We start from the raw sequence: 72089 nt of genomic DNA, 5'->3' as shown, positions 1-72089 counted from the left end.
TTCCAAGCAGCATTCTTGGTGGCGTTCTTTGGTGCCTTTCGCATTAGCGAGCTAGTGGCCCCCAGGAGGCAGGGGCTGGCTGGGCGCTGCATCCAAGCGGAGGACGTCACGCCCGGGCTAGCCTCAGTGCAAATAAAGCTGCGAAGGTCAAAAACCGACCAAGAGGGAAAGGGCGCGGTAGTGCAGCTGAGGTGCATTCAGAACAACAGATCATGCGCAGTATGCTGCCTGCAGAAATACATGGTGGCGCGCCCCACTGGCGGGGGAGCGTTCTTCAAGCATCAGGACGGTAGTAACCTGAGCAGGTTTCAATTTACTACATTAATGCGCCAAGCCCTGGATAAGGCAGGGCTGCCCTCGCGAGCATTCGCTCCCCACTCGTTCAGGATCGGCGCGGCAATTGCAGCATCACAACACGGCATGCCGGAGGCAAGAATCCAAGAAATGGGCCGATGGCGGTCCAGGGCCTACAAAACATATATCAGGCCGCAGCTGCTTTGAGCTGCGGATGGGGTCGCGCCACTCGCCTTGGGATGCCGCACGGCAGGGTCAGTGGCGCGCAGCATGCCACCTTGGGATGCCGCACGGCAGGGTGGCACGCAACAAGAAGGCCAAGCAAAAAAAAAAAAAATGAGAAAGGGGTCTGTATGATGATCTGATATGCACCCCATTGTTCAACAGGAAAACGAAAACGCCCCCGGCTAGTGTGGGTTGTGGGCCACTCGTTCGTCGCCAGGATGGGTACTTGGTGGCGGCAGACGGGCCACAGGCTGGCAGAAAGGCCCAGAGACGCGTGTATCCGGTGGCTGGGACAACCAGGGATGAGCTGGAGCAAGCTGACGATGACGCTCGAGCATCTCCTGGCGGACGCAGCATGGCACCCGGACATACTGATCATCCATCTCGGGGGAAATGACTTGACATGCATGGGCAGGAGAGTGTTAAGCCACACGATGCAAGACGACCTCGTAAGGGCAGCGGCGGCGTTCGGGGGAACAACCATCATCTGGTCAGAAATAGTAAGCAGGGGTCACTGGAGGGGCGCAGAGTCCCATAAAGCAGTAGAGAACAGCAGGAGGAAACTGAACATTGCTATGCACAAATTTTGCTGTGCCAACGGCATGGAGTCAGTCAGACATGGCTTGATCCACCTGGGGCGCCAGGAGCTGTATGGCAAAGATGGGGTGCATCTATCAGAGGAAGGGATGAAGATTTTCTGGGGCAACCTTTGGGGCGCGATGGCCTTGGCAGGTTGCAGATAAAAAAAAAAAAAAAAAAAAAAAGAACAAGCGTGGGGGGGGGGGAGCCGCAAGAAGACGGGAGCCTCCCTGCGGCGTGGCGGAATAACAGTACGATGGTTGGCTAACGAGACACACCGACAGGGTGGTGTGTAGGAGGAGGGCCGCTCACCTTGGGATGCCGCACGGCAGGGTGATGTGGCCTGGCCAACGGAAGAGGGGTAGCAAACGGAGACGGCGCTCGCGGCCCAGACCCGGCCTGTCGGCAGGGCACAAAAGGTAGCGAGTTGGGGCCTAACTCCGGGGGGAGAGGAAGCTACCCCTCCCTACACGCAGAAAAGCTTGGGTGACCAACCAAATGGTGGTCCCAGTGGTAATTGGACCAGAGGAGAAATACTAACGAACAACAACAGATCTGGTTGGGGGGTCGAGTCCTTTACGAACTGGAGGTACAACGAACTACGAATGGGGGGCACGGCTTTGTGTCCAAAGAGATGGCAGTTCGCAAATAACCCAATATGACCGATGGCATGCCAGATGTATGTAACCAGAATAAAACTGCGGCCAACAACGACCACAACTGTACCATGCTTGTTGGCTAAGTTCTTTGGGGATCGCCGGGGGGGCAGCGGGGGGGCAGGGGTAGAGGTCACACCGGGTAGGCGCAGTGCGAGGGTTATTGCAGAGGCCGCCGTTCCTCCCCGGAGGGGGGGAGAGGCTCAGGGGCCGGCGCCATAACCCGCGCCGCGCCGAAGGGTGACAGGAAGGAACCGGTTTTGGGCGCCCTTGGTGACCAAAAGCGGCGGGTAGTAGCCCCTCCTGCCCACGCGCTGGCCTCGCGGCTACCACTCCCCCCGCAGCCAATGGGGGGGCAAGACAAGAGGCAAACCCCCCAATGGGGGGGCAGGCCTGATCGGCGGGGAAAAGGAGATGGGGGATATAAGGGGCCGCTCTCCCGAGGAGCTCCTAACTTCGGGGAGCAGGGAGAGCGGCGCACCAACGTTGTTTCTGCAAATCCCACCCACCCACACCTATGATACAGCAATGTCGCAGTGCTGGACAGCAACACGAGCGTAGCGGAATAACGGTACGATGGTTGGCTAACGAGACACACCGACAGGGCGGTGTGTAGGAGGAGGGCCGCTCACCTTGGGATGCCGCACGGCAGGGTGATGTGGCCTGGCCAACGGAAGAGGGGTAGCAAACGGAGACGGCGCTTGCGGCCCAGACCCGGCCTGTCGGCAGGGCACAAAAGGTAGCGAGTTGGGGCCTAACTCCGGGGGGAGAGGAAGCTACCCCTCCCTACACGCAGAAAAGCTTGGGTGACCAACCAAATGGTGGTCCCAGTGGTAATTGGACCAGAGGAGAAATACTAACGAACAACAACAGATCTGGTTGGGGGGTCGGGTCCTTTACGAACTGGAGGTACAACGAACTACGAATGGGGGGCACGGCTTTGTGTCCAAAGAGATGGCAGTTCGCAAATAACCCAATATGACCGATGTCATGCCAGATGTATGTAACCAGAATAAAACTGCGGCCAACAACGACCACAACTGTACCATGCTTGTTGGCTAAGTTCTTTGGGGATCGCCGGGGGGGCAGCGGGGGGGCAGGGGTAGAGGTCACACCGGGTAGGCGCAGTGCGAGGGTTATTGTTCTCTTCGTGTGGTTGATTGTAATAAAGTCTCACGTGATGTACTGGCCACTTTGGTGACTGCATTCTGTAAAATCGTTTGAGGATAGCCACAGTTGACAAATCGTTGTACCATTGGCTGTATTTGTGCGTGTAACTCTAAATGATCAGACACTATTCTCTTCACCCTGAGCAGTTGCGAGAATGGTAAGTGGTTTTTCAGTGATGGTTGGTGAAAGCTCGTGTAGTGTAAAAGATTGTTGCGGTCGGTGGGTTTCCTAAACACGGATGTGGTGAGTTGTTTGTCGCATATTTTCAGCAGAACATCCAAGTATGTGATAGATGTGTCGTGAATGTTAAAAGTGAACTGAATGCGATCATTGATCTGGTTTAAATTGTCCAAAGCTGACTGAAGGGAATTCAATGTGCCAAACCATAATACAAAAATGTCATCAATATAACGCAAAAAAAGGCGTGCATGTTTTTGCCAAGTGTCCAAACTTAAAATGAATTTACTTTCAAATGCGTGCATGAAGAGGTTTGCGTAGGTCGGTGCGGCACAATTGCCCATCGATGTGCCAGTTAGCTGTAAATGATAATTGTCATTCCATTTGAAGTAGCTCTGATAAAGTGTGAAAGAAAGAAGCTCCATCAAAAAAATTTGAAAATCATGATCCAAATCATAATGGAGTATTGTTTCTTCGATGGCTTCAATCCCCAAATTGTGGGGAATCGAGATGTAAAGCGACTTGACGTCAATCGTGCATAGCCAAACTTCTTCATCCTTGGGTAGTGTGATCTGGTTAATTTTAATCAAAAAGTCAGTGGTGTCTCTGACATATGTGTTCATTTGTAGGACAAATGCCTGAAGATGGATGTCTAGAAATTTGCCGATGGTCTCATGTATACTGCCTTTCGTAGAAACTATTGGGCGCAACCTCCGATTAAGACACTTTTTTGAGAACGTGGTACAATCTCCCGACAAAAATGAAACTCACCTGTTAAAACACCTTCGCACCAGGAGCACCTATCAGGCACCCATCTCTCACAAAACACTAGACTCTTTTGAGAATCTAGTGAAGAATGACCTACAATCTTTCAACTTTAAGAAACGATCCAAACTCCAGAATCTAACCAACAAGGAACGAGCAATATTAGACAAACTGGCTGATAACCGCGACATCACTTGTCAGAAAGCCGACAAGGGCGGCGCCCTAGTCATAATGGACACGGCTTTTTACCAGGCTCAAGTCAATCAACACGTGAACGACAGAGACACTTACATGATTCTGCCACAGGATCCAACTGTCGCTTTTCAAACCCTATTACAAGGGATAGTAAACAAGGCTGTGGAAAATGGCACCATTGATGAGAAGACAAAAAAGTTCTTGATTTCTCTGCACCCCAGAACGCCTACACTACACATGCTACCCAAGATTCATAACGACCTGAAGAACCCGCCCATGCGCCCAATAGTTTCTACGAAAGGCAGTATACATGAGACCATCGGCAAATTTCTAGACATCCATCTTCAGGCATTTGTCCTACAAATGAACACATATGTCAGAGACACCACTGACTTTTTGATTAAAATTAACCAGATCACACTACCCAAGGATGAAGAAGTTTGGCTATGCACGATTGACGTCAAGTCGCTTTACACCTCGATTCCCCACAATTTGGGGATTGAAGCCATCGAAGAAACACTACTCCATTCTGATTTGGATCATGATTTTCTAATTTTTTTGATGGAGCTTCTTTCTTTCACACTTTATCAGAGCTACTTCAAATGGAATGACAATTATTATTTACAGCTAACTGGCACATCGATGGGCAATTGTGCCGCACCGACCTACGCAAACCTCTTCATGCACGCATTTGAAAGTAAATTCATTTTAAGTTTGGACACTTGGCAAAAACATGCACGCCTTTTTTTGCGTTATATTGATGACATTTTTGTATTATGGTTTGGCACATTGAATTCCCTTCAGTCAGCTTTGGACAATTTAAACCAGATCAATGATCGCATTCAGTTCACTTTTAACATTCACGACACATCTATCACATACTTGGATGTTCTGCTGAAAATATGCGACAAACAACTCACCACATCCGTGTTTAGGAAACCCACCGACCGCAACAATCTTTTACACTACACGAGCTTTCACCAACCATCACTGAAAAACCACTTACCATTCTCGCAACTGCTCAGGGTGAAGAGAATAGTGTCTGATCATTTAGAGTTACACGCACAAACACAGGCAATGGTACAACGATTTGTCAACCGTGGCTATCCTCAAACGATTTTACAGAATGCAGTCACCAAAGTGGCCAGTACATCACGTGAGACTTTATTACAATCAACCACACGAAGAGAACAACATCGCATGGTGGTAGTCTCCCGTTTCTCAACCATGAGCCACAAATTTAAACAGTCTATTAAAAGGCCCTGGCCAGTTCTGGCCCTCGAAACTGATTTCAATGGCATTTTCAGCGACCCACCAATGTTCGCACACACCAGGAGTAAAAACATACAGGAACTGATTCGACCCAATATTGAGACTTCTATCATGGAATTTCGGGGGACAATCCCCTGTTTAAACTGCAGCAATTGCAACAACATCATTAAAGGCAACAAAATTAGACACCCCATGAGGGGCACCCCGATTAAATTACAAGTGAATGCCACCTGTGACACCACCAACGTAATTTACGTACTGAAATGCCCGTGTGGCCTCGTATATGTGGGCAAAACTGAAAGGAAGATAAAGACACGCATACACGAAAACAAGAGCAACATACGTACCAGCAATCCCAAATCAACCGTTGCTATGCATTTTCTGGACAATCAGCACAACATTGCACAACTGAAGTTCATGATACTAGAGACTGTGGTGAAAAAGGAAGGCAGAGACAATAACACTTTCTTGTTACAGCGTGAAAACTATTGGATTTACAAATTGGAATCTTTGAAACCAAAGGGTCTCAATGACCGCTTGGAATTTGCTTGTTATCTTTGAACTATGACATCATCAAAATACGCACAGTTGTTATGAACGTTTTCAGCATCATAGTGTGTTCACAACACTGCATTTCTCACTTTTTCACGCTTGTTCGCTTTTATTTTCTTATCTGTTCTGATTAATCTGGGTTTCTTTCATTCATGACGTCTCACTTTCACTACTAGCAAGATGGCGCTCATTTTCGGTTATTACATTTAATACACACTCGCGGTGTAACATCCGTTTATGTCACTTCCGTTTTTTCACGGATTTCCTTTTTAAGAGCACGCCCTAAGGTACACAAACGAACCCGAGACAGGAACGATTGACACCGTTGCACACAACAGGTATGGAGCCCCGCTTCACTAATGAGTTTTTCTCATCTACGCGTTCTCTTTCGAATTGGTGCACTCTTTGTTTTTCGTCTCACAATATGCTTTTTTCAAACCCTCACCGACTTTCTGGGAATGTCTGAGCACAGGGACACTTCACACGACACACGGGAGTCTTTCATAGAATTTTGGTACGGTTGGAACTTTTCCCCTTCTTTTTCATTTACAAGCCACGGTGCACGTTTTAGGGTGAACTTTTTCTTTAACGTTTCATTGATCAGTTATCAATATTTGCTCGTTTCTCTTTAAGAACTGTGAACATTTCGGCACATCTTTTTGACTGTGTTTCACGTTGTTTAATGACATGATGATCTCATAATGTTTCCATGCAAACCAATTCATGGTGATGTTCTTTCTGTTAGCATCGTCACACTGTGATTTTTTTAGCGTAATCTCGCTTTTTTAGGCAATGTCCTTCAGTCTTTTGTTTAATGGCAAACCCCTCATTACACCATTCAGTGACATGTATATATTTCTTTGTTATTTAGATACCCCTGACGAAGGGCCAGAGGGGCCCGAAATGCATTGGGATCAAGTCTATCACTTGAGATGAAGTGTGACACAGCGATGTCATTTATGTGAAATAATTTCCAGTATATGCTTATACGGATTAACATTTGAGTTGAAATTAAAGTTTGGAACCAAGCATCATCTTCTGTTTTGTTTCAACACTTCAGTACAAACGTTTCATTCGCTTTCAGCGAAGCATACACGGCGTGCCCAGAGGGACGTTGTCTGTTGTCAGCCAATGCATGGGACCTTTTGACTGGCCATAATGGCAAGGGCAGAATAGGAGAATGGGACTCACTCGCATATGATTTAGTCCACCAACTTCGAGGGAGCGATAATCAAAGATTTCATGTCAACTCCGCTTACAAATTGGGATACCAACCAGCAATCAAGAAATGCTCAAGAGTACTCAACTCTAAATGCAGAGCCTATCGAGCAACCAGATCGGTGACTGCAAAAAAAGATTTAAAACAAGCAGTAAAGAGTCATGCAACAGTAGTCTGGCAAGTAAAACGTGAACTTACAGAGGAAAAATGGCTGAAGATTTTCGAGTTGCTCGCTCCCAGTAAATCTCAAGAGTTTTGGCAATACATAAATAAGGCAATCCATGGAACCTCAAGCAGAGAAAACTCACTGGATGCAAGAACTTGGTCAGCCCACGTAAAAACTCTTTACACCAGCGATTCAAAGAAAAACCCAATTGAAATAACAACTTTCGGGGAACATCTAAATAAAACATCGATTGAATCCACGGACCCCCCAGCCAATGCCATACTTACTGAAACACAGACAATACGAACAATCTTGAAAAAAACTACGCCACAATGGTGCCCCCGGACCAAATGGCCTGCCGGGCTCCCTTTTCAGAGAGGATATCAACTTCTGGGCTGAGAATTTGGGACAGTTGTACACGGAGTGTAGGCTTTTGGAGGACGTCCCAGATTCCTGGAGGGGATCTCTATTACATCCAATCTACAAAAAAGGGCCAAGTACGGACCCCAAGAACTATCGCATGATTGCCTTATTGGACGTTGAGGGCAAGGCCTATGCAAACACTCTTCTGATGGAACTAGTGGATTGGGTCAGCAAGGAGAATCTGCTTCCTTTCTATCAGACCGGGTTTCGCCCGGGAGGCTCCACCTTAGATAACATCATTGCCCTATCATATTTAGTACAACAATCAACGGCTCGGGACAATCTGCCGCTTTTTGCCTGCTTTATTGATTACACAGCAGCATTTGACGGGGTAGATCGAAACATCTTATGGAAGAAATTGACCTGTTGGAATATCTGCCCAAAACTACTACAAGCCATCAGATCGCTGTGTACGCAAACTTGGGTAAGAGTCAAACTCTCGTGTGAAACAGCCACAGAAAAAATCAGCACAGATCACGGGTTAAAGCAGCGCTGCTTTTTAATCTATACACAGCAGATCTGGGTAACAAACTGCATGGAGCAACTCTGGCGACACCCAGGATTGGGGGAACCAGAATCCAGTTGATACAGTATGCAGACGACCTGGGTCTTCAAAAAGGCCTAACAGCATTAGCAGAGTATAATGCCAAAAACAAGCTGGTCGCAAACCCTATGAAATCTAAGATAGTGATCTTTGGCCGCTATCCGAAAAAGAAGTTAATGAAATGGAGTCTGGGACCCTTAACATTGTCCAGTACTCAATCGTACAGTTATCTCGGAGTATGGCGCAGTGAAACAGGTCGGCCACAGGCCCATCGACACAAGCTCCAGCAGAAAGGATAAATGGTTACTTACGCCATCTGTAAACTTAACGCCACTTTGGAAAGTCCAACGACCACGGCTATCCAGCGAGTTCTGAGGGCAAAATCACTATCTTCCCTCAACTACGCGATACAGGCGTTCCCAGGTAAATTGGTGCAAGACCTTGAAAAGATCAATTGTACAGCCTACAAAAAGCAATTGTGTCTTCCGTCGTGTACAAGGAACACTCTAATTCGCTTGGAATTCAATCTTAACCGACAATCTTTGGAAGAACTGGCAAGTCTGGCAAAATACTTTTACTTAACTACTGTGGCCTCAGAGAACTCAATGAAGTTTGTTATAAACAAAATATTTAAAAACCCGGACAACCCGTGGTCAAGCGGTCTTGCCTCAGCCAAAGACCTCTTGAACCTGGCCACAGAGAACTGGGACCCCAATATAATTGAGTATACAACTATTAAAACATCAATAACAAAACAAGTAAGATCATGCTCTCGAAAATTGGATATCGAAGCTTTGACAGCTAGAGGCTTCCACGAGACCCAAAGCTCCCTTTACACTCTATATAGCCTCAAACCACACCTCACACAGCCGGTGGGGAGGCAAGCCTTACAAAAGATTCTTGCAGCTAGACTGCACGTGCTTCCTTTAAAATACTTGTATCCTTCGGTGAAAGTAAGACCAGCAATTACGAAGTGTCGCCTCTGCCATTACAAGCGTGAAACACTGGCCCATGTCTTACTATGCTGTCCCGCCCTGTTGTCAATCCACTGAATCCATCTAAGACCCATTCTCCTCCAACTGGGCACGCGGACGGCTAAGGAGGCAGTCCTTCAGCTATACTTACTGGACACGGTGAAGCACATGGCTAATTTTGCTAAGTTCATCTATCATGCCCGACAAGCCCTAATGGACAGGCCAATCATGGCACAGCATGGTACTCGTCCGGAGGAAGGCACTATGCATGCTGCCCCCCACTAAAAACTTGCCCAGTGCAGCCAAAGGAAGAACATTTTATTGCGTCTCAGAAAACGAAACACCAAATGGTGGTTTTAGAATTAAGCCGTACAATATATATATATATATATATATATATATATATATATATATATATATATATATATATATATATATATATATATATATATATATATATATATATCCAGTTTTGCTGCTTACTTCGCTCCCCAATCCTCGAGATAACAAAGCAGGCACGGACCACAGTTCTGTGCAGATAAATTTATTTTTCGCTAGTCGGTCTTGACGCGTTTCGGTCCCTCCTGGACCTTGATCACATGACAACGCTTCTTGGCTTCAGCCGCCATTTTATAGTAATTAAAAGTGCAAGTGCAAGTGCAAAAACGCAATAGAATGCAACGAAATCCTCGTTATATCATAAACAGTAAAAAGATACTCAAATGATACTAAAATGCTTGAACAGTAAAATGTGTAAATATCCTTTGTTTTTTCGCTAGACCTAATGTAAATTATTCTAGAATCAGACTTTGATATAATAAAGGACAAATGCCTAATATCACTCAATTTAAAAGCATTTAAAACCACATAAATAAATAAATCGCATGAAGGTGCATAAAATTCAAATGTGCTTCAATAGCTCTAAGGAATTTTTTCCTTAATGCAACAAGGATATATAATACACATTAAAAATACTGACGTGTACAGTATTGCCCAATTTCAAACATATATATATATATATATATATATATATATATATATATATATATATATATATATATATATATATATATATATTATCTACTGGCGGTCGCCAGTAGATAGTTACAGTTAGGATCGTGTTTCCATAGGAAATCTCAAAATTCTATTTTGAATAACTTTGGCGCCGGTTGACGAATCCTCGTGAAATTTTCAGAACTAATGGGGCGCTCCGCTCAGCTCCTACCCTGAAAGTCGTGGGGTGATTCGTCAAGGGGGGGCCTAGAAAAAAGGGGGGTCCCAAAACGCCTTTTCCCCATGCATTTTTCCATAGGACCTTTAGTCGAAGGTACAGCCCGAACGGCTGAACAAAATTACTTGAAATTTGGCAGAGAGGTAGTCCTCAGGTCAGGGAAGTGCCTTTTGCAGGTCTGGTGTCAATCTGTTCAGTATTTCCTGAGAAAATAGCATTTAAAAGCATATAAATATCTATACGCGCGCACCGTGCGCGCACTGTGCGCGCACGGTGCCGTGCGCGAGCGAAATTCTGATTGGTTGATAGATGTCAGTAAACATTCGAATCGGTCGAAATCAGGAAGTGTCGGCTGCCATTTTGTCTGTCGCACTGAAAAGGAAAGGTGGAGAAAAGGTGGAAAACGTGAAAAGGGGGCAGGGAAGAGGGTTCCTGACCCCCTAGCCTTTGACAGGGGGTCACAGAAGGACCCACAAGGGTGAAAAATGTTATTATTTTTGCAAAAAATCACGTGCGCCCAAAGCGCGCACACTGTCGGTGCAGTGCACCGTGCCCGCACGGTGCGCCACGGTGCGCACACGGTGAAAAACCTTAAAAAAAAAAAAAAATCATAAATTCATAACTTAGCATTTCAAAAACCGTACAAATTCACTTTAAAGACCATAGGTTTCACACACGTTATAGTTAGGAATTAGCATTTAAAAAACCTTGCAAATTCACTTAAAAAACCATAGGTTTCACACATGTTATAGTTAGCTGGACATTTTACTCATAAAAAACCAATGAAATTCCCCCGTTATAGTTAGTTCAGATAACTATAATTCGCGCGACCGCCACTCTATCACAAGGATGATGTCATCAGTGATGTCATGAGTGATGCCACTGACCATGTCATGAGTGATGTAATATGTGACGTCATGAGCAGTGGATTGCGGGTGCGCGAGTTATAGTTATCTGAACTAACTATAACGGGGGAATTTCATTGGTTTTTTACGGGTGAAATGTCCAGCTAACTATAACATGTGTGAAACCTATGGTTTTTTAAGTGTATATATATATATATATATATATATATATATATATATATACACATATATTATCTACTGGCGGTCGCCAGTAGATAGTTATAGTTAGGACCGAGTTTGCATAGGAAATCTGAAAATTCTATTTTGAATAACTTAGGCGCCGGTTGACGAATCCTCGCGAAATTTTCAAAACTAATGGGGCGCTCCATTCAGCTCCTACCCTGAAAGTCTCGGGGTGATTCGTCAAGCGGGGGCCGAGAAAAAAGGGGGGTCCCAAAACGCGTTTTCCCCATGCATTTTTCCATAGGACCTTTAGACACAGCTACAGCCCGAACGGCTGAACAGAATTACTTGAAATTTGGCAGAGAGGTAGCCATAAGGTCAAGGAAGTGCCTTTTGCAGGTCTGGTGTAAATCTGTTCAGTATTTCCTGAGAAAATAGCATTTGAAAGCATATCAATATCTATACGCGCGCAGCGTGCGCGCACTGAGCAAGCCCTGTGCGCGCACCCTGCCGTGCGCGAGCGTAATTGTGATTGGTTGTTACATGTCAGTAAACATTCGAATCGGTCGAAATCAGGAAGTGTCGGCCGCCATTTTGTCTGTCGCACTAAAAAGGAAAGGTGGAGACCGTGAACAGGGGGCAGGGTAGGGAGTTCTAGATCCCCTAGCCATTGTCAGGGGGGCACAGTAGGACCACGAAGGGCAAAAAAAAAAGATTTTAATTTTTTTAAAACATCGCGAGGTGCGCGCACTCTACGCGTACCCGAAAAAACCTTAAAAACATCACGAGATGCGCGCACTGAGCGCGCACCCAAAAAAAAAGCCTTAAAAAAAAATAGAAATAAAAATCACTTTTAAGTGTTTAGATATTAGGTGGCTCTAAAAAGAGCCCTTGTGTTCATTGAGTGTTTTTTGGTACCTACAAGTAAGTACCGATGCAGAGTCTAAAGTTCAAGAGGAAGACTCTGTTCCCTTCATCATTGAAATGTACACCGTCTCCTCTATAAATGTCTTGCATGTTGTAACGCAAGTTGTTGTGGTATATAGAACCCATACCATAGTCTCTGAGGAAAGCAGAAACAGACTTATTGATGTGCTTTCTTGCTTTGTCAATCTGCGGACAAAATTGGTTGGACCAGTTCCACTTTTGCCTTTGGCATATATTAGAATATACAAAGGCAGTTTGTGGAAAAAGTGACATCAATTGCACAAAGGTGTCCTTAATAAGCATTTCCAGACCTACCCCAGTTAAAGTGCCTAGGTCATTTCCACCACAGTGCACAATAATAAGGTTAGGCTGTGGGAGATGTAGAAAGGTTTTCACCAAAGGCATTAATTGGTGCCACTTTAACCCTCTCTGACCAATCCATTTAATGTCTACATTTGGCAAAGCAAGGTCTCTCACCATACCTCTTTTGTCTGTAAATTTTTCACTCCAGAAGACATAGCTATGACCTACAATCCACACTGTGAACATCTTTCAAGGAGAACAGGATGCACTCAGGAGGTGTCTTTCAGTAGAATGGCAATATGAAAAGAAAGACAGTTGAAAAATGGAGGTATACATACTTTTTTTAATAAAAAGAACTCATTGGCTGTTTCAAACCATTCTACACTAAAAACTAGGCTGTATGTTTACATTTTTAAAAGCATGTTTTGGATTGGTTCAGAAAAATGTGTTCCCACTGAACAGTACTTTGGATTTGCTGTTAGGTTTGAAAAGTCAAGCACTCTTGCTCTTTGGATTTGAAACATTGTCTGCCGAACTTCTGACCTCTCTGCTCACAGCTGTGTTCCATGAGCTGTTGCTATGGTAGCAGGCAGAAGTCATGTTGGCGGAAGGGATGATTTGCAAAGGGGTTGAAAGTTGCAACCAATAGAAATGTGTGATTCCATTTGAAAAAATGTGGGAAGGACTGTGATTTTACATTAACATGTATATGTGGGAAAAAAGAGAGGGAAAAATTGCCATTTACTGGTTGTGGAGAGAGGAGAGAGGTGTACAGCTCTGCGATTCTGGCTCTGATAATCTGCTGTTTGAGTGCCACATTTCTTTCTCAACTAATTAATTTTAAAGGTGAGTTATGAGTTTGAGAGGGGAAGTATGTGGTGTATTTTGATATAAATAATAGAATTGTCATTCTTGTTTTAAAGTTGTGTTTTACATTTTGTGGTTTAGAAGATATTTAACTATCTTGAACTTGTAAGATATTATGGAGTATGTCTTCACTGTAAGTTAAGGTGTAGTGGTATCAGTGAGGAATATTGTTTTGTGCCTAGAATCACATCATGAGTCTGTCTGCACACAGGATTTGTTGACAGAGATTTAATTTGTGTTGCTTTTGTTCGGTTAGCCTTGCACTCGCAGAAAAGGGGTAGTTTGTTATCTTAAAGTGTGATGGTTAGAATTCAGCAGAAATCATTTACTGACCAATGAGAGGCAAATGCAAATACATTTGAAAATAGTATGGTACATTTTCCTACCACTTTAAAAGTTGTGTTTTACATTTTATGTTAAGGAAGATATTTAAGTGGCTTGAACATGTTATATATTATGGAGTATGTCTTCATTATAAGTTAATGGGTACTGGTATCACCCAGGAATACTATTTTCTACCTAGAATCATACCATGAGACAGTGAGCACACAGGAAATGTAAACAGAGATTTGATTCAGGTTGGTCTTGCTCTATTACTCTTGCACTCGCAGGAAAGGGGCAGCTTGTTTTTTGTAACACATGGTGATGGCCTCAGGAGCTGTTAGGACATGTGCTCCTGTCTGCCTGTGTAAACTAGAAGGAACATGTGTCGGGCTGTTACAGTAATTATCACTTGCTCTACCCCAGTAGTAAATGTGCTTTCAAATTGCCAAAGGAAATATCGCTTTCTGCCTAGAATCAGACCATGAGTCTGTGTGCACACAGGAATTGTTGTCAGCGTTTTAATTTGTGTTGCTGTTGTTCTGTAAAACTTGCACATTCAGGAAAGGCCCAGCAAATTTTCTAAAAATGTGTTGGTTAGCACTCAGCAGAAATCAGTATCACAAAAATGTGAGGCAAATGCAAACACATTTGAAAATAGCATGGTAGATTTTTCATCAATTCTTGCAATGGCTGAGGTGGTTTCTACATGTTGAAAACTCCAATTAACCCTTACCACACATGTACTCTTACACACATGTCTGTACTCTTCATGCAGTTGTGGGAGTCTCCATGCAGATCTCTCTTGCAGCTGACAATACTCAGTCTCCAGGAACACACTCTTTGCACACACGCAGCAGCTGCTGCTACACTCTCATGCTTAATAGTCAGCTCTGTGTGGTGTTTCAGATAGCAGTGTGTTACGCAAACAGATTCAACGTCACGAAGGCTCATTTCCTTTGCTCTAGTCTAATCACTCACCCTCTTACACATGGTCATGGTCTCAAGGAGCTGTTAGGACATGTGCTCCTTTCTGCCTGTCTAAACTAGAAGGAACATGTGTCAGGCTGTTACAGTAATTATCACTTGCTCCTCAACAGAAGTAAATGTGCATTCAAATTGCCAACTAAATATCTTTTTCTGCCTAGAATCACACCATGAGTCTGTGTGCACACAGGAATTGTTGTCACAGATTTAATTCATGTTTCTTCTATTTTGTAAGAGTTTGACTCGTAGGAAAGGATCAGCTCATGTGATAGGATTTGAAAAGTTGAAAAAAAAAAATTGTAATGAATTTAAATTACATAAAGGTATTTTTTTTTGTTGTTTTTTTGCAGGTATTGCTGAGCAACAGTGAAAAAATATAAAGATGCCTGTAACGTCAAGAAAAAGAAAAGAAACAACAACTATATTTGAAGACGACTGATAAAAAAAAAATAGGAGGCGAAGCATGTGTTGGAAAACAGAAAAAGTCTTCTGGTAAGCAAACTAAAGAATTTTTAAAAAATATCTTCCAAAAAAAAAAAAATGATCGAAAGATACATTCAAACAGTGTTTCAAGTACAAAACAACAACAGAGTCGACAGCAAAAACAAAATGCTAATATAGACTCAGAAGTTAGGAAGAGTGACTTAACACGGAAAATCGATTTTAAAAACATTCGTCGAAAAATGTTTCAGAGAAGAGTGATGGTAAATTTGCTGAAGGATATGAAAAAATATAAGAAAAAAAATGAAATTTTATAAGAAAAAGAAATTAATTGAAAGTATTGCTACCAAGGCATTAGAAATAAAAAAAAAACTATTCATTTTAATTTTGAACAGGATGCGTAGATTAGATAAATTAGTGAATGCAATGAAGTCACAAAGCAAAAGGAAAAGAGAAGTAAAAAAAAAAAAAACTTTTGTAAAGTGTTCTTAGGAGAATGGAAGCATAGTCCAAGTACTGAACCATTTTTTAATGAAGAGAGTTATCTTCAAAGTAATAGTTTGTTGCATGCAGTTGACACCAATGGTAGAGCTTATGAAGTTAAGGATGGTTGTGTAATGGAAAAGGAAAAAATGGTTCCAAGAAATGAGGAACAAGTGATGGCTGATGAGGTTATGGGAAGACGTCCTAAAGCCCCAGTGTACACTTGGAATTGTAGTAGTATTTGTACTGTGCGTCAGGAATCTATTGATAAATTACGTGACTTTCTAAGAGAATATAGTAAAAAGAGTGTTAAACAGAAAATTAAGGTGCTTCAAAGACTAGATCCATGCAGAGTGAGAGAGAATACTGGTTTGCAAGGACATTCTCTGGCTTGTATATCTAGGAAAGTGTGTCAAAGTGTTTTTCACCATTTTAGGATGCTGGCTGTTCATCATACTGAAATGAGAAAGTTTGTGAGAACATTGTATTTTGCTAAAAGTCCAGCACTAAAGTTAAATGAGTTGAATAATGCTCTGTTCCGTGGATCTGTATCAGATGTAGTGAAGGTTACTGATGAGATTCAGTTTTGTTACTTTGGTCCAGAGCAAGAAAGTGTAGAAAATGACACAGTGATTGATGAAAATGTGGAAGAGAATGTAGAACTCACTGTTAGTAAAAATTTTGAGGATGAAATGACAAAATTTACTATCATCTCTAATGAAAGACCAAATATTACTTGTATTTGTTGCCGGAGAAGCCATTACAAAATTCAAACAAGGAATGTTGATCTGTATAAAAAAAGTGAAAATGAAGATAATTATAAGTGGAAAGATTTTGCAACATATATATTTCTGGAAAATTGTTTTGATTTGGGTGAAGATCAGCGTATTTGTAAATACTGTTATAACAAGTTAGAAGAAAATAGAATGCCAGCTAGAGCTGTACATAATAATTTAGAATTGGTTGATATTCCTCCAGAACTTTCTGATTTAAATACGTATGAGTCTATACTCATTCAATGTGTTCATCCGTTTCAGACCATAGTGCGTATGGAGCCAAAAACTGATAAATTACCTCCTTCGGATTTACAAAGAGGTTTAAAAGGAAGAGTTGTCTATTTGCCATTGGATTTGAAAAAAAAATATGGAAACAATTGATGCAGATACCTTGGAAACTGAACCATTAGTTATTCTGGTCAATGGTGTACCTACAAAGAATAAGAAAATTTGGCAGGAGCTGGTGGATGTACGAAAAGTACAAAGAGCAAATTTGTATTTGAAAAAAAATAATAAATGGTATGAAGCCATTTATATGGATGAAGATGAAGAAGAAATACTAGAAGACACAGGAATACCAACTGGGCAACTTGAAAAAGTGGATAAGTCAAAAGAAGAAGAAATTTATGAACATTTCAGCATACATCCTCTACATTCTAAAGAAGTTATGGGAAACGCTATTGATCTGTTTCAGATGAAGAAAGCACAAGGAACTCCCGTGAGTGTATGGGAGGAGAGCTTGGAAGATCGTTGTTTTCCCCAGCTGTTTCCTACAGGAGAAGGAGGACGATATGATGAACGTCCAGTACAGATTCCTGCTTCTGAGTATCGGGCTACAAGACTATATGCAGAAGATCCGAGATTACGTCAAAGTATTCCTTATTTGTTCCATCTTTTATTTGAAAGTGACTTGTCAGCACTATCTTATGCAGTAAATCACATTTTGAAAACTGGAGTACATCTACGTAATGTGACTGCAAAGGATTTTATGAACAAAGTGCAACAGCGAGATGATCATTTGGAATCTCAATTGATCAATTTGATGGCTTGTCAGTGTGGGACGAATGAATATTGGTACCGACGCCATGGAGAATTGAAATGTATGTTACGGAATTTAGGAACTCCTACATGGTTCCTTACCCTAAGCTGTGCTGAGTACGCTTGGGATGATCTTCTGGATTTTCTTCGAGAGGCAAATTCAAATATTGAAAACATCCAATACAAGACAGCAGGAGAATTGTGCTCATTGGATCCGGTTAATGTTTGCAGATATTTCAATCATAGATTTGAGGCTATGATGTCCTTCATCTGCAATAAAAAAAATCCACCTCTTGGAGAAGTTGTGGATTTCTTTTGGAGAAAAGAGTACCAAGCCAGAGGTGCTCCTCATATTCATATGCTGTTGTGGATCAAGGATGCTCCAAAATTTGGAACAGATTCTGATGATGCAGTTTTAAGTTTCATCGAAGGATATGCAACATGTGCTATACCTAAAAGCACAGAAGAGAACAATTTAAAAGAGCAAGTTTTACGTTTCCAAAGTCATCGGTGTGGAAAATACTGTCGACGAAAGTACAAGAGTAAAGATAAGTTCTACACAAAATGTCGATTTGGATTTCCACGACCTGTTCTTTCAAAAGGAAGAGTAAACAGTTTTATGTCAGCTGTGCGACATACTATTACAAGAAAATCGCCTAAAAATACCTACAATCTAAGAAGAAAAGAAGAGTCAAAATATATAAATGACTACAACCCAGTCATTTTATCCATGTGGAATGCTAACATGGATATACAGTATGTGGCTGACAATTCTATTGCTGTTGCTCGCTATGTCACATCTTACATCACTAAATCTGAGAAAACGGAATTGAAGGAAATGTGGGAAGAGATTTCTCACGAGAAAACTGTCAGTAAGAAGCTATACAGTTTCAGTTTAAAGATGTTATCACATCGAGAAATTGGATCCTACGAATGCTCAGATAGGTTATCATCTGCAAGTCTGTACTCAAAATCCAGAAGAATAATTTGGGCAAGTTTAGGTCTTGCAGGAATGCGAAATCGGGTACTGAAATCTATTCGAGAAATTTAGTATTTAGCAGAGTTCGAAACAGAAAGTACAGACATTTTAAGAACAAACATGTTGGACACATATTACCCACAAAAAAGTCATCACCTTGAGAACATGTGTCTCTATGAAGTGCTGCAGAACTTTATTTTTAAACGGAATGTCACAGAAGATATCAACAATGGAAAATATAAAGTCATTGGTGAGGAAGGATGTTTGGTGAAGCAAACAAAAGGAAGTTTGATAAATCACCGGAAGCGGAGTTGCGACACTCCTGATAAAAAGGAATTTTACTACTTGGCACTTTTGCAGCTGTTTAAACCATGGCGTTCAAAGGACGAACTACTTGGAGAATTTCAGAGTTATGAAGATTCCTTCAATGCTAGCAAAGACAGCGTCGAATGCAGTACTTTCACAACTTATGTTCAAATGTTAAATGAAGAAATTGAACAAGAAGCAACAATTGCAGCTGAAGTAGCTAGAGACAGTTCTCAAGACAGTCAAAGTTCTGGGACATTCAGTCAAGATCCTCTAGGACAACCGATCATCGAAAATGAAGCAGCAATAGCTATGAATGAAGTGGAAACAGCTATGAATCAAGCTCAGGAAGATTTAGTAGACTTAACATATTTGGAGGAGGAACTGAGTGAAGAACAAAAACAAATTCATGAAGAAGTCAGACAAAAAATTGATCACGGATTACTACATGAAAATAAAGAGTGCTCATGCACATCTTTTGAACCAATGAGAATGTATGTAAGTGGACAAGCAGGAACTGAAAAAGTTTCTTAATTAATGTAATTAGAAGCTACCTACAGAAGAAAATGGATTCCATTTTGTCTTGTGTTGTTACTGCTCCAACTGGGTTAGCAGCGTATAACATCAAAGGAGTTACCTTACATCGTTTGCTAATGTTACCAGTAGAGCATGAGAACAAAATACAGTACCACAAACTAGCAGGAGAAGCATGCTTGGAAGTTTCAAGAGTATTGAAGAAAATGAAAGTAGTCATAATTGATGAGGTTAGCATGGTATCAAACTTAATGCTTGCCTTTTTGCATTTAAGAATGCAGCAAATTCTAAAGACAGACTTTGACGTCCTATTTGGAGGAAAACACGTCATAGTTTTTGGAGATCTTTTGCAACTTACTCCAGTTAAAGGACAACCGGTATTCCATACACTTACACATGAAGACACAAAAAAGTCATTAGGAAGTATAGGCAATGTAAATATTTGGACATATTTTGAGTATAAGGAACTCATTACCAATGTGAGGCAAGCCAATGATGAGGACTATGCAAGTATTCTGAAAGATATAAGAATTGGACTACTCACAGAACATGGCAGAAAAGCATTACAGAGTCGATTGCTGAGTAATTTGTTTCCAACAGAAGAAATAGTTCCAGAGAAAATATACAAGGAAATTGCAGAAAAAAATACTGTAATCTGCTTAATGCCAACACTACATGAATGTTCTGTATTCAATCAAGAACTTTTGAAATTGGAAAATGAAGAGATCATAAAACTGGAAGCTGTGGATAAAATAGAACATGAATGAATAACTGTTATATTGACAGGCAAATTGGGTACTAAATTGGATTCTCTGGAGAAAAACATTTCAAAAACAGCAGGTTTGGAAAAGAATCTTTATGTGTGTATGAACTGTAGAGTAATTTTAAGACGGAATTTGGATGTAGAGAAAGGTTTAGTGAATGGAGCTATGGGAAGAGTTGTGGGTTTTATTAATTACCAGAAAAAAGTTGGAATTGAATGTTTAAAAATAAAATTTGATCAGATACAAGAGGTCAAAGACATTTGTCGTTGTTCAGTTCGTTTCTTGCTTGTGAAAGACTTATATGTGCGTAGGAAGCAGTTTCCGTTTTCTCTAGCATATGCTGTAACTATTCACAAATCTCAAGGATTAACTGTTGATAGTGCTTTTGTAAACATTGGATCTACTGTGTTTAAAGAAGGTATGGCATATGTTGCTTTGTCACGCGTGAAAAAATTATCTGGTTTATTCATGATAGACTTTGATGATTCAAAAGTAAGTGCTGATGCAAACTGTGTAAAGGAGTATAATAGATTAAGAAGAAGCTATGCTCCTCATTTAGGTCAGTATCCTGTGTTTGAAAAACGTGTTGTTTGTCGGAAAAGGAGATTTGAGAATATCTGTAATGAGGGTGTACAGAAGAGAAAACAAAAAGATAGTGATGTGACTGCAAGCAAAAAGAAAAAGGACAGTGTGGAAGAGGTTGTTGGTTGTCATTTTGAAAATAGCTCTGGTGTCAACTGCTACGCAAATGTAGTGCTGAATGTTGTATTTTATCTTGATTTTTTGCAAGAGCAGATAACACTAAATCATGAAAAAAGATTCTGTTCTTTGCTGAGTCTCCTCTATGAGAAGCTGAGTAATGATAAAACTAAAATAGAAAGTGCTTCTGATGTATGTTCTGGACGTACACAGTTTACACAAAATGTCCAGCAAGATGCACAGGAATTCTTGATGTATATCCTGATGGTACTGGAAGATGAAGGGGTAGAAGTAGAACATTTATTTGGTGTCTCTTATAAATGGGAACATTGTTGTGATAACTGTATGAACACAAGCAGTAGTAATGTTGATTCTGAAAGGTTCATATATTTACCATTACCAGAGAGTAAAACAGTGACTTTTAGTAAATTAGTTAAAGATGCTAATCACAACATGGAATGTTCTCAATGTAAATCAGACATGTTGCCAACGTTATTTTTAAAGAAATATGGACAGTATGTAATTTTAATGATGCAACGTTGTAGAGCTGATGGTTCAAAATTGGACACTTTAATAAAGAAGTTTACAGGACAACAATTATCAATATCTGGAAAAACTTTTGTTGCAGTTGCAATAATTGTTCATGATGGACCTTCTATAACTTCTGGTCATTACACAGTTTATCTTAAATGTGAAAAAGGATGGACACTGTGTAATGATTCTCAATTGATTTTCAAGCAACGTTTGCCTTATGATTTACCCAATTGTTACCTAATTTTTCTGAAACCCAAATTTTAAATACTAACATCATCATTGGAAGAAAGCATTATTAAAATTTAAAAGGATTTAAATTGCATATTTCGCTCAAAAGTGATTTTAAACTTACCATTTGGCCGTAAGGAAAGGTAAAACAAACAATTGTGGACTTCTTTGACAGATATTATTTTGGAAAATGTTCTTTTGTAACAAGGTTTACAGACGTTATTTTTTGGAAATTGTTATTCTTCTTAAAAGGTATTTTTAACATTTCTATTAAGGTATGTTTTAGTGAGGATACATTTGGGGCTTTTTTAAACAATCTTTCAGATTGTTTTTTTTTTTGCCCGCTGTTAAATGATGAATACAATTGATTTCACTATTTTCAGTGAAAATCAAAACATTCTGAAAACAGCAAAAAAAGGGCAAAAAATTGCTTTGCTAAATATGAAAAAACATGTACTGTTTAATAAAGTGTATTGTTGAATATTAATACTTTTTTTCTTAACTAGAAAGAAAATTTAGAAGATGTTATTCAGTTATCTTTGCAATTAAGTAAAAACATTTAATTCTAAATTATTTATTTTGATGGTCAGGTAAGTTTAACATATCTGTATGTATCACTGGTTTCGTTTCATGCTTCCTTTTCTTCACCTCTCCTTACTCTACTTTTCTCATTTCTCTTCTCACTCGCTCTTCCTGCTTTACTACTCTTTTGTAACTTCCTCACGCCTTCTATACTACTCCCCTACCTTTACTACCTCCATCACTCATTTTTCATCCATGTTTCTTTTTCTGTATCCATATGTCTTAGTCTTTTTAACTGCCTTACTCCTTCTCAGTTGTTTGCTCTCTGTGTCTGTATCTGTCACTCTTGGTGTGTCTGTTTTACCCTTAATTTCCTTAACATCTCTGGGGCACATTTACAAGCCACCTGCGCCACCACTACGTCAATTTTCTTGACGAACTAGTTGCGCAGGGTGCTTTTCCATATTTACAAGGAGAGGATAAGCCTCTTTGTGTGTCTTTTCCTCTCCTTGTAAATACAGGCAATTCTAATGCAGCACTAAAATGAGCTATTATCTTTTTTGGGTACCTATACATAAATACTGATGCAGAGTTTAAAGTTTAATAGGAAGACTCTCTTCCCTTCATCTGTGAAATGTACACCATCTCTTTTTTAATTACTTTGCCACTCCCCTCTCTTTCTCAGGGAGTCCCTGAAGGTTTACTAAAGGTGAAAAAAATGATTTTTTTTTTTTTTTTATAAAAACCCATTGGGTGCACGCTGGGTGCGCGCACTCTAAAAAAAAACAAAAAACAGAAATAGATTCTAAAAAACAAGTTTTTGTGTTTTGATTTTATGTGGCTCTAAAAAGAGCCCTTGAGTTAATGTAGGGACAGAGGAAGAGAAAAACGAAAAAAAAAAAAAAGAAAATTATGGCCTTTCGCAAGGATGCTCCTCAAATTTTCTTTGAATGAGATCAATACTGCTCTCACCCAAAGAAATAAGAAGACCACAATCCATGCAGTGTGTACTCATCCTCCCAAAACAAGGACGAATATCCAAAGGTGTGGAAGAAGGTAAAGGCACCACTGCAGAAGAAGTGCTTGCCTGAGCTGCCGAAGATGTGCTCGGCTGAGCTGCTGCAGATGTCGTCGGCTGAGCAGGTGGAGGGTTTGCTCCAGAAGCTCGACGAAAAGTCACTGGATGCATTGCCTCAACGTGCCTCATCATAGTATGAATACTAAAAGAGTACTTCTTGTTAGGATTCCCACGTGACAAGACGCGCTGACACAGTTTGCAGGTGACCTTTGGTGCATTCACCTTCTTTTGTCCCTCTGGAAAATTGAAAAACTGCCATATAAAGGAGTCTTTCTGCTTCCTCTGCCTCTGTCTCTCAAGAGTGTCCTGTTCACTCTCAGAAGATGGCTGCTGCTCTGCCATTGTATCTCAACACACAGATTAGCTCCTTCTCCTAGGGAATCAGAACTAACAATGAGGGGGGTGGGTGTGATTTTGGAAGAATCTGGAACTAAAAGTACTTTGAACCAATGAAAAGTAATTTTTCTGGATCACATGACTTGCCATGAGGGGATTGGGCGTGGTGTTGAAACAATCTGAAACTGAAAGTAATGAAAACCAATTAAAAGTGTTGTTTTATTATTCACATAACCCAAGGTGTGCGCACTGAGCAAGCTCCCTGCGCGCACGGTGCAATTACGCATGCGCGAACGCGTATGCACGCATGCGCTTACGTACTATGCGCGTACGTAACGCGCATACGCAGCACGCGCGTATGCGTGAACGTCAGTCTGCGCGTTATCTACGCGTATACGGAAGTGTACCGCGTGGAGTACGTACGACGCACGTAAGCATGCGTACGTACGAATGCGTACTAGGTGCGCGCTCCGAGCGCGCAGTAAAACGTATGTATGCGTACATAAATAACGTACGCCGGAATTCATAAAAAATGTACGCAAACATACTAGGTGCGCGCTCTGAGCGCGCACCCTAAGAATTTATATATAAAAAAAAAAAGTGGACATAACTTATTAGAAGATATTAACTATGCTGTTCAACTTTATCTTAATTAAAACTTAAAAAAAAATGAGCCACACCAAATTAAAGGATAAAGATAATATATAAATGTATACATAGGGAAATTTTTGAAAAATAAATATTTAATAAATATAATAAAAAAATAAAAAAATTCGCATTTAAAAAACCTTTGAAATTCAATGAAAAAACCATAGGTTTCACACACGTTAGTTAGGAATTAGCATTTAAAAAACCTTGCAAAAGCACTTTAGAGTGGTATTTATATATATATATATATTCACTGAAAAAACCATAGGTTTCACACACGTTATAGTTAGGAACCCACTCATTCTTAAACAGGCCTTTCCCTATATATATTAAACATATTGAAATTTTTCAAAAACACATACTCACTGGATGATGTCATCAGTGATGTCATCAGTGATGTCACTGACCATGTCATGAGTGATGTAATATGTGACGTCATCAGCAGTGGATTGCGGGCGCGCGAGTTATAGTTAGCTGAACTAACTATAACGGGGGAATTTCATTGGTTTTTTACGAGTAAAATGTCCAGCTAACTATAACGTGTGTGAAACCTCTGGTTTTTTCAGTGAATTTGCAAGGTTTTTTAAATGCTAATTCCTAACTATAACGTGTGTGAAACCTATGGATTTTTCAGTGAATATATATATAAATACCACTCTAAAGTGCTTTCCGGCACCAAGAAAGAGAGACGGACAACTTCTTCTTCTGTTGAAACTGCAGCCGCAGTGACGTTTATTTAGATCATCGATTTGGTGCAAAAAGTCAGGAAGACGCGTTTCGGCAAACTGGGTGGCCTTGCTCACATGAGCGCGTCGTAAGAGAGTGACGTATTTATTTACTAGTGGAGACTCAACATTCGTCATCATTGGCTAATGTCTAATGACACTATAATAGACATAGTGGAAATATCTAAGCACATCCATTGATTATTCAAAAATGAACATTTCATTAGTGTCTTGTTCGAGTATATCTAAATGGACAAATACATTGAATATAACTGTTGTTTGTTCATTCTTTCAAGTCTCCGTGGTCAGGAAAACAAAAGAAAGCGATCCCTAGATTGATATCACTTCAATTACATTATACGTTGTTTCAATCTATGAGCTAAATCAACGGAAACATTGAGATCAAAAAGGAAAATTCCTTTGAATAAAAGCTCTACATAAATGCAACCTATAATGGTGAAGCATCAGTCATTATATAATAAAATATGTCTTTCAAAGTTCAAAATAGATTGCAAACAATGTTGATTTCACAGTGCAAATACTCGGTTTGAAACATATTCTATCCCTGACCACTTGTAGACCACACATAAAGAATTCATATGTAAATTTTACACAGTCTATTAGAGCCTAACAAGCCTATTCTTATGGGCAGTAGACAATGTTGAGAAACCCTAAAGTGCTAAAAGTGTATACTGTGCTCTATTTAATTAAATAATCCACAAGAAAAAATGTGTATAAATAAAGTTTCATTGACACAATAAAATAAATGAAATGAAAGGAAGGCAGCGGATATATCCTCAGCAAATTTACCCAAACAAATGGATTGCATTATATCAACATATACGGTCCAGACAAAGTTAGAAAACAAAAGGACCACTAGGCTATATTGTGACGCAAATTGTCACTTGGGTTATAATCAGCCTGAATCGGACGTGATTCCTAACAGTGGATTCTATTGAAATTGGGAACATTTACAAAAAATGATATAGATCTTCACATAAATTCAGACCTCACGGAGCCTTGGAGTCCAATTCTAATATCTACTTTGTTTCCAGTTGTCTCAATTGCTTTTCGCGGTTGCCACCACGTTTGTTTGCTGGGACTTGTCGTGTGAATCAATCATCATAAACGGTTTGGTGCAATATCGGATGTGGCATTGCAAGAGAGAGAGAAGGCAGCGGATGAACTCTTTAGCAATTTGCCCAGAATAACTACAAACAGTAACCAGACATCAGCGGACATAGCGCAAGGGTCGGATTTAAAGAATTTATTGAAGGCATTAGAAAAACACAAACGAAGTGAACTTACCAAATGGTGGGAAACTAAATCTCTAGAGAAGTACAATTAAGTTGGACGAGTGCCAAGGGGCCTCAGAATCATGCTGGCACCCAGCTTTGAAAGCCCTAACCCGTTATTACTAAAAGAATGGGCAGATAGCAATTTAGAAGCGTCAATGCGCCTTGTTTGCCTACTGGTGAAATATGCTAAAATCGACAGGGATGTCAACATTTGTGAGATTGCTCGGATCCAACAGGAAATTGAAAAACTCAGGTTGCCTAGCAATCAAGACCTCATTGACAAAAGCTTTTCGGATATGTCTGCTCGACTAAACAAACAAGAGGCGATAATCAAGGCCAGAAAAGCATTTAAGTTTGCCAGAGAAAAGAATGACTACGAACAGGGCCAAGTGTTTACATTTGCCCGAAAGTACGACTATGTCAAAAAACAGAAAGGAATTGTACAAGTATCTAGACAAATGCCAGCTATAGCCAGTACTTCGGATACTCTCATGTCATCTACTTCAGACATCAGTAACGTACCCAGTGATACAGACTCGGACCGCAGTGGTTTCATGGAAGGCAATACCAGAGACAACTTGGGGCCCTTATCTCTGGCAGAAGCAATGGATTTTATCAGGGAGCAGAGGAAAATCTCCTTACGACCGAGAAATCCATGTCAGCAAAATGCAAAAGCAGAAACCAGCGAAGGCGCAAATGCAACAAACACAAAAGGCAGAGGGCAGCAGAGGAGAAAGAAAAATTGGCAATGACTCCTGAAATGCTTGATCAAACCATCGTCAATCTCACAGACATCCAACTCAATCTAGCCGAGAAACAACTACTAGCTTTGGGATTAAGTTATTGTCCTGAAAGTAATTTCAATTATGTTGAAACAAGAGTTGACGTGTATAAGTTTTTACGAAAGCTTAAACTATCCAAATTCTACACCATCAAGAATCATGGTAAATCGGTGCCTGACAAAACTTCAAAAGAGATTCAACCAGCATTAACTGTCCAAGAACTTCCAACTCTCTCTTTGCTACATTCTTTACTCAGTGAATCGACGAATAGAATGGACGTTACCCTGAACACACAAGAGATCGCAGATACCGAAGGCATTAATTTAGCGGCCCCTGGGAATAGTCCATTCAAGGCACCTTCTACCTTTGTACCCATTATGCCCCGCGATGCGCTAGATATTTCTCACGAGCGCATCACTGACGAACTTAAGAAACTGTATGTCAGAACCAGAAAAACTAAACTGAATGCTAACTCCAGAAAGAATCATGACTATTTCCAACTCATGGATAAATTAAAATCCAATTCTTCGGTTGTTATCAACAACGCGGACAAAGGAGGCAATATCGTCCTGTGGGGCATAAAGCAATATAGGGAGGAGGCCTATAGACATATCAATGATTCAGAGTGCTATGAACTGTCCAACATTGCGTTTTTTAGGAAGATTAACAAAGACTACAAAGAAGACCTAAATTGTTGGAAACGAGAGGGCTTGATTGCCGAAGATGAAATGAACTTTTTACATAAAGAATTTCCTGTCCTGCCAACTTTCTATCTTATTCCAAAAATACATAAACAAGTTGATCCAGTGCCGGGTCGACCAATTATTTCAGCTAAAGACAGTATTTTTTAGAACACTTCACGCTATGTGGATCATTATCTACAGGAAAATGAACAGCTGGTGAACGGACACCAGTATACTGAGTGCACTGCGGAAAATATGTGAGGAACAGTTACAACATTCACAAATGCGGAGTCGAATTAACGTGAGTTTAGATCCTCTTAGACAACAATCTGATGGTCAATGAAAACAAAGGTGTGTTGAGAGAAACAATGTTTATAAATCAATCCAAAAGCCACATAAAAATTACACATGGCATCAATGTTGAAGTCACATGAGGAAAGAAAACAATTGAATACAATCAATATAAAAACTGCGCAGTGGCAGTAAACTTGGTCGTCAGTTCGTAGGAAATTGCCCAATGCATTTCGGGATGAAAAGCATCCCTTCTTCAGGGGCAGCTGTGGGAAAAAAGGATTTACATTAAAACTTTGTGCGTTGCAAAAACACATGGTGTGTAATACTAGAACAATTACAAGATGCATCGTGACAGGAACTGGGGGTAAGGAAGACTGGTCTGAGTCAAGCTAGAGCAATTCGACGTGCAACGATATGAGGAAAATTAAGTGAACACCGAGCGTGTGTGTAAAGCAAAACCGAACCCATAGTTCAGAAGGGTGAAGGGGATAGAAATTGTGTGCAGAGTGACACATAATATATCAACGAATTGTGAAGGTGAACAGAAAACTGAAGACGTGAACCGTGGTGATACCCATTGTGAGGGACTAGGAAAACTGCAAGTTCTTACTGGATAAGAAGAGACGATGAACACGAAGTGCGGGGTTCTCAGAGACTATCAATGGATGGGGAACTTCGACAAAAGGACGCTGAAACACAGGGAATGCACTGTAAACCTGAGCCGGAAAAAATAGATTGCATAGCAAAGGACGTAAACAAAGTAGGAACTTACTGGAAGTGCATCTACAACAAGCTGGGAGATGAGGAGATGAAATGCTTCAAAAAAGCAGGGTGCGAACTGACGCCAATGTTAGCGAGGGTTCGCTGCGTGCTGAGGGGTGAATGGGCACTAATACAACACAAAAATATAAAAAAGAAACAGACGAAAATTGAAACAACAAGGTTCAGAATGAAACTTGAACGAAAATGACTGGAAACAATGAGCGAGGTCTTACCAACAAGGCGTGGAGTACGCGAGCGGAATAGTTAGGGCTGCCACCTGGCAACACAGACTTTGTGTCAACGTTCGTGATGTCCCCTGTACATTTATTATACACCTTCATACTTCACAGCTGTCTTCTCATCCCACTTCACTTTTTCACCACTATTCACACTGCAGTTTGGCTTTTTTGTTTTGCATGTTTCCGTCTTGTGGTTGTTCACCACAACCTTTGTTTACGTAGTCCTATTTCCATCACTATTCTGTTCCGTTCGTGATCACGTGTCCACGCGGTCGTTCACTTATTTCCTGGTTTCACAAGCTCGCGTTTGCTGCCTTTTTCGGAGGTTCACATCAGCCCTAACCATTCCGCCCGCGTACTCCACGCCTTGTTGGTAAGACCTCGCTCATTGTTTCTAGTCATTTTCGTTCAAGTTTCATTCTGAACCTTGTTGTTTCAAATTTCGTCTGTTTCTTTTTTATATTTTTGTGTTGTATTAGTGCCCATTCACCCCTCAGCACGCAGCGTACCCTCGCTAACATTGGCGTCAGTTCGCACCCTGCTTTTTTGAAGCATTTCATCTCCTCATCTCCCAGCTTCTTGTAGATGCACTTCCAGTAAGTTCCTACTTTGTTTACGTCCTTTGCTATGCAATCTATTTTTTCTGGCACAGGTTTACAGTGCATTCCCTGTGTTTCAGCGTCCTTTCGTCGAAGTTCCCCATCCATTGATAGTCTCTGTGAACCCCGCACTTCGTGTTCATCGTCTCTTCTTATCCAGTAAGAACTTGCAGTTTTCCTAGTCCCTCACAATGGGTATCACCACGGTTCACGTCTTCAGTTTTCTGTTCACCTTCACAATTCGTTGATATATTATGTGTCACTCTGCACACAATTTCTATCCCCTTCACCCTTCTGAACTATGGGTTCGGTTTTGCTTTACACACACGCTCGGTGTTCACTTAATTTTCCTCATATCGTTGCACGTCGAATTGCTCTAGCTTGACTCAGACCAGTCTTCCTTCCCCCCAGTTCCTGTCACGATGCATCTTGTAATTGTTCTAGTATTACACATCATGTGTTTTCGCAACGCACAAAGTTTTAATGTAAATCCTTTTTTCCCACAGCTGCCCCTGAAGAAGGGATGCTTTTCATCCCGAAATGCATTGGGCAATTTCCTACGAACTGACGACCAAGTTTACTGCCACTGCGCAGTTTTTATATTGATTGTATTCAATTGTTTTCTTTCCTCATGTGACTTCAACATTGATGCCATGTGTAATTTTTATGTGGCTTTTGGATTGATTTATAAACATTGTTTCTCTCAACACACCTTCGTTTTCATTGACCATCAGATTGTTGTCTAAGAGGATCTAAACTCACGTTAATTCGACTCCGCGTTTGTGAATGTTGTAACTGTTCCTCACATATTTTCCGCAGTGCACTCAGTATACTGGTGTCCGTTCACCAGCTGTTCATTTTCCTGTAGATAATAATCCACATAGCGTGAAGTGTTCTCAAAAATACTGTATTTAGCTGAAATAATTGGTCGACCCGGCACTGGATCAACTTGTTTATGTATTTTTGGAATAAGATAGAAAGTAGGCAGGACAGGAAATTCTTTATGTAAAAAGTTCATTTCATCTTTGGCAATCAAGCCCTCTCGTTTCCAACAATTTAGGTCTTCTTTGTAGTCTTTGTTAATCTTCCTAAAAAACGCAATGTTGGACAGTTCATAGCACTCTGAATCATTGATATGTCTATAGGCCTCCTCCCTATATTGCTTTATGCCCCACAGGACGATATTGCCTCCTTTGTCCGCGTTGTTGATAACAACCGAAGAATTGGATTTTAATTTATCCATGAGTTGGAAATAGTCATGATTCTTTCTGGAGTTAGCATTCAGTTTAGTTTTTCTGGTTCTGACATACAGTTTTTTAAGTTCGTCAGTGATGCGCTTGTGAAAAATATCTAGCGCATCGCGGGGCATAATAGGTACAAACGTAGAAGGTGCTTTGAACGGACTATTCCCAGGGGCCGCTAAATTAATGCCTTCGGTATCAGCGATCTCTTGTGTGTTCAGGGTAACGTCCATTCTATTCGTCGATTCACTGAGTAAAGAATGTAGCAAAGAGAGAGTTGGAAGTTCTTGGACAGTTAATGCCGGTTGAATCTCTTTTGAAGTTTTGTCAGGCACCGATTTACCATGATTCTTGATGGTGTAGAATTTGGATAGTTTAAGCTTTCGTATAAACTTATACACGTCAACTCTTGTTTCAACATAATTGAAATTACTTTCAGGACAATAACTTAATCCCAAAGCTAGTAGTTTTTTCTCGGCTAGATTGAGTTGGATGTCTGTGAGATTGACGATTGTTTGATCAAGCATTTCAGGAGTCATTGCCAATTTTTCTTTCTCCTCTGCCTTTTGTGTTTGTTGCATTTGCGCCTTCGCTGGTTTCTGCTTTTGCATTTTGCTGACATGGATTTCTCGGTAGTAAGGAGATTTTCCTCTGTTCCCTGATAAAATCCATTGCTTCTGCCAGAGATAAGGGCCCCAAGTTGTTTCTGGTATTGCCTTCCATGAAACCACTGCGGTCCGAGTCTGTATCACTGGGTACGTTACTGATGTCTGAAGTAGATGACATGAGAGTATCCGAAGTACTGGCTATAGCTGGCATTTGTCTAGATACTTGTACAATTCCTTTCTGTTTTTTGACATAGTCGTACTTTCGGGCAAATATAAACACTTGGCCCTGTTCGTAGTCATTCTTATCTCTGGCAAACTTAAATGCTTTTCTGGCCTTGATTATCGCCTCTTGTTTGTTTAGTCGAGCAGACCTATCCGAAAAGCTTTTGTCAATGAGGTCTTGATTGCTAGGCAACCTGAGTTTTTCTATTTCCTGTTGGATCCGAGCAATCTCACAAATGTTGACATCCCTGTCGATTTTAGCATATTTCACCAGTAGGCAAACAAGGCGCATTGACGCTTTTTAATTGCTATCTGCCCATTCTTTTAGTAATAACGGGTTAGGGCTTTCAAAGCTGGGTGCCAGCATGATTCTGAGGCCCCTTGGCACTCGTCCAACTTCATTGTACTTTTCTAGAGATTTAATTTCCCACCATTTGGTAAGTTCACTTCGTTTGTGTTTTTCTAATGCCTTCAATAAATTTTTTAAATCCGACCCTTGCGCTATGTCCGCTGATGTCTGGTTACTGTTTGTAGTTATTCTGGGCAAATTGCTAAAGAGTTCATCCGCTGCCTTCTCTCTCTCTTGCAATGCCACATCCGACATTGCACCAAACCGTTTATGATGATTGATTCACACGACAGGGAGAGTAAACAATAAGTTCCTCCCTTGGCTCTGCTGATTACAACACCTCCCCTCCTGCAATATATGGCGATAAATGAATTCTCGACTTACTGCAACTGATTTGGGTCTTCATACGAGTCCTCCGACACGTTGTGAGCACCGTCACGGTCACAGGCGAGAAACACGTGAACGCCGTGTAAAGCCAACAAGCAGGGGGCTGTCCATAACAAAGCTTCCGTAAAGCTACCAATCCAAGGGCTTGAAACATGAACAGCCAACTTGTGGGGAGGGGTCCGCCGTAGGAAAATCAAGCCAATCTTCCGCGGGTAAATCCAAATACCACTCTAAAGTGCTTTCCGGCACCAAGAAAGAGAGACGGACAACTTCTTCTTCTGTTGAAACTGCAGCCGCAGTGACGTTTATTTAGATCATCGATTTGGTGCAAAAAGTCGGGAAGACGCGTTTCGGCCAACTGGGTGGCCTTGCTCACATGAGCGCGTCGCGTCATTTTATTCAATTTTAATTATTCTTTTTAAATTGATTGTTTCTTTTTTGTATTGGTTTTTATTAATCACTCAAATAAATTGTCATTGGCATTGGTCATCAACTTTCACATGTTAACTTTTGCTGTTCTTCACGTTCTAACTAAAGAATTTCAAGACTCACGCCAATAAATAAAGAATGTTATGAGAAACCTTTCTCCCACTGACATTTCAGATGACCCCAGGCTATTGTTATAGAATGCATCAACTGAATTGCTCAAGTAAACTGTGAGAATGTCTGTAGACCAAATGTACTACAACCATGAGAGAAACTTCAAATGCATTTTGTAGTACATGTTTTCTTGCTCATTCCCTATTGATGTACATCTTGAGAATCATGCACTTGTATATAAATGTAAGACTATCCTTGTCTAAAATCCTTTAAAAGGACGTGTAGATTTCTATGTACAGGAGATCCTATTTATTTAATGTTTATATAGTTGAAATTGCATACTATGCAAGTAGTGTAGAAGGATACAGTCTTGCACTGCTCTTTTAGGCTACTGAAATGTTATTTTTTAATGCTTTTTTCTTTTTATGAATTAGAAATGTGTGTAATATTTTATATAAAAATCTATTTCTTGGAGATAAAGTATTTTTTGAGACCTTATCACTGAGTCTTAAAAGGCCAATATATGCCGGATTACAATACAAACAGCAAACAGTTCTCTTTACCTATGATCTGAATGCTTTGCTACAACATGTATTTATAGCACGCTATATGTAAGCTGCCTATTAATTCTTTTTAGACAGCTGTGAAACAACAATCCTTGCCTAACATTTAGCCAAGAATGTTTATCACCTGCTACTGAAATTCATCATTCTGATACCAGGGATGGCTCCAGTCGGGGAGCAGTAAAGTCCGTATTGGGACTACACCATTCCTATTTATAGCCATTGGCGCACCCCATGAGTGGATAGTAGTACAAGTTTGTGTGCTGACAAGGTAAACAATCTGATCTTCAGGTGTGACCATATTCATTAGATCATAGAAATATCCTACCTAGAAAAAGGACAACTACAGGTCATATTTTGCCCATTTGAGAACACTGAAGAAAGTTCTTCAGTTTTTTCCTCAAAACAGCTAGGCCCCATTTATCTGTGCCACACAACTCTTTCTCTTGATTATGGCAATACCCTCTACCCCATCCTCTCAGACTACCAAATTGCCAAACTGCAGGGAATTTAAAATATGGCTGTGCATTTGGTTTCTGGCCTCAAGGAGGTTGGCCATGCCTTTGAGGCATACCACACTCTATTAGCTACCAGTTAAGACTAGAAATCAATTCAAGTCTCCCTGTATTGTCCACCAAGCATTTAACCAGACTGCTCCCTAATCTCTATCCTCCTTGCCACCTCCCTACATCCCAAATGGATAAATTAGATAAATATATTTACACATCACTCATTTTCACTGTGCTCGTATATTCGGGTGATCATCCAGTTTCTACGATCCCATACCATGGAATAACCTTGCCCTTGAGCTTTGGTAAATTCATTCTCGTCTTCGGTCCTGCAAAATGTTTAAAGCCTACCTACCTTTTCAGTGAACTGCTTTTCCTAGTCCTACACTTCCAGCCGTCTCAATCCTAGCTTGTCCTGGCAACTCGATGCTCTCAAATGGAAGTCTGCACTCTATTACTAAATAAATAAATTAATGGTCTTTTAACTAATTCATAGAATAGTCTGCAAACATTCAGTGTGCAAGGTGTAGATGCATGAATGCATGACAGAGTGCCCATTGTTTGTTTACCACCACACCATTCAAAATTTCATAATCAAGCATTCTGCCATGATAACACCATTATTATTGAATGATTAGTAGGGTGGGCGGAACTCTCAGAGTTCTGTAAATTTATATAAAAACTGTGAGATTCTGCAGAGTTCTGCGAGCAGTGAAATTTGGCATGTTGCACTGCTCATGCTGATTTTCAGTACCATGAGCTTGTTCCGTGCTGTAAAATCAGCAAAACTGCACCACATGGTGCACCCTAGGGTGCTGCTTCTTTCTGTTGCTCGAGCAGATTTTCTACCCGAGCAGCAGCTTTCTCAATGCAAACGGCAGCAACCTGCAGCTACTGCCCATGTTGAGAAATCTCACCAGGAGGTGTTCTAGCCCACGCAGATCATGCTAGGGGATGCAAACTTAATGTTGGTGAGCCCTGTGCATGGAAAAACCTTGGTAATTTGGCAGTTGGTGGAGTTTTGCTGGAACTTGGCAAACCTTTGCGAACTCTGCTGGACGAGCAACATTTTTCACCCACCCCTAATTAGTAGGAATGGTTGTTTATTTATTAATTAAATGAAATGAAGGTTTTTATAGAGCACGTGTTTGCCGTGGCGTCTTAGCGCTAGCTGTTGTAAATCTGTGCAAAGACCGTAGTAATCGGCAAAGGTTTATGATCGAATAACCACGTTTGCAAGGCCTTTCTGAACAACAGCAAATTGCTTTGCTTTCTGAGACTAATGGGCATCGTGTTCCATAGTTTCGGTGCCAGGTGTAGAAAACTTCTGCCACCCCACTTTAACGTCCTGATCCTTGGGACCACCAACAGAGAGGCTGATACTGATCTAAGCTCTTGCTGTGGTGTAGAACGCCCGATATGTTGGTTTAGGTAGGCTGACCCAGTCCTGTGCAGGGTCTTATGCAAAATGCACATGGATTTAAAAATAATCCTTGCGTGGACTGGTAAGCCAGTGCAGGTCTCGGATAGCTTGGCTTATGGGGCTGAATTTTGGGGAGTAGACGGGCCGCCGCATTCTGTAAAGTCTGCAGTTTGCGTATTACGCTCCTCTTTGCTCCCAAATAGAGGGCATTACAGTAATCAATTTTGGAAAGTACCAAAGCAGTGATGACTGTCTTTCTGAGGGCCATGGGGATAAAAGGTAAAATCTTTCGAAGAACCTTCAAAGTAAAAAAGCATGAGGAGGTGATATTGTTTACTTGGTCAAATAGAGAGAGCTGGTTGTCTATTTTGACCCCAAGATTTTTGACTTGCTTGACAGGCTGAGGGCAGGACCCTGCTACTTCCGGCCACCAGGTGGAGTTCCAAATGGAAGTATCTCTTCCAAACATGACCACTTCGGTATGATGTTATCCATAAAATAGGTGTGGGAGATCTTCAATAAGAGAAAGAAAGTCAATCAGGACCACTGCCCAGCTGTACCCTTCTTGTGGCATCTCGCTCTGCATGGGGAGCAGTAGGCGGAGTATTGATTGTTAGACTTTTGGGGTGCACACCACTATGAAGGGGTGTCTTGTGTGGACCTGTTGTACACTGGCCAATAGATTCAATTTGATTTTGTTTAATAAGAGCCAGGCTTTCTGCTGTTTGAAGAAAGCCAATTAATTGTATGTGGAGCTGTGGAAGGGAATTCTATAGTTTTACATAGAATTATGAGAAGGAGCACCCACTTAAACAACTCTTGTGAGTTGTAGGCTGGAGAAGAAGAAGAGTTAAATAAGACAATTGCTTCTTACTGCTTCATTGCACAAGCACAAGCTCTTAAAAGCAGCTTTTTCATATCTGGTAGCTGTGGGAAGTTGGATATTTATGTAGTGTACCAATATAGGTGTACACCACGCAAAAAGCCCAGAAGACCCATATTGGTTTACAGGGCTTAAATTAATAATTCCACGTTCTCTATTTTTGGTAGTGTGGTTGAGCAGTTTGGGCTTATCATAGGGTAGTGTTAAGCATTTGTTGTACACACAGTCAATAAAAGAGACACACACTCAAGAAAAAACTCAAGACCAATTTAGAACATAGATTTTTATATAATTTTAGGCATAAGATCATTGAAATCAGGTAAGTACTTTTGGATATAGGAATTTTTACAGTATATATTTATTTTTTAGAGTTTTATGTAGCGTGAACTAGACACGAAGATATCAGGTATCAGAACGCTTTACATGAGCACCAGTTGAGTTAGACGGGCACATTCATTTTTGTTGTGCACAGGGAGATTAAGTGATTTGCCCAGAATCCTAGGATGTTGAGCATTAATGCTGAGACTCAAACCCGGTTCCTCAGCTTCGAGGTCGACCGCTCTAGCCGTAAGGCTGCAATGTCTCTCAGTAGTACAAAATAGTCAAATAATGGCTTCGAGGTAAAAGCTTCAAACGTGGTTATCCTTTAGGAGAAAGGAGAGAGAGCACAACTGCTGTGTAGGAAACCCCTCACCCACCTACCTAGTAGGTGGCATGCTTCATCATCGGGGCCCAACTGGATTGTCTAGCACAATCCAGTTGTGCTACAACGCCTGAGATACAGCGGAGCAGGGTTATGAGCAATGAGTGAAGTGCTATGTGCAGTGATATAAGAGTTAAAAAAGTCTCAGGGAAATGCCCTTTTGAAAAAACTTTAATTTTAAGGGTCCCAGGACTAATGTAAAAAGAGAGAAGGGGATAGCATTAGGAATGTTATTTTCCTGGTATCCCTGGAAACTAAGGTCAACTAGTTTCAGCCTTCGTTATATTTCTAGAGGCTTTCGTCAGGACCAATTGAAATAGAAGAAAAATAAATTTAGGTGAATGGCCGTAAAAATTACATGTAGGCCAAGTGTAATTATCAGCACACACCCTAAAGTGTGCTGTGAGTGTAGTGATGATATACTCACAGTAACTTCGTTCGAGGTTACCTGTAAATCAAGAGTTAATTTAGAGCTGGGGAGCAGTTGTAAGTCATGCATATAGACTAAATGCATGCTCCTTTCGATAAGAAGGCTAGTGATATAGGACTAGACTACTAAGGTGAGGGTGTACGAACACTATAGAGGCTTGCGTGGCTACAATGTGCCCCACGAGATCCGTAGGTGAGTGATTATTGTAGTATCGGGGCACATGGTGCGCATAATCGTTATTCATTTTTGCGTGTCTATAGTGCGATCATACCCATGTTGTGTATGTGGAGTTGTGACTGTGCAAGTATAGAGGACACTGATAGCTGATGTGCTATAATAGTCATGTGCACGTGCAGTTTTAAAATGAGCTGATTAAAAGGTGGTAAATATCAGCAAAATTGTGTCCGCTTTGAGTGCCATACAGCAGACAGTCCTTCGTGCTTAAAATTGACAGACAAACAAAGTGACAGACAACACAGAACATAGAAATACAGTCTCACATGAGTAGAGAGGTTGTGAATCCTCTGGAGTTAGAACGCCGTGTGAATCTCCGCTTGCCTTAAGTGGAGAATGAAGGGCAAGGAGAGTGTAAGAGCGCCCTTAATTAAAGGCAAAAAGGTTAAAACAGCAAGGTATTCAGGGTCTAGACCGGTCCATGGTGGACCGCTAAGTTACTCACAGTTTGAAGGGAGAACAGGTCCGAAGTACCTAGGACGGCGCTCGGTTCCGCTTGTTCAGCGCCGATGCACGCGATGGGCGTGGTTATGAAGGGTGAAATCAGGAAGTAGCGTACTGACGCTGGGGAGACTAGAGCGTCTGCAAATTGCATGGAAATAGAAGATAAACTCGGTGTCCCGTTTTTACGAAGCACCAAGTGCGAGAACTAGACATTTTAAATTGTAAAAATGTCTAAAGTATGCACAGAACGAACTATGGAAAATAACCAACTATGATAAACAAAATTCTAAAATAAAATTCTAAACGGCTCAATATGCCATAGTAATAGGCATACAATGTGCCTGGAAATGGATGACAAATTCGGTGTCCCGTGTACGGGGCGCCGAGTGAGTGGAAATGACATTGAAATGTCTAAGGGGACCTAAAGTATACAGAGCTCCATGGGAAATAAATAGGAGTGCTAAACGGCCAACTATGCCTAGGTGAAGGACTACCATAAGTGTTAGATGTGAATAGTATGCTAGTGCTTGACAGGGGGTTACTGGCTGCCACTTGAAGCTAAATAGTAATGTTAGAAGTGGCGGTGATGGCGATCAGTCACAAGTAAGGAGGGCTGTGCATAACACAGTTTTAATGAAGACTAGAGAGCGATCAATGTCGATATATGCTGTTCCAGGGGACATTATCGTTAAGTCCTGAGATGTGGGTTGAAAGTCTGTAGACCCAGCGTTGTTCTTTTTCGAAGAGACGTTCTTGAATATCAGTTGGGCTAGGGTCTAGTTGTTCAATGACTACCCATGACATGTCATTGGTGGTGTGTCCCTTGGCCAGGTAGTGATCAGTGAGTTTGGTAGTGCTGCGTTTGCAGCGGATATTACTGCGATGCTCGCAGATTCTGATTTTGACCTTTCTGGTGGTCATACCAACATAGCGCAAGTTACATGGGCATGTGATGAGGTAGATGACGTTAGTTGAATTACAGTTGGTATGTTTATTGATTGTCCAGATTTTGTCATGTTCAAGGTTGAGTGTTTTAGTGGTTGCAGTGAGATGACAAATACTGCAGTTGCCACATGGATAGTGGCCTGTAACTTCTGGGAGTCCCCATGCATTCAGAACTGTGCTGGGCATGTTCAGTGTTTTTTTTGGCCTGGTAGGTACTAGGCTGTCTCTGAGATTATGCGACCTCTTGTATGAAAATAGAGGTTTTTCCCATTGTAGTTTACCTGAAGTGACAATTTTCCAGTTGTTTTGAATCAATTTAGCAACTTGGTTAGAGATGGTATTGAAGGTGGTTACACACGTGAGTGGTAAGGTCGTAGATTGATTCAGCTTGGGTTCCAAGAGACCTTCACGGTTTTGGTTGCGGGCTCTTTTTTGTGCTTTGTGGATAACTTTATTTGGGTATCCACGGTTTTGAAGCTTTTTAGTTAGTTCTTCTGATTGGTATTTAAAATCTTTTAGATCACTGCAGTTACGGCGCAATCTGAGATATTGGCCGAACGGTAGGTTGTCCCTTAGAGGCCTAGGGTGGAAACTCTGGAAATGTAGAAGAGAGTTTTTTGCTGTTGGTTTGAAGTGGGTTTTAGTCATCAGTACACCATCTTTTGCTTCAATTTCCAGGTCTAGGAAGGTGATTTTGGTTTTGCTTGTAGTGTGTGTGAATCGTAGGTTTTGGTCTAGTGTGTTAATCCAATTCAAGAAGTCGTTGAGTCTTTGGTTATTACTTGTCCAGATTAAGAGTACATCGTCGATGTATCTCTTATAGAAAGTGATGTCTGGATAGTAAATTGATTGAGGGTTGAGGATATGTAGTTCTTCAAAGTTTGACACGTAGAGCCCCGCTACACTAGGAGCGAAGGTGCTCCCCATGGAAGTTCCGTACTGTTGTAGGAATATGGTACCTTCATATTCGAAAAAGTTATCTTTGAGGGCTATTTCCGCACATTCCATTATGAATGATTTTGGGGTGTAGTACTCCCAGATTGTTTTGTCAAGTGAGGTGCGGAGCACCTCCAGGGTGTCATCTTGAGGTAGGCTCGTATAGAGGCTCTCAACATCCAGACTTACTAGGATGGAAGTAGTAGGGTTAAATTCCAAGTTGTTAATTTGGCTCAATAAGTCTTTAGTGTCTTTTAGGTATGCAGGAGTCGACTGTACTAGAGGCTGTAGATAGAAATCAACGAAGCGAGACAGGGGTTCAAGTAATGAGCCTATTCCAGAAACAATAGGTCTGCCCGGTGGTGGTGTTTTGTTTTTATGTATTTTAGGGATGGTATAGAAGTATGGAATGGTTTTACCACCTGAGGTAAGGAATAATGCCTCTTGTTTGCTAATGTAGCCATTAGATTCCGCTTCATGAACCATGATGTCAATTTTGGTCTTAATTCTGATAGTTGGATCTTCATTCAGTATTTTGTAGTTCTTTTGATCATCTAGGAGGCGTGTGCATTCTAGATGGTAGGCATCCCGATTTTGGATAACTATCCCCCCTCCTTTATCAGCTGGTTTGATGATAATGTCTCTGTTGTTTTTGAGACTCCGGATGGCATTAAACTGTTGAGTTGTAGTATTGTTAAATACTTTGTTCTCCTGAGTGTTTTCTATGCCTTTGTATATCGCTTGTTCGAATGCGATGAGTTCGGCTGGTGTGGTATGAGGAGGAGGAATAAAAGTTGATTTCAATTTAAGGGTGGTGTCTCCTTTTGCTTCTTGTTGTGATTCCTGATTAGGTGAGTTTTCAAAAAAAGCCTTAAGTTTAAGTTTGCGAAAAAATTCTGATAATTCACAGTGTAATTTGAATTTATCAAGTTTCGCTGTGGGTGAAAAACCAAGGCCTCTATTGAGGACCTCTTCCTCCGCTGTAGTGAGAGAATGACTTGAAAGATTGGTTATTAAGTTCTGCTTGTGCTCGGCTGGGGTTCCTTCGTTCTGCTGCGTGTGTTGGCACTTGGGTTCTGATTGTCTTCCCAATGTACTTGGTTTCCTCGTTGGCGTCTTCCGCGTCCCCTCTGGCCTGATCCTAAAAAAGGAAACCGTTGGTTGGGGTTGCCAAATTGGGGTTGGGGTTGTTGGAATTGTGGGTTCCAGCCGTAGAACATTGGTTGAGTCATGGGAGGGAAGGGAGCCGGGTAATTAGGTACCATTCCTGGGTGCATGTTAGGCCATGGTTGTTGCCAGTGTGTGTTTCTTCCTCTGCCTCTTGCCCGTTGTCTATTTGTGTAGTAGTTTTTCTCTGATCCTGAGCTCTCATTGGTGCCACCACTATGTATTGAGGAGCCTTCGTCCGAGGACATAGAGTGGTTGGATCTTGTGGGGGTTTTGTAGTCTGCGTCAGAATAAGGGTATGTTTTGACGTATGAAAATTTTTTAAAATCTTTTTGAAATTGTTGGATCTTGGATTGTGTTAGCTCTTCTTTGTAATCTGCTATCTCTTTATTGACCTCGTCTAGTCTTTTCTTGTACGATGTCAACGTGGTTTTGAAGTGTTGTTCAGTTGTCTGGATATCTATAAGGATCGCATCTGAAAGTCTTTTTGCTGTTTGAATGATCAGAATTATCCAATCTCTTGTGCAGTGCCATGCAATTTGTGCCCAGTCTCTGCGAAATGCTGCATCGTCTAGGAAGATGCGTGGCGCGTTGGTTACTATTAGGCCTTTAGGGGCTGTATTGGAGCGCAGATATTCCGTCAGTATAACCCCGTGTAGAATAGTTCTGATACGTGTTCTTTTTTTCTCAGAGAGATTTTCCCAATCCGCACTCTGAGAGATTGTTTGTGCCACATTAAAGTCTGCTAATAGAGGAGTGGCTGCTAAGATGTTATTGACATCTTCATCAGTGAACGTGAGTCCTGCATTTTCAGCCATAGTGTGTCTGAAGCTGTAGTTTGTACTTATCAAAAGGAAGGGAGCAAAAAATGATAAAAGGTTTTGGCTCTCACAGCTGTGCGCTGTAATGACAAATAAGAACAACAAGAGAGCGAGGAAAAGCAAGACTTGTCCTCTTCCCCAGAGCAATATGGTCAAACAAAATGGACAAGTTTCATGACTTAAAGCAAACTTTTTTCGCTGTCATTGTGGGAAAACAAATTAGAAAGGAGAGAGAGCACAACTGCTGTGTAGGAAACCCCTCACCCACCTACCTAGTAGGTGGCATGCTTCATCATCGGGGCCCAACTGGATTGTCTAGCACAATCCAGTTGTGCTACAACGCCTGAGATACAGCGGAGCAGGGTTATGAGCAATGAGTGAAGTGCTATGTGCAGTGATATAAGAGTTAAAAAAGTCTCAGGGAAATGCCCTTTTGAAAAAACTTTAATTTTAAGGGTCCCAGGACTAATGTAAAAAGAGAGAAGGGGATAGCATTAGGAATGTTATTTTCCTGGTATCCCTGGAAACTAAGGTCAACTAGTTTCAGCCTTCGTTATATTTCTAGAGGCTTTCGTCAGGACCAATTGAAATAGAAGAAAAATAAATTTAGGTGAATGGCCGTAAAAATTACATGTAGGCCAAGTGTAATTATCAGCACACACCCTAAAGTGTGCTGTGAGTGTAGTGATGATATACTCACAGTAACTTCGTTCGAGGTTACCTGTAAATCAAGAGTTAATTTAGAGCTGGGGAGCAGTTGTAAGTCATGCATATAGACTAAATGCATGCTCCTTTCGATAAGAAGGCTAGTGATATAGGACTAGACTACTAAGGTGAGGGTGTACGAACACTATAGAGGCTTGCGTGGCTACAATGTGCCCCACGAGATCCGTAGGTGAGTGATTATTGTAGTATCGGGGCACATGGTGCGCATAATCGTTATTCATTTTTGCGTGTCTATAGTGCGATCATACCCATGTTGTGTATGTGGAGTTGTGACTGTGCAAGTATAGAGGACACTGATAGCTGATGTGCTATAATAGTCATGTGCACGTGCAGTTTTAAAATGAGCTGATTAAAAGGTGGTAAATATCAGCAAAATTGTGTCCGCTTTGAGTGCCATACAGCAGACAGTCCTTCGTGCTTAAAATTGACAGACAAACAAAGTGACAGACAACACAGAACATAGAAATACAGTCTCACATGAGTAGAGAGGTTGTGAATCCTCTGGAGTTAGAACGCCGTGTGAATCTCCGCTTGCCTTAAGTGGAGAATGAAGGGCAAGGAGAGTGTAAGAGCGCCCTTAATTAAAGGCAAAAAGGTTAAAACAGCAAGGTATTCAGGGTCTAGACCGGTCCATGGTGGACCGCTAAGTTACTCACAGTTTGAAGGGAGAACAGGTCCGAAGTACCTAGGACGGCGCTCGGTTCCGCTTGTTCAGCGCCGATGCACGCGATGGGCGTGGTTATGAAGGGTGAAATCAGGAAGTAGCGTACTGACGCTGGGGAGACTAGAGCGTCTGCAAATTGCATGGAAATAGAAGATAAACTCGGTGTCCCGTTTTTACGAAGCACCAAGTGCGAGAACTAGACATTTTAAATTGTAAAAATGTCTAAAGTATGCACAGAACGAACTATGGAAAATAACCAACTATGATAAACAAAATTCTAAAATAAAATTCTAAACGGCTCAATATGCCATAGTAATAGGCATACAATGTGCCTGGAAATGGATGACAAATTCCAATTTACTATCCAGACATCACTTTCTATAAGAGATACATCGACGATGTACTCTTAATCTGGACAAGTAATAACCAAAGACTCAACGACTTCTTGAATTGGATTAACACACTAGACCAAAACCTACGATTCACACACACTACAAGCAAAACCAAAATCACCTTCCTAGACCTGGAAATTGAAGCAAAAGATGGTGTACTGATGACTAAAACCCACTTCAAACCAACAGCAAAAAACTCTCTTCTACATTTCCAGAGTTTCCACCCTAGGCCTCTAAGGGACAACCTACCGTTCGGCCAATATCTCAGATTGCGCCGTAACTGCAGTGATCTAAAAGATTTTAAATACCAATCAGAAGAACTAACTAAAAAGCTTCAAAACCGTGGATACCCAAATAAAGTTATCCACAAAGCACAAAAAAGAGCCCGCAACCAAAACCGTGAAGGTCTCTTGGAACCCAAGCTGAATCAATCTACGACCTTACCACTCACGTGTGTAACCACCTTCAATACCATCTCTAACCAAGTTGCTAAATTGATTCAAAACAACTGGAAAATTGTCACTTCAGGTAAACTACAATGGGAAAAACCTCTATTTTCATACAAGAGGTCGCATAATCTCAGAGACAGCCTAGTACCTACCAGGCCAAAAAAAACACTGAACATGCCCAGCACAGTTCTGAATGCATGGGGACTCCCAGAAGTTACAGGCCACTATCCATGTGGCAACTGCAGTATTTGTCATCTCACTGCAACCACTAAAACACTCAACCTTGAACATGACAAAATCTGGACAATCAATAAACATACCAACTGTAATTCAACTAACGTCATCTACCTCATCACATGCCCATGTAACTTGCGCTATGTTGGTATGACCACCAGAAAGGTCAAAATCAGAATCTGCGAGCATCGCAGTAATATCCGCTGCAAACGCAGCACTACCAAACTCACTGATCACTACCTGGCCAAGGGACACACCACCAATGACATGTCATGGGTAGTCATTGAACAACTAGACCCTAGCCCAACTGATATTCAAGAACGTCTCTTCGAAAAAGAACAACGCTGGGTCTACAGACTTTCAACCCACATCTCAGGACTTAACGATAATGTCCCCTGGAACAGCATATATCGACATTGATCGCTCTCTAGTCTTCATTAAAACTGTGTTATGCACAGCCCTCCTTACTTGTGACTGATCGCCATCACCGCCACTTCTAACATTACTATTTAGCTTCAAGTGGCAGCCAGTAACCCCCTGTCAAGCACTAGCATACTATTCACATCTAACACTTATGGTAGTCCTTCACCTAGGCATAGTTGGCCGTTTAGCACTCCTATTTATTTCCCATGGAGCTCTGTATACTTTAGGTCCCCTTAGACATTTCAATGTCATTTCCACTCACTCGGCGCCCCGTACACGGGACACCGAATTTGTCATCCATTTCCAGGCACATTGTATGCCTATTACTATGGCATATTGAGCCGTTTAGAATTTTATTTTAGAATTTTGTTTATCATAGTTGGTTATTTTCCATAGTTCGTTCTGTGCATACTTTAGACATTTTTACAATTTAAAATGTCTAGTTCTCGCACTTGGTGCTTCGTAAAAACGGGACACCGAGTTTATCTTCTATTTCCATGCAATTTGCAGACGCTCTAGTCTCCCCAGCGTCAGTACGCTACTTCCTGATTTCACCCTTCATAACCACGCCCATCGCGTGCATCGGCGCTGAACAAGCGGAACCGAGCGCCGTCCTAGGTACTTCGGACCTGTTCTCCCTTCAAACTGTGAGTAACTTAGCGGTCCACCATGGACCGGTCTAGACCCTGAATACCTTGCTGTTTTAACCTTTTTGCCTTTAATTAAGGGCGCTCTTACACTCTCCTTGCCCTTCATTCTCCACTTAAGGCAAGCGGAGATTCACACGGCGTTCTAACTCCAGAGGATTCACAACCTCTCTACTCATGTGAGACTGTATTTCTATGTTCTGTGTTGTCTGTCACTTTGTTTGTCTGTCAATTTTAAGCACGAAGGACTGTCTGCTGTATGGCACTCAAAGCGGACACAATTTTGCTGATATTTACCACCTTTTAATCAGCTCATTTTAAAACTGCACGTGCACATGACTATTATAGCACATCAGCTATCAGTGTCCTCTATACTTGCACAGTCACAACTCCACATACACAACATGGGTATGATCGCACTATAGACACGCAAAAATGAATAACGATTATGCGCACCATGTGCCCCGATACTACAATAATCACTCACCTACGGATCTCGTGGGGCACATTGTAGCCACGCAAGCCTCTATAGTGTTCGTACACCCTCACCTTAGTAGTCTAGTCCTATATCACTAGCCTTCTTATCGAAAGGAGCATGCATTTAGTCTATATGCATGACTTACAACTGCTCCCCAGCTCTAAATTAACTCTTGATTTACAGGTAACCTCGAACGAAGTTACTGTGAGTATATCATCACTACACTCACAGCACACTTTAGGGTGTGTGCTGATAATTACACTTGGCCTACATGTAATTTTTACGGCCATTCACCTAAATTTATTTTTCTTCTATTTCAATTGGTCCTGACGAAAGCCTCTAGAAATATAACGAAGGCTGAAACTAGTTGACCTTAGTTTCCAGGGATACCAGGAAAATAACATTCCTAATGCTATCCCCTTCTCTCTTTTTACATTAGTCCTGGGACCCTTAAAATTAAAGTTTTTTCAAAAGGGCATTTCCCTGAGACTTTTTTAACTCTTATATCACTGCACATAGCACTTCACTCATTGCTCATAACCCTGCTCCGCTGTATCTCAGGCGTTGTAGCACAACTGGATTGTGCTAGACAATCCAGTTGGGCCCCGATGATGAAGCATGCCACCTACTAGGTAGGTGGGTGAGGGGTTTCCTACACAGCAGTTGTGCTCTCTCTCCTTTCTAATTTGTTTTCCCACAATGACAGCGAAAAAAGTTTGCTTTAAGTCATGAAACTTGTCCATTTTGTTTGACCATATTGCTCTGGGGAAGAGGACAAGTCTTGCTTTTCCTCGCTCTCTTGTTGTTCTTATTTGTCATTACAGCGCACAGCTGTGAGAGCCAAAACCTTTTATCATTTTTTGCTCCCTTCCTTTTGATAAGTACAAACTACAGCTTCAGACACACTATGGCTGAAAATGCAGGACTCACGTTCACTGATGAAGATGTCAATAACATCTTAGCAGCCACTCCTCTATTAGCAGACTTTAATGTGGCACAAACAATCTCTCAGAGTGCGGATTGGGAAAATCTCTCTGAGAAAAAAAGAACACGTATCAGAACTATTCTACACGGGGTTATACTGACGGAATATCTGCGCTCCAATACAGCCCCTAAAGGCCTAATAGTAACCAACGCGCCACGCATCTTCCTAGACGATGCAGCATTTCGCAGAGACTGGGCACAAATTGCATGGCACTGCACAAGAGATTGGATAATTCTGATCATTCAAACAGCAAAAAGACTTTCAGATGCGATCCTTATAGATATCCAGACAACTGAACAACACTTCAAAACCACGTTGACATCGTACAAGAAAAGACTAGACGAGGTCAATAAAGAGATAGCAGATTACAAAGAAGAGCTAACACAATCCAAGATCCAACAATTTCAAAAAGATTTAAAAAAAATTTCATACGTCAAAACATACCCTTATTCTGACGCAGACTACAAAACCCCCACAAGATCCAACCACTCTATGTCCTCGGACGAAGGCTCCTCAATACATAGTGGTGGCACCAATGAGAGCTCAGGATCAGAGAAAAACTACTACACAAATAGACAACGGGCAAGAGGCAGAGGAAGAAACACACACTGGCAACAACCATGGCCTAACATGCACCCAGGAATGGTACCTAATTACCCGGCTCCCTTCCCTCCCATGACTCAACCAATGTTCTACGGCTGGAACCCACAATTCCAACAACCCCAACCCCAATTTGGCAACCCCAACCAACGGTTTCCTTTTTTAGGATCAGGCCAGAGGGGACGCGGAAGACGCCAACGAGGAAACCAAGTACATTGGGAAGACAATCAGAACCCAAGTGCCAACACACGCAGCAGAACGAAGGAACCCCAGCCGAGCACAAGCAGAACTTAATAACCAATCTTTCAAGTCATTCTCTCACTACAGCGGAGGAAGAGGTCCTCAATAGAGGCCTTGGTTTTTCACCCACAGCGAAACTTGATAAATTCAAATTACACTGTGAATTATCAGAATTTTTTCGCAAACTTAAACTTAAGGCTTTTTTTGAAAACTCACCTAATCAGGAATCACAACAAGAAGCAAAAGGAGACACCACCCTTAAATTGAAATCAACTTTTATTCCTCCTCCTCATACCACACCAGCCGAACTCATCGCATTCGAACAAGCGATATACAAAGGCATAGAAAACACTCAGGAGAACAAAGTATTTAACAATACTACAACTCAACAGTTTAATGCCATCCGGAGTCTCAAAAACAACAGAGACATTATCATCAAACCAGCTGATAAAGGAGGGGGGATAGTTATCCAAAATCGGGATGCCTACCATCTAGAATGCACACGCCTCCTAGATGATCAAAAGAACTACAAAATACTGAATGAAGATCCAACTATCAGAATTAAGACCAAAATTGACATCATGGTTCATGAAGCGGAATCTAATGGCTACATTAGCAAACAAGAGGCATTATTCCTTACCTCAGGTGGTAAAACCATTCCATACTTCTATACCATCCCTAAAATACATAAAAACAAAACACCACCACCGGGCAGACCTATTGTTTCTGGAATAGGCTCATTACTTGAACCCCTGTCTCGCTTCGTTGATTTCTATCTACAGCCTCTAGTACAGTCGACTCCTGCATACCTAAAAGACACTAAAGACTTATTGAGCCAAATTAACAACTTGGAATTTAACCCTACTACTTCCATCCTAGTAAGTCTGGATGTTGAGAGCCTCTATACGAGCCTACCTCAAGATGACACCCTGGAGGTGCTCCGCACCTCACTTGACAAAACAATCTGGGAGTACTACACCCCAAAATCATTCATAATGGAATGTGCGGAAATAGCCCTCAAAGATAACTTTTTCGAATATGAAGGTACCATATTCCTACAACAGTACGGAACTTCCATGGGGAGCACCTTCGCTCCTAGTGTAGCGGGGCTCTACGTGTCAAACTTTGAAGAACTACATATCCTCAACCCTCAATCAATTTACTATCCAGACATCACTTTCTATAAGAGATACATCGACGATGTACTCTTAATCTGGACAAGTAATAACCAAAGACTCAACGACTTCTTGAATTGGATTAACACACTAGACCAAAACCTACGATTCACACACACTACAAGCAAAACCAAAATCACCTTCCTAGACCTGGAAATTGAAGCAAAAGATGGTGTACTGATGACTAAAACCCACTTCAAACCAACAGCAAAAAACTCTCTTCTACATTTCCAGAGTTTCCACCCTAGGCCTCTAAGGGACAACCTACCGTTCGGCCAATATCTCAGATTGCGCCGTAACTGCAGTGATCTAAAAGATTTTAAATACCAATCAGAAGAACTAACTAAAAAGCTTCAAAACCGTGGATACCCAAATAAAGTTATCCACAAAGCACAAAAAAGAGCCCGCAACCAAAACCGTGAAGGTCTCTTGGAACCCAAGCTGAATCAATCTACGACCTTACCACTCACGTGTGTAACCACCTTCAATACCATCTCTAACCAAGTTGCTAAATTGATTCAAAACAACTGGAAAATTGTCACTTCAGGTAAACTACAATGGGAAAAACCTCTATTTTCATACAAGAGGTCGCATAATCTCAGAGACAGCCTAGTACCTACCAGGCCAAAAAAAACACTGAACATGCCCAGCACAGTTCTGAATGCATGGGGACTCCCAGAAGTTACAGGCCACTATCCATGTGGCAACTGCAGTATTTGTCATCTCACTGCAACCACTAAAACACTCAACCTTGAACATGACAAAATCTGGACAATCAATAAACATACCAACTGTAATTCAACTAACGTCATCTACCTCATCACATGCCCATGTAACTTGCGCTATGTTGGTATGACCACCAGAAAGGTCAAAATCAGAATCTGCGAGCATCGCAGTAATATCCGCTGCAAACGCAGCACTACCAAACTCACTGATCACTACCTGGCCAAGGGACACACCACCAATGACATGTCATGGGTAGTCATTGAACAACTAGACCCTAGCCCAACTGATATTCAAGAACGTCTCTTCGAAAAAGAACAACGCTGGGTCTACAGACTTTCAACCCACATCTCAGGACTTAACGATAATGTCCCCTGGAACAGCATATATCGACATTGATCGCTCTCTAGTCTTCATTAAAACTGTGTTATGCACAGCCCTCCTTACTTGTGACTGATCGCCATCACCGCCACTTCTAACATTACTATTTAGCTTCAAGTGGCAGCCAGTAACCCCCTGTCAAGCACTAGCATACTATTCACATCTAACACTTATGGTAGTCCTTCACCTAGGCATAGTTGGCCGTTTAGCACTCCTATTTATTTCCCATGGAGCTCTGTATACTTTAGGTCCCCTTAGACATTTCAATGTCATTTCCACTCACTCGGCGCCCCGTACACGGGACACCGAATTTGTCATCCATTTCCAGGCACATTGTATGCCTATTACTATGGCATATTGAGCCGTTTAGAATTTTATTTTAGAATTTTGTTTATCATAGTTGGTTATTTTCCATAGTTCGTTCTGTGCATACTTTAGACATTTTTACAATTTAAAATGTCTAGTTCTCGCACTTGGTGCTTCGTAATAACGGGACACCGAGTTTATCTTCTATTTCCATGCAATTTGCAGACGCTCTAGTCTCCCCAGCGTCAGTACGCTACTTCCTGATTTCACCCTTCATAACCACGCCCATCGCGTGCATCGGCGCTGAACAAGCGGAACCGAGCGCCGTCCTAGGTACTTCGGACCTGTTCTCCCTTCAAACTGTGAGTAACTTAGCGGTCCACCATGGACCGGTCTAGACCCTGAATACCTTGCTGTTTTAACCTTTTTGCCTTTAATTAAGGGCGCTCTTACACTCTCCTTGCCCTTCATTCTCCACTTAAGGCAAGCGGAGATTCACACGGCGTTCTAACTCCAGAGGATTCACAACCTCTCTACTCATGTGAGACTGTATTTCTATGTTCTCTGTTGTCTGTCACTTTGTTTGTCTGTCAATTTTAAGCACGAAGGACTGTCTGCTGTATGGCACTCAAAGCGGACACAATTTTGCTGATATTTACCACCTTTTAATCAGCTCATTTTAAAACTGCACGTGCACATGACTATTATAGCACATCAGCTATCAGTGTCCTCTATACTTGCACAGTCACAACTCCACATACACAACATGGGTATGATCGCACTATAGACACGCAAAAATGAATAACGATTATGCGCACCATGTGCCCCGATACTACAATAATCACTCACCTACGGATCTCGTGGGGCACATTGTAGCCACGCAAGCCTCTATAGTGTTCGTACACCCTCACCTTAGTAGTCTAGTCCTATATCACTAGCCTTCTTATCGAAAGGAGCATGCATTTAGTCTATATGCATGACTTACAACTGCTCCCCAGCTCTAAATTAACTCTTGATTTACAGGTAACCTCGAACGAAGTTACTGTGAGTATATCATCACTACACTCACAGCACACTTTAGGGTGTGTGCTGATAATTACACTTGGCCTACATGTAATTTTTACGGCCATTCACCTAAATTTATTTTTCTTCTATTTCAATTGGTCCTGACGAAAGCCTCTAGAAATATAACGAAGGCTGAAACTAGTTGACCTTAGTTTCCAGGGATACCAGGAAAATAACATTCCTAATGCTATCCCCTTCTCTCTTTTTACATTAGTCCTGGGACCCTTAAAATTAAAGTTTTTTCAAAAGGGCATTTCCCTGAGACTTTTTTAACTCTTATATCACTGCACATAGCACTTCACTCATTGCTCATAACCCTGCTCCGCTGTATCTCAGGCGTTGTAGCACAACTGGATTGTGCTAGACAATCCAGTTGGGCCCCGATGATGAAGCATGCCACCTACTAGGTAGGTGGGTGAGGGGTTTCCTACACAGCAGTTGTGCTCTCTCTCCTTTCTAATTTGTTTTCCCACAATGACAGCGAAAAAAGTTTGCTTTAAGTCATGAAACTTGTCCATTTTGTTTGACCATATTGCTCTGGGGAAGAGGACAAGTCTTGCTTTTCCTCGCTCTCTTGTTGTTCTTATTTATCCTTTAGGAGAAACATATACTGCACAGGTGCACTTGTAAATGGTTTTGGAGGATACCTTTAGGTACTTAAGATACTTGGGGACCAAAGTCCACGAAACCACCAGCAGTATGAGATTACCTGCACCGGTGATCCCAGTTGCAGAGGTGCTGGTCACATTGGTAGCCATGAGTTCTACGTGTTGAAGCCTATGGCAAAGGTACCTGCTAAAGAAAGACTGCAAGTGGGGACAAGCCCAGCAGAACCCAAAGGGGGCTCAGCTCTTGAGGGCCTCTGAGGCACAGGGATCCAGTCGGTTTCTGTGAACTCCAACTAGGAGACTTGGATGTAGAGGTGTTTTGGCTGGCTGGTCGAGGTGGTTAGAGACTCTCATCTGCCTTTGGTGACCAGAAGAGGGAGAGAAAGAGGACAAAAGGGACACTTGGTGAGTCCCTCATTTGCAAGTCAGCTTTGGCGTCAGTGGTGTCTGGACTGGGCACATAACATGCCTTGGTTGCGGCAAATGTTCCGGTACCCAGGTTATTGGTGCTCGGTGATGTTACGGCCTAAGCTAAGTAATTATTGTAGGGGTCATAGATTCCCTTTTTTTGTTCGTTCCTCTTGGGGCGGGGAGTTTGGTTCCTACCTTTGGGGTTTTTCTTTTCCCTTCTGCCTTTTTCAGCGTCTGCCGCCTCCTTTTGCTGTCTTCTTGGGGAACAGGCGGGGGCGCAGTCACAGGAGTGCTTCTGGAGCATCGGCAGCGAGTACATATGAGCTCTTTTCTAGCTCTTTGTTGCTTGGTTTCGTTTCCGTATTCTTGACCCGGAAGGACTTTGCGGTCAGCGTCCAGCTGACAATCTGCTGTTTCTAGCCTGCTCCGTGTTAGCGTTCTATGTGGGACTTTGTTGAAAGGCGGTCAGCGTTTTCACTGAAATCTTCATGTGTCCTGGCATTTCCAATCAGCATTACTGCGTGGGACTTTTTGAATACCTTTCCCTGATCTCGTGGAGCTTAGATGCTCTTTTTGGAGGACTTCCTTTTTGATGGATTCGGCTGCCCAGTAAGCAGTGGGTGTATATATCCCCATAATTCTTTATCCTTTATCCTTACCTTATGGGGTGTTTTTTCAGTGCACTGATATTTTGTAGCAGATAAAATGCCTCCATTACGTGTTTTGCTTATGCTTAATATGAAGACTTGGTACTTCTGACCCATGGAAAGCAAGAGACATTGTGATTTACATCCCCAGAGTACTTATGGACTCGACTACAATTGTGAAGGGGTGAGCTGAGTGCAAGAAAAGCCTTTTTCCCATCTTGTTAATTGTGTTGGGTGAAAGTGTGTTCTTGATATATCTAGGTTATATTAATTCTGCCTTTTTTGTTTTCCTCTTCTAAGGAACGTCAATCCCTTGACAGGACAGATCTACACTTTTCCGTTATTCCCTTATTTACCTGCCTTCCCCCGGTGCGTTTTCCACTCGTCTGTGCTATTCTTGGGCATGAAGGGTAAAGGCACTGGGTGAGTTACAGGAAATGCTTCACTCCTGCAGTACCTGTTTTTCAGGTGAGTGGGGGTGGGACAGAAAACCAAGCCTACCAAATATATGCTGCCTGAGTGAAGATGGATCAAGAGGAATCCTCTCCTTTGTCCTCGGTAGAGGGGGGCGCCGGGGCAGGCCCTACAGTACAGGACTTAGTTATAGCCCTTCAGACAGAAGTACAGGGTTTGAGGCAGGAGAATCAAACACTGCATCAGGAGCTTACTAATTACAACGCCAGAGATAATACCTGGGGGCGGGGCCCGGGGGCCATGCCAAAAGCTCAGGTACCGATTGTACAGTCTGCTACCTTTCATTATAATAGAACATCAGGTACGAGTGGTGTTAGAAATGGGGGTCTCTAGTTGGCAATGGCTGGCCACTGTCCAAGTAGGGACCCTTCTTCCTAAGTCAGAGTAAGCGGGCTACACCCTTTGATAACCCTTGCTCAACCCTGTGGTAACGTAGCACGAGCAGCTAGGCTTATCTCAGAGGCAGTGTGTGAAGCATTTATGACCATACACAGTAACAGTGAGGAACACTACAAAGGGACACCACACAAGTAGTTATAAAAAATAAGTATCTTTATATATAGACTTAACACAAGACCAATAACAGTAAAAAGCCACCATACTAGAAAAATAGGGTTACTCTTGAACTGCTGCAAAAACAGCTCAAAGTGTGCAAAGAGGTTCAGTTCAAAGCAATGGTCTCTGCGACCCTTTTACTTACAAAGTACCTGGATTCTGTAGCAAAACAACTAAAATGTCGCTAAGGAGCTGTAGCGATGATGTCCCTCACGCGAGACCAGCGATGCGTTGAATTATTGCCGCAAGGGAGGATGATGCGCGGATCTGTGTGCAGGACAAAGCGACAAATTTCTCCACGCTATGCCGGCGATGCGTTGACATCCTTGCTGCAAGGGAGGATGATGCGCCGAGCCTGTTGCGTGTGCGACCCTGCTGCGATGAGAAGAAATGGCGTTCCGCGAGGGAGCGACGTTCCGGGTGCGATGCGATGAAAATGGCGGGCGTTAGCGACGATTTTCAGCACTCTCTTCTCTGTAGTAGAACTAGAGGCCCTGGAACTCACAGGAGCCTCACCTGCAGATAGAAATCCTCGCTGGGAGGAAACAGGAGGCTGGTGGTGGAGTCTGTTGTGCCTGAGACTCCAGCAGGAGGCTAGCTCTCTTCTAGCCCTTGGGTGATTGCTTTAGTAAGTTGAAATAAAAGTTCTCTTCAAAGGCCTTTTCCTCTTCTTCCAAGTCCAGTGCAAACTACTGCAGGCCAATCCAAGAAACAGCACACAAGCACAAGGACAGTCACCTCCTGCAAATTCCTTCAGTTACACGGACAGAGGTTCTTCTTGTTGTCCAGGAGCAATACAAATTGTAGGGGTTTCTGTACAGATATTTATACCCCAAAAGTCTTTGTTCTCAGAAGCTACAAGTCACTGAACCCAGCCAGAACCAGTTCTGCCCAGCCCTGGAGCACTTTGTTTACCAGGCTGCATCCTTCCTTTCAGAAAGAGGGGGTCTGCCATCAGACGCACAGTGGGAGGTGGAGCCAGCATTCACCTTGCCAGGCACAGCCCTATTCAGGTCAAGGAGCTACCCCTCCCCATACTCCAAAGCAGATCTCGCTATTCAACCCAGGTCTGACTCAGCCTGCCCTGTCCCTCCAAAACCAGACAGCCAATACACATAACAGCAGAGTACACTGGAAGGCTTAGGCAAGAAAATACCTACTTTCTAAAAGTGGCATTTTCAAACACAGAATATAAAAATAAACTTCACTAAAAGATGTATTTTAATATTCTGAGTCCAGGCATACTGAATTAGTTTTTCTACCATGTTCTTTGGGTCAGTTAGGACTATAGAATGTAATAGTCAAACTGCCCATTCTGGCCTATTGAGAACAGGTTGCCTTACAGTAGTGAAAAACGAAATTGGAGGCAATTCACTACCAGGACATGCTACACACATCAGAGCATGTCCTACCTTACACATACAACGCACCCTACCCTAGGGGTGACTCACATGATGCCAAGGGAAGGTTCAGGGGCTGGGAAGTGGGTGCACTTCACAGCCAAGATGGCAGTTCTGGACTGCACGCAGACTCTGCAGTGGCAGGTCTGAGACCCACTTTACAAGCTGCTTCTGTGGGTGGCGCAAACCAGTGCTGCAGGCCTACCAGCAGCATTTGGTTTACCAGCCCTGGGCACACACAGGCCACGCTACTAGGGACTAACAATTAAACCAAATAAGCAATCATGGATATACCAATTCACATGGCATACTTACACAGGGAGCATTCGCGCTGTGGCACTGAATGGCAGTGGCACAGCGCCCAGAGCATCTAATACCAGCAAAAACAGAGGAGATAACAGCGAAAAATGGAAGGGAGACCCACGCCAATGGTGCCAGGTCTAACACGTATCCCCTCCAGCTGAAATGTGGGGAGAACTACCCATCCCCTTGGAAGTTCTCATCACTAAGGCGGGAAAATCTGGCCATCAGCATTGGCGTGTTCTGTACCAGGGCGGTGTTCCACCGTAAAGTCCATACCCTGTAGGGAAATGGACCACCTCAACAACTTGGGATTCTCACCACTCATCTGCATCAGCCATCTGAGGGGCCTGTGGTCTGTCTGAACCCGGAAGTGAGTCCCAAACAGGTATGGTCTCAGCTTCTTCAGTGCCCAGACCACAGCAAATGCCTCACGCTCAATTGCACTCCACCTCTGTTCCCGTGGAAGTAACCTCCTGCTAATGAAGGCTACAGGTTGGTCCAGTCTCTCCTCATTCATCTGTGACAGAACGGCCCCCACCCCATGCTCTGAAGCATCTGTCTGGACAATAAATTCCTTAGCAAAATTGGGCGCCCAGAGTACGGGTGCTGTACACATGGCAGTCTTGAGGGCATCAAAAGCTTTCTGACAGGTGTCAGTCCAGTTCACAATCTTTGGCTGCTTCTTGGAAGTCAGCTCAGTCAAGGGTGCAACAATGTTGCCATACCCCTTGACAAACCTCCTGTAGTAACCCGTGAGTCCTAAGAAGGCCCTCACCTAGGTCTGGGTTCTTGGGGGCTCCCAAGCCAGGATGGTTTCAATCGTGGGCTGTAGGGGTGCCACCTGGCCACTCCCCACCTGGTGTCCCAAGTACACCACAGAACCCTGCCCAATCTGGCACTTACTGGCCTTGATTGTGAGGTCTGCTCTGCGCAGCGCCATCAACACTTCCCAGAGGTGGCGCAAGTGGTCCTCCCAGGAGGAACTAAACACTGCAATGTCATCCAGGTAGGCGGCACTGAAATCCTCCCGCCCAACCAACACCTGGTTGACCAACCTCTGAAAGGTGGCAGGGGCATTCTTCATCCCAATGGGCATCACCCGGAACTGGTAGTGCCCATTTGGTGTTGAGAATGCTGACCTCTCTTTTGCCCCATCAGTTAAGGTGATCTGCCAGTACCCAGACGTTAGATCAAACGTGCTGAGGTACCGGGCAGCCCCTAACCGATCTATGAGCTCATCAGCTCTGGAGATGGGGTGCGCGTCGGTCTTCGTGACCGAATTGAGACCTCGGTAGTCCACACAGAACCTAAGTTTAGGAGTGTCACCAGGCGCTGCAGCTTTTGGTACCAAGAACACAGGGCTGGACCAGGGGCTGCTAGAGGACTCAATCACCCCTAGGGCAAACATTTTGGTGACCTCCTCCTTAATGTAGGCCCTGACCCGGTCAGTCACTCTGTAAGCCTTGTGCTTGACAGGAGGACGGTCCCCAGTGTCCACTTCATGGACGCACCACTAAGTGACACCAGGCACCAGGGAAAACAAATCAGGGAATTGCCCCAACAGTTGGCGACAATCTCTCTGCTGCTCCGGGGTCAGTGTGGTCGAGAGGACCACACCCTCCACTGACCCATCCTTCTCTCCTGCGCACAGGAGGTCAGGAAGAGGCTCACTCTCCTCATCCATTCCAGAATCTGTGGCAAGAAGCATGCCCACTTCAGACCTCTCAAAGTGGGGCTTCAGGCGGTTTACATGCAGGACCCACAAGGGGTTCCTGGGAGACTTAAAGTCCACCAAGTAGGTAACTGGACGTTTGCACTCCACCACCTCAAATGGACCGGTCCACTTATCTTGGAGCGCACAAGGCTCCACTGGGGCCAGTACCCACACCTTCTGACCAGGTTGAAATTCGACCAGAGTGGTGTTCTGGTCGTGCCAACGTTTCATTTCCTCCTGCCTGGCTTCCAGATTTACCTCAGCAATATTTCTGAAATGCCGAGTCTGGTTCCTGAAGGCCAACATGTAGCCAAATACATCTTGGGGAGGTTTCCTGGGAGATTGCTCCCAGCCTTCCTTGACCAGACTCAGAGGTCCTCTTACCGGATGGCCATAGAGCAGTTCAAAGGGACTGAACCCTAAGGACTTCTGTGGCACCTCACAGTAGGCAAACAACAGGCATGGCAAGAGGACGTCCCACTTTCGCCTCAGGGGGCTCCTCTAGGCCCATGATCATGCCCTTCAAGGTCCGGTTGAACCTTTCAACCAGACCATTACCTTGGGGGTGGTAAGGAGTGGTGAACTTATAAGTTACCACACACTCCTTCCACAGAGACTTCATATACTGAGAGATGAAGTTGGTCTCCCTGTCAGACACCACCTCTCTGGGGAACCCCACATGGGAGAATATCCCCATCAGTGCACGTCCCACCACGGGGGCCGTCACTGTCCTGAGAGGGATGGCTTCAGGGTAACGGGTGGCATGGTCCACCAAGACCAGGATGTACCTGTTGCCCATGGCTGTCTTGGGGTCCAGAGGCCCCACAATGTCAATGCCCACTTGCTCGAATGGGGTACTGACAACCGGAAAGGGCTGGAGTGGGGCCTTGATCTTCCCCCCACTCTTCCCACTTGCCTGGCAAGTTTCACATGTCCTGCAATGAGTGTCTGAGCTCTTGCACATCTGGGGCCAATAAAAGTAGGTGACCAGCCTCTCAAAGGTCTTGGTCTGCCCCAGATGTCCTGCCAATGGAATGTCATGAGCCAACCCCAGTAGGAAGGCTCTGAAGCACTCGGGTACCACCAGCACACGGGCTGACCCCGGCTCAGCAGCCTTAGGCTCGCTATACAGGAGACTGTTCTCCCAATAAATCAGATGTGAACCAGACATGTCACCTGCTGCCTGGGCTGCAGCCTTTCGCCGCATACCCTCAAGGAGAAGGGCAAACTCTTTGCTGCTCACAAAACTCCTCCCTTGTGGGCCCCCCTTCCTGCTGCCAATGGGTCAGCTCAGGCAGGTCCCCCAGTTCGGCGATCTGTTCCCCGGTAGGCTCCAGGGCATCCCCCTCAGGGTCTGCTCCCTCCTGGGCCGTGGGAACCAAGGGGGCCGGCTTCCCGCATGCCCTGACCCTTTCTCTCTAAGGCAGGGACCTGGGCCATACTCTCTGTAGGAGAGTAGGATCTGCACTTATGTTGCCCCCACTTTTTTTCTGATGTATACACTGGTTTCTGGCTATAGTCAGGCTGGGTCCCTGCTAATCAGGGCCCTAGTCTCTCTGTTCTCTCTAAATGACTTGGAGTGCATATTAGATGCACTAGTGATTGGTTACTGTGGTGCCTTATGAGCCCCTAGTATATGGTACCCTAGGTACCAAGGGCATAGGTACTTTACAGGCCTACCAGGGGCTGAAGCATGTATTATACCACCCCTGGGAAGCAGACTAAATCTGACACCTCAGGCCTGCTACTGCAGCCTGGGTGAGGTAGTGTTAGCACTCCTCACTGAGGTATAGGTTCCTATATCTCACCATACACACACATATAAACCTATCAGTCACCCCTCTGGCAGGCCCTATCAATCCTGAGGGCAGGGTGCTTGGTTTACAATGTGAGGGGGTGCCTCTGCCCGAGCAGGGCCCCTCTGCAGCTTGCAGGGTCTATTCCCTGTGGCTGTTTGTGGATGCGGTTAAAGCATATACTCTTAAGTGCATTATAACTTCCCGGTTAATGCTAACTTTGGAATGACTGCATCAAAACATGTCGTGTTTGGTGTCAAACAACTTGGAATCATACCCCCACACCAGTAACTGGTGTGGGAGTATGATCCCACCCTTCTAGAGGGGATGACATGTACCCACTGTGGAAATACAGTAGAAATCTGAAAGAGCCCTGGCATCACAAAATGGATGCCACCAGCACAGACACTGGGCTGCCCTCCTGCTGCTGACTAAAACTCGCAGTGGAGGAGGCCCAACAATAGGCATCCAGTCACAGGGAGGTGTCACCACCTTCCGTACAGGATTTAGTGTATTGGAGCAGGGTGGGTGCACTCCTAGAGTGCTTTGAAGTCCTGCACTGGGGGAGCAGTAGGCTCCTCTGTGCATATGCCAGCTCAAACCGGTTCAGGGGCTACCAGCCCCTGCTCTGGCGTGAAACTGATAAAAGGGAAGTGGGTGTAAACACCCATCCCCTGACCCTCCTAGAGGAGTGGTCATAGAGCTAGTCCCTCCCTTTCTTTTACTATAAGATAGGTACACCTTGCCATTGCAAGTTAGATAACCCTGGACGACGCTTTACAAGAAGAATCCTGGCCCTTCGATGTTCCACTACCTTTGGAAGACAGAAGAATCTCCCTTGGAGTCAAGGAGTGACTCCCCTGCATCGCAGGCACCAAAACTTGAAACAAAGGTTGCAAACTTTCCCGCTCCCGCCGGAGTCCGAAGTCCCTGCAACCCCAGAAGCGGATTTCCTGACTTCTCGTCGGCCATTTTGAGTTCCCAGTGAAGCTGTGGCGTCTGGACCCCAGGAGTGACGAGTAACTGCAATACCTGGGAACCATGCAATATTGTCGAGTGCAACCCCTTCACGACGTTCTACGAACTTGTGCTTTAGACCATTTGTGGCCCAAGCCTCTAGCAGGTTTTGCAGCAAAAATCAGAGGCCTACCACGTCCCGAGTGACCGTGGGCTCCTGTGAAGCATTTCCTCAAGAGGCGTCTTTGCGATCCCTTGCCCATTGGCTAGCGGGTCCCCCGAAGACTTTCTTCTCAACTCAAAGAGCTCCCCTGGTTGCTCCAGGCCTGCCCTCACTCACCCTTGCTGGGTGAGACCCTCAGACCTTGCTGGTCTGCACCATCGACTTTCTTCAGTCTACACAAGACTTGCAGTTGCCAAGGCTTGTTGGCTCCAATCTGGGTGCCGACACCGCCATCAGCTGCAGACGTTGTGCGACACTCCACATCCAGCCACTGGTTATCCTCGATCTCTCCTGGACCTCGTGAGTCAAGAGTCAAAACACCATTGATGACATGAAATCACCCGACATCCGTGGTCATCCATCTTCCTGGCCACCGGTCACTGGCAAGTGACTTTGAACACTGTCCCTTCAATTTTCAGGTCTTCTACATCTTGAATCCAGGCTTGGATTCCACCGGACACTTCTTCAGTCACCGCAAGCAGCAAGTCTTCTTTGGTCTCCATAGAAAACAGCGACGCGACCCGACACCAAAAGACACCTATGCACCCAGCTTCCCTGGGTGAAATAACTCGTGCACTCCGGTGCCCTAGTGTGTGTTGGCCCTCGAATTACTTACCTTGTAAGTGGCTTGCTTGTAGACTTCCTCGAAGTACCCTAAAAATTTTAAAAACAAACCGCGACTTGCTCCATTGTAATCAATAGGGAACCCGCGTCTGTGTTCACACACTGCACGCGTCTCCCGTAGGCTTGTTACTTACCTGCTAACACTGCAGTCTTGAAGCCCAAGCGATTCTACAGGCCCTAGGCCTTGTCATTTTGCAAGTCGACTTTCCTAACCCATTTTTTTAGTATATGGTCTGGTACGCCCCTAGGGCCCCAGCCATATTTGTGCTTAACTTATTGAGAAACGTTGATATTTGAATGTGTACCTAGCTTCTAATCTCATAAAGAGATTAGTAGAGTGTGTCTAGAAATAAATACATATATTTTTGATATATATACCTGTGTGGTGTCATTTGGTAATTCAAGAGATTAGAAGGTAAAACAAGCTGCTTTAAATTCCTCTGAGACTAAACCTGAAGGCTGCTCTCCACAGCTACCACTAGGATAGCTTTCTTTAAAAGGTTGTCTTAAACCTATCTACCATAAGAGTCGAATTGGACTGGTGCAAGGTGGCCATAACTAGTGACCAGCATATGCCAGACCAACTTCTCACACTCTCAGGCTCCAGGTCTTTCTCAACACCCTCCTTGGCTGCCATGGACCGAGTGGTAGCACATGCCCACTCAGGCAGACCCAACATTTCCAAGTGAGATCTCCTCTCCACCTTAGCCCACGGGGAGTTCTCTAAATCATTGCCCAACAGACAGTCTACAGGCATGGCGGGCCTTACAGCCACCTGAAGAGTTCCTGTGACCCCCCCCCCAACTCAAAGGGAACCTGAGCCACCTCACATTGGCTCTCTGAGTTGTCTGCGGACACTACGGGTAGAATGCATGGGGCACAACCTGCTCTTTGGACACCAACCGGGAGCTGACAGCAGTTACACTGGCTCCTGTGTCTCTTAGAGCTTCCACTCTATGGCCATTGATTGTCTCCCACTGCCTGTACTTTTTAGTGTTATCAGGCAGTGCAGGCTTAGGGACCATCTCAAAGTCTCCTAGTGAGACAAGGGTCAATTCTACGGGATCCCACCCACCTTGGGCACCCATCTCCTCCCCTCCCAGGGCTACACTAGCAAGCTGGCGGGGTGGTGCAGGAGCATCCCTTTGAGGACACTGGGGATCAAAGTATCTGTAGCCCATTTGACCACACTTATAACAAGTAAGGGGCCCCCTCTGAACAGGCCTACCTGTCGGGGGCACTGGCTTCCTATCTTGGGGAGGCTGGGACACCACTGCTTGGTTCCCTTGGGAATTACTTGGTTTGCCCCTGTCCCCCCCTTTTCTCTGCTGGGGACCCTATCCACCTTTGGCGAAGTCTTCCACTGGAACCTTGCGAACACAGGTGCTCACCCAGCGGTCCGCCTCCTCAGCAAGCTTCCTAGGGTTAGTTAGCTTGCAGCTCAGGAAAACAGTTACTAGATAAATGTTCCCATGCAATCATATCATAAAGCTGCTCAAAAGTTTCTACTTTGCTACCTTTTACCCAGCGCTCCATTGCTCTGCAAAAAAAAAAAAAGACACATATTCAACCCACGTGGTACCCTCTATCTTCTTGAAGGTTCTACATCTCTGCCTATACACCTCAGGGCTCAAACCATAGCGAATAATCAAAGCTTTTTTCATGTGGGCATAAACCATCCTACTTTCTGGGGGCAGGTCCAACAAGGTATCCCTTCCCTCACTCACAAAGCGTCCCCACAACCCCGCTCCCCAATCCTTCTCAGGGACCAGGTGGGACACCATGGCTAATTCATAAGTGGCAAACCATTGCCCAATATCTTCACTTTTATGGAAATCCTTAATAACCTCTTTGGGTATATACACTCTACTCTCAGTATGCACTACTGGTATGCTGCCACCAGAGGGGGAGGTTTCTACACTCTTTGCTTTAATCTCCAACTCCCTCAATATTCTCTCATGCTCAAGTTTCACTTTCATAAATTCAAATTCTAACTTCTTGTTCTCTAGGTCCCTCTGACCATCCATTTTAAGCCTAGCCATCTCCATATTATGCCGCCTATCTCTCTCCCTGTCCTCCATCTCTCTTGGGGACACACTAGTGCCCGGGCTGGAAACTGCTTTATCTCCCACCAAATCAACTACTTCATCCTGCTGCTCTCCTGCATTCTCTTCCCCCTCCACAGGCTCTCCCATATTCTTAGGAGCATCCCTGGCCTCTAGCCAGGCCTTCAGCGCCTTGTAATACTCTTCCCTCTTAGTGAGACCTGGGATAGGGACTGTGAAGCGTTTGCAAAAATGCTTGAGCTGCTTGGAAGTGTAGGTGTCTATTTTCTCTTCTTTCCAGGAGAGATCCTCAGAGGCACTGGATCTGGGCTTGCCCATTGTAGCAATAACTGGCAAGATCAATCAAAAATCGAATCAACAAACCTGAAAAACGTATGTGGTTACGTTTTGGTCTGCACTCACTAGCAGTGTACACTATAATTACTGTATGCGATCATAAATGCAAGTCCAGATCCTCACCGCTGACCACCAATGTTAGAAATGGTGGTGTCTAGTTGGCAATGGCTGGCCACTGTCCAAGTAGGGGCCTTTCTTCCTAAGTCAGAGTAAGCGGGCTACACCCTTTGATAACCCCTGCTCAACCCTGTGGTAACGTAGCACGAGCAGCTGGGCTTATCTCAGAGGCAGTGTGTGAAACATTTATGACCATACACAGTAACACAGTGAGGAACACTACAAAGGGACACCACACAAGTAGTTATAAAAAATAAGTATCTTTATATATAGACTTAACACAAGACCAATAACAGTAAAAAGCCACCATACTAGAAAAATAGGGTTACTCTTGAAATGCTGCAAAAATAGTTCAAAGTGTGCAAAGAGGAGTTCAGTTCAAAGCAGTGGTCTCTGCGACCTTTTTACTTACAAAGTACCTGGATTCTGTAGCAAAACAACCAAAATGTCGCTAAGGAGCTGTAGCGATGATTTTCCTCACGCGAGACCAGCGATGCGTTGAATCCTTGCCGCAAAGGAGGATGATGCGCTGATCTGTGTGCAGGACAAAGCGACAAACTTCTCCACGCTAAGCTGGCGATGCGTTGAAATCCTTGCTGCAAGGGAGGATGATGCGCCGAGCCTGTTGCGTGTGCAACCCTGTTGCGATGAGAAGAAATGGCGCTCTGCGAGGGAGCGACGATCCGGGTGCGATGCGAATAAAATTGCGGACGCCCGGCATCTGCGCTGCGATGTCGTGAATCAATGAACTCGATGCGATGATCTTTGGTTAGCGAGCACTTGGAGGCCCGCAAACGTGCGATGCGATAATCTTGATGTCAGCAAGCATTTGGCAGCCAGCAAACGTGTGATGCAATGACCTCCGGTAGCAAGCACTCAGCGGCAGCAGCGCGATGATTTTTCGTACACGCTTCAGCTGCGGCAACTCGCAAACGGGCGTTAGCGACAATTTTCAGCACTCTCTTCTCTGTAGTAGAACTAGAGGCCCTGGAACTCACAGGAGCCTCACCTGCAGATAGAAATCCTCGCTGGGAGGAAACAGGAGGCTGGCGGTGGAGTCGGATGTGCCTGAGACTCCAGCAGGAGGCTAGCTCTCTTCTAGCCCTTGGGTGATTGCTTTAGCAAGTTGAAATAAAAGTTCTCTTCAAAGTCCTTTTCCTCTTCTTCCAAGTCCAGTGAAAACTACTGCAGGCCAATCCAAGAAACAGCACACAAGCACAAGGACAGTCACCTCCTGCAGATTCCTTCAGTTACACGGACAGAGGTTCTTCTTCTTGTCCAGGAGCAATACAAATTGTAGGGGTTTCAGCACAGATATTTATACCCCAAAAGTCTTTGCTCTCAGAAGCTACAAGTCACTGAACCCAGCCAGAACCAGTTCTGCCCAGCCCTGGAGCACTTTGTTTACCAGGCTGCATCCTTCCTTTCAGAAAGAGGGGGTCTGCCATCAGACGCACAGTGGGAGGTGGAGCCAGCATTCACCTTGCCAGGCACAGCTCTATTCAGGTCAAGAAGCTACCCCTCCCCATACTGCAATGCAGATCTCTCTATTCAACCCAGGTCTGACTCAGCCTGCCCCGTCCCTCCAAAACCAGACAGCCAATACACATAACAGCAGAGCACACTGGAAGGCTTAGGCAAGAAAACACCTACTTTCTAAAAGTGGTATTTTCAAACACAGAATATAAAAATAAACTTCACTAAAAGATGTATTTTAATATTCTGAGTCCAGGCAAACTAAATTAGTTTTCCTACAATGTTCCTTGGGTCAGTTAGGACTATAGAATGTAATCGTCAAACTGCCCATTCTGGCCTATGGAGAACAGGTTGCCTTACAGTAGTGAAAAACGAAATTGGGTGTAATTCACTACCGGACATGCTACACACATCAGAGCATGTCCTACCTTAAACATACAACGCACCCTACCCTAGGGGTGACTAACATGATGCCAAGGTGAAGGTTCAGGGGCTGGGAAGTGGGTGCACTTCACAGCCAAGATGGCAGTTCCGGACTGCACGCAGACTCTGCAGTGGCAGGTCTGAGACCCACTTTACAAGCTGCTTCTGTGGGTGGCGCAAACCAGCGCTGCAGGCCCACCAGCAGCATTTGGTTTACCAGCCCTGGGCACACACAGGCCACGCTACTAGGGACTAACAGGTAAACCAAATAAGCCAATCATGGATATACCAATTCACATGTCATACTTACACAGGGAGCATTCGCGCTGTGGCACTGAATGACAGTGGCACAGCACCCAGAGCATCTAATACCAGCAAAATCTGAGGAGAGAACAGCGAAAAATGGAAGGGAGACCCACGCCAATGGTGCCAGGTCTAACAAGTGGTGGTTCTCCTGTAGCTATTACTGTTACAACACCAGTGCTGGTGCCCCTTGCTGTTCCTAAGAGGTTTTCTGGGGACAATAATACATTTAGCATATTCATGAATCAATGTCAATGTTGCATTTTATGTGTAGACCAACAGGTTTTCCAGATGATACGGCAAAGGTAGCATTTGTGATTTCATACTTAGCTGGTACAGCAGCGATGTGGTCAGTTCATTTTGTGGATAATGACGATGCTATCCTCTATAATTTGCCAGCATTCAAGGAGCAAATGCTTCGCTTGTTTGCTAAGCATTTGTTTATGCAGGCCAGTGATGCAGAGTTACTTAAGCTTAGACAGGGAAAGCAGGATTTGTTGGTATATATTTCCACATTTAATAGGTTGGTCTCGGAAACCTATTGGCCTACAGAGAAGAGAACCTCCTTGTTTTATCAAGGGCTTTGTGAGGAGCTAAAAGACGTCCTGTAACAGGTTCTGAATCCTCCAGAGGAGTGTGCAGACTTTATAGACCTAGTGGTCAAACTTAATCATAGATTTACTGAAAGAACGTAAGGGGGAAAATAATTGGTCACAAACCCCACATTTGTATGTGGTACGAGGGGATCAGAAGGAAGATGTGGGGTCTAAATCTCTACCTGAACCTATGCAAATAGGTGGTGTGTGTGGTCCTTTGTCGAAGGAAGAAAAAAAGAAGAGAACGGCACACAATATTTGTCTGTATTGTGGGAAGAGTGGACATTATGCTTGTGAATGTCCAGTGAAATCATTGGTTATACCAGCGAGAAAATCAGTGGCTTTGATTGAATATAGTGGTACGTCTATATGCCAGGAATTTGTTGCCAACGTTAATCCCTATGACGTCGCTGGTTCAGTGTCAAGGGTACCATGACATTTCAATATAACGGTAATATTGGTGATTACGAATAGTAAGAGAACCACACTTCCCATTTTGCTTGATTCAGGGGCTACAGGCAAATTTATGGCTATTCAATTGGCCATCAGGCATGATATACCTTGTATTTTCAAAAGGCAACCCGAAGCAGTGAGGGCAATCGATGATACTGATCTTTCGTCTGGGCTGATTACTAAACAAACTGAACCTCTCACATTGATTTGTGATAATGGTCATTCAGAGACTGCTAGCTTTGATCTGATAGATGCACCTATATTTGGGGTGAGTCTTAAGGTATCACGAGTACAATCACATAACCCTAAGATTGATTGGGCCAGACATTCTGATATGGTAGATTCCAGGTTCTGTGTACAGCCTTGTTATAAGGAGGCCACTGATTGGGGTTCTCCTCTGGTTTGTGCTGTAGGTGCCATATCTGAGGTGTTTTGTGTTCCTCCCCAAAATTGTGAATATTCTGATGTATTTAATACCGTTAAAGACGATATTTTACCACCACATCGTAGCTTTGATTGCCGCATAGATTTTGTCCCTGGTGCTACGTTGCCCTGTAGCCGGATCTACGCTCTTTCTGAACCAGAGGCTCAGCACTTGAGGACCTATTTGGTTGAGATGCTGCCGTCTAGATTCATTAGGCAGTCCTCCTCTCTGGTGTCATCTCCCCTCTTCTTCGTGCCAAAAAATGGGGGGGTTCTTCACACCTGCATAGACTATAGAGCTCTTAATAAGGTGACGATAAAAAATAAATATCCTTTACCTTTCATACCTGTGCAGTTGGATCAATTGCGACATGCCATAGTATTCACTAAATTGGAATTGCGTGGGGCATATCACCTCATTCGGGTACATGCAGGGGACGAGTGGAAGACTGCTTTTTAGACTAAGTTTGGCTTGTTCGAGTATTGCGTCATGCCTTTCGGCCTCTGCAATGCCCCTGCAGCTTTTCAATTCTGCATTAATGAGGTACTACAGGAGTTTCTTGACTTGAGTGTTATCGTATACATAGACGATATACTCATCTTTCCCAAAAATGGCTCAGAACATGATCATCCTGTGAAACCGGTATTGCAGAAGTTGAGTGAAAACCTTCCGTTTGTGAAATTGGAAAAATGCACGTTTCAGGTTTCTTGTGTTGAGTTTTTGGATTTTATCATTTCCTCCAAGGGAATTAGCATGGATCCAAAAAAGACCAAAGCCATAACATCATGGCTAGTTCTGACTTGTGTTAGAGATGTATAGGTCTTACTGGGGTTCACCAACTTTTATAGGCGATTCATAACCCATTTTTCAAATATTATCACTCCCATGACCGCCTTGTTGAAAAAAGGGGTTTCGTTTCTTTGGACTACATCTGCCCAACTTGCTCTAGAAACTTTAGTGGAGAAATTTACATCTGCTCCCATTCTTAAACATCCCGATCTGGCGCTTCCATTTTATGTAGAGACGGATGCTTCTCAGTATGCTGTGGGTGGGGTATTGTCTCAACGGGCTATTGATTCGGGTCGTATGCATCCCATTGCATTTTTTCCTACAAAACGGTTGCCTGTCGAACAGAATACTACTGTTGCTGAAAGGGAGTTGTTGGCAATCAAATTGGCCTTCCAGGAATGGAGGCATCATTTATGGGGAGCTAGACATTCTGTCAAGATTTATACTGACCATAAGAATTTGGAATTCTTTCACTCTGCAAAGGCTTTGACATTACGGCAAATAAGATGGGTGCTGTTTTTTAATGAATATGATTTCACAATCACATATAGGCCTGCTGCCCAACAAGTGAAATCCAATGCTCTGTCTCGTATACATGTGGCCCCCTTGTATGATATCATCCCTCCCGAAGAAACGCCTATGATACCCAAGGAGAAGATAATCGGTTGTTGCTCCTCTGACAAATTTTTTCTAGAAGTCAAGAATCAATTAGAATCTATAGACGTGACCCCTTGGTTGACTGACCCTATGTTTCAATTGAAGGATGGGTTGTTACATCATGGCACTCAGTTATTCATGCCTCCAGAGTTCAGGAATAAGGTACTGTCCTGGTGTCATTCTTCCTCATTGATAGGTCATCCTGGAATGACCAAGCCTAGGAAGTTATGCCTTTGTTAGTTCTGGTGGGACACGTTGGGTCATGAGATATAAGTATTTGTGTCTTCATGTCTGGTGTGTGCCATTAACAAAGCCTCGCATACTCTTCCAGTGGGGCTTTTACATCCTTTGCCGGTTCCCCCTTCTCCATGGCATACTATTAGCACGGATTTTGTTACAGATCTTTCTAAAGAAGCAGGGTATACCACCATTCTTGTGGTTGTTGACCTTTTTACCAAGACTGCTCATTTCATTCTCTTGTCCAAACTGCCTACTGCTAGAGAATTAGCAGATGTTTTTCACAACTCATGTACTGCGATTGCATGGTGTTCCAACAGCCATTGTGTCCGATCGGGAAGCACAGGTAATTTCCCATTTCTGGAAGGAATTGTGTTCCTCCTTGCATATGGAGCTCCGGTTGTCTTCGGCTTACCATCCACAATCAGATGACAAAAGGAGCGGACTAACCAAACCATGGAACAGTACATTAGTTGTCTTTTAACTTCGTTAACTAGTAGTTGGATGAAGGAACTTCCTATCGCCGAATTCGCATATAACAGTGCGCACTCGGCCTTGGGGATGTCCCCTTTTTTTGTTCAATGGTATTCCATCCTCGGGCTCTACCCATTCAACCATCTGGTAAAGTCCCTGCAGTAGACACATTGAGCCTTGCCCTGACTGATATTTGGAAGCAGGCACAGGAACATCCCGAAGAAGCTAAGAGCGGTATGAAGGACAAGGCAGACAGGCATCATCATCCTGCTCCCTCTTATGCTCCTGGCGATATGGTGTGGTTGGCTTCTAAGAACCTATGTTGAGGGGGTCCTAGGAAATTGCAACCCCGTTATGTGGGTTCATTAAAAATCCAGCAGGTCATCAATCCGGTCGCCATGAGGCTGATTTTGCCTGATTACCGGATTCATCCTGTGTTCCATACCTTTTTACTTAAGCCTTATACTGTCACGACTCAGGCCTTGCCCCCGCCTTTGTTGATTGACGATCATGAGGAGTTTGAGGTTGGTGCCATTCTTGACTCCAGAAGGTGTCAGGGCCGGTTGTATTATTTGGTGGATTGGAAGGGTTATTACCCTGAAGACCGTACCTGGTAGCCTGCTGGCCATGTATATGCACCCCACTTAGTGCATCTGTTTCATGCCAGTCATCCTTCCAAACCACGTACTGGTATGGCCTGAGCTAGGTAATTATAATAGGGATCATGATTTCCATATTTTTTTTTGTCCATTCCTCTTGGCGGGGTTTGGTTCCTACCTTTGGGGTTTTCCTTCTCCCTTCTGCCCTTTTTGGTGTCTGCCGCCTCTTTTTGCTGTCTCCTTGGGGAACGGGCGCAGGAGTGCTTCCGGAGCATCGGCAACAAGTACATAGGAGCTCTTTTCCGGCTCTTCGTTGCTTGGTTTCGTTTCCGGATTCTTGACCCGGAAGGACTTTGCTGTCAGCGTCCATCTGACAATCTTGTTGTTTCTAGCCTGCTCCGTGTTAACATTCTATGTGGGACTTTGTTGAAAGGCGGTCAGCATTTTCGCTGACATCTTCGTGTGTCCTGGCATTTCCAATCAGCATTACTGCGTGGGACTTTTTGAATACCTTTCCCTGATCTTGTAGAGCTTAGAGGCACTGGGTGAGTGATGGGACATTTTTGCTCCCGCAGTACCTGGTTTTCAGGTGACTGGGGGTGGAACAGGTGACTCCCGGAGAGTCTGGCATCTCTAAACTTAGTAGGGAGATAGATCTAGCCTCCTGGAGCAGCAAGGACTTCTTCCTGGAGAGATGCTCCGTCCATGGACCTGATGGTTGGCAAGTCAAGGTACAAGGCAAGTGCAGTCGGAGCCTGCAGATGCAGGTGGTGGCTCCTTCACCCCATGGGAGATGCTGCTTGCTTGTTAAAGCACTGGGCAGTCCTCTATGGGTTTGGGAGGATGCACAGATTTTGGACAAGCTTGGTCTTGCAATTGTCGAGGTACCAGCTGCAAGACAGGGTTTGGCGCCAAGTTCAGGGTAAGTCCTCAGTTCTCACGGTGACTGCTCTCTTCTGTCCTTCTTTGGTTCTCAGGTAGTTGAATCTGATTTCCTGGTGTCAGCAGGCCACCTAAATACTGAATATAGTGGATATCAGGGGAGTGTAAAGTAGTAGCCAATGGGTGCTCACCCCTGGGGTGGCTGTACCCCCCTATATGACTACTTCCTGTGGAGAGTTGGCATTAACCTGATCCAGAGTTCCTGGTTTCACCAAAAACAAGATGGTGAAACCCTTCGTCTAAAATCCACTTCAGATGCTCCACCTTAGGGGTGTGCAATTTGCCTACTGACTAGCTAATTGTCCTGCCTGCTTTGGTGGCAAATGGGCCACAGGGCAGGGAATGGCATTCTCCATGTCTGGAGGAAGCCGAGGTTGCATATCAAAGGTGGCCGAGGCTTTGAAGCCTCTGGCATTGATATGATCAATCAGTATCCATCCTGCTGGAGGAGGTGTAAACACCTCCTGCCAGAGCAGGCATTGTTTCTGACCTCTGAGAGCATGGACTCACCCAAGCAGGGGGGTCAGAACTCATCTGTGGTGGGAGTCTGGAAGAATCCATTCAGCCGGCACACTCAATGACTGGTAGGATTCATGGTGTACTTCTAAGGTGCCCTATGGGTGCTTGTCATATTAAATCCAACAATGGCATCAGTGTGGATTTATTAAGATGAGATGTTTGATACCACACACCATTATTTTTGTTGAAGCCATTATGTAGCCAAGTAATTCACAATGATCAGTAAGATAGCTTCCTGATCACTTGCAATGTCGTGAAACCAGACATCACCTCATGCAGATACGTCCTCACATATAACATAATGCACCCTGCCTTAGTGCTCTACAGACTGCTGTAGGGGTGACTTATATATAGTATATGCAGGGTGTATGGGCATGGCACACAGGGAGTGTGCTATGTTGTGTTTTAAAAATGATTTGCACTATTTCACGCATCCTGAAATGGCAGGCT

This window comes from Triturus cristatus, chromosome 1_1 (genome assembly GCF_964204655.1).
Source record: "Triturus cristatus chromosome 1_1, aTriCri1.1, whole genome shotgun sequence".
NCBI classification, from domain to species: domain Eukaryota; kingdom Metazoa; phylum Chordata; class Amphibia; order Caudata; family Salamandridae; genus Triturus; species Triturus cristatus.
Note: the sequence above shows the minus strand (reverse complement) of the source record.